At 34.4% G+C, this 72,089-nt stretch overlaps 1 protein-coding gene and 1 long non-coding RNA gene across 8 annotated transcripts; both read right to left on the bottom strand.

The window, feature by feature from the left end:
* Window positions 1-11,875: 11,875 nt before the first annotated feature.
* Window positions 11,876-71,651, bottom strand: LOC127127905 (uncharacterized). Of its 5 annotated transcripts, none has more exons than XM_051057183.1 (3): window positions 71,343-71,645; window positions 12,751-12,821; window positions 11,876-12,260 (listed from the first exon to the last, which is right to left on the bottom strand). In XM_051057183.1, exons 1-3 carry the CDS (start codon window positions 71,553-71,555, stop codon window positions 12,242-12,244), a joined length of 303 nt encoding a protein of 100 aa, XP_050913140.1. In that variant the 5' UTR covers window positions 71,556-71,645; the 3' UTR covers window positions 11,876-12,241. The 5 variants fall into 5 exon arrangements, with proteins under 5 accessions (XP_050913140.1, XP_050913138.1, XP_050913137.1 ...); XM_051057181.1 differs by lacking the exon at window positions 71,343-71,645 and adding an exon at window positions 14,773-15,081; XM_051057180.1 differs by lacking the exon at window positions 71,343-71,645 and adding an exon at window positions 14,773-15,080 and having other exon boundaries at window positions 11,876-12,263.
* On the bottom strand, window positions 43,184-45,666 carry LOC127127907 (uncharacterized). Of its 3 annotated transcripts, XR_007805527.1 has the most exons (7): window positions 45,358-45,666; window positions 44,973-45,263; window positions 44,642-44,719; window positions 44,495-44,572; window positions 44,077-44,252; window positions 43,760-43,975; window positions 43,184-43,549 (listed from the first exon to the last, which is right to left on the bottom strand). It is a non-coding gene; the product is annotated as an uncharacterized LOC127127907 (long non-coding RNA). The 3 variants fall into 3 exon arrangements; XR_007805525.1 differs by having other exon boundaries at window positions 44,495-44,719; window positions 45,358-45,665; XR_007805526.1 differs by lacking the exon at window positions 44,642-44,719 and having other exon boundaries at window positions 45,358-45,664.
* Window positions 71,652-72,089: the final 438 nt, after the last annotated feature.

The raw sequence follows: 72,089 nt of genomic DNA, 5'->3' as shown, positions 1-72,089 counted from the left end.
GCAAGGGAACCCAATGTCGAACCAATATCCAAATCAGTGGTGGACCTTTGCTCAACAAGGAAGATAGGAACCAAGAAGGCCTCCAAAGCATTTTGATCCAGTGCCCATGTTGTATGGTGGACTTCTACCTTTGTTTCTTAATAGCTCGTTGGTGCAGCTGAGGGAAGCTAAGGCTCATCCAACACCTCTCCCTCCAGATTATGACATGAACATTAGCTGTGAGTATCACTCTGGGACGCCAGGGCACTCGATTGAGAATTGTAATATCTTCAAGTATAAGGTACAAGATTTGAGACCATGTAGCAGATGAATTCAAGTGGATCCCAATACTTGCGTCAGATGAAAGCTCAAATCACAATAACTTGGTCTCAAAAAAGTTGGCATTGGCCAAGTCCTTTTGCATATGGAAGGTTGCCTAATTCTAAGTTCAAAGCTCAGATCAAATTCAACAGTCCACACAAACATTTTTTAGGGTTTTTGTTGTTTGTTAAGTATTTTAAGGTCCTAAGACCACAAACACAAACAAGGTATACAAACAAATATATACAATCACAATATATGGCTCAAGTGAGCAAAGTAAAAAATGACATAAACATGAACAAGTTAAATGATATGTAAATGGCAAATGAAATGGTAAATGGCTTGAATTTAAATTGCATAAAGTAAATGACTTGAAATTAAAAGGAAGAATAATAAGAGTTAATCAAATGCTAGTTGATTATATGTTAGTGGTGTTTTGCTTTTCAAATGATTAAGTCATTCTTTGGAGAACACTCAATCCTCTATTCATAAGCATGGATCCTTGAACCAAGACATCTTCCAAAGGAAGGAAAAAAGACCAAGTTTCCATACAATACCATGAAAGGGGGGAGACTTACAATCTCACTTACTAGAGTGATATGCTTTTGGGTCACAATTTAGCGTTATGTTAAGCAATCATAATTGGACTTATGTAGAAGTCACAACTATTTGAGGTCGGGCAATAGAAATTTTGGTGTTAATGCATGTTAGAGATATGATATAATGAACCATACTCCTAAAATATACCACACACAAAAAGAAAATGATCAAGGGATGGACCTATCTCATTCATAGCTGTATTGGTTCATCTAACACAAGGTTATTGATGAACCAATTAACCTTAGGATATTGAGACTTCATTGGTCAATGAAAATGGATGGGATAGAATGAGATTATAGATGGAGAGGGAGGGGAGATGAGACAAACACAAATTGGTCATGGGAGGAATTTTATCAAATTAAAATTATTCATTCATTTTGGGAGATGAAATATACATTTCATCAATCCCGTAAACCCAATGATTTTAATCCAAAAAAAGTCAAATCAACTTTGACCAATGCCCAAACACATAGTCAAACTGCAAAAGTCAATAAAAATGGCTCAACATAATTTCTACATAATTAATCAATTAAAAATCAAATTAAAATGCATTTAAATTAAATTATGTTTGATCAAAAACCTAAAACTTCTTCAAAACACCAAATAAATGGCCAAGAGATTTATCCTAGGTCGAACAAGGTCAGAGGACCTTAGACAAAAAATTCATAATTTTTGAAAAGTCAGAAGTATTTTTAAATAATTAAAAATATGCATAAAAACAATTAAATCATAAAAAAAATATCAAAATTAATCCAAAAAATAATTTTAATTCAGAAAATGAAAGAGGTAAATATTTGAATTTTTTTGGTGAAAGTCCTATATTTTTTGGATTAAAAATGAAATTAATATGAATTAATTAAAAATAAGGGATTAAATGAAATAATCAGAAAAATCAATAAAAGAGAGCCATCTGATCTCCCTTATTAATTGAGGTGGCAGATCAGATGGTTAGAAACGCGCGTTCCACCAATGCTTCAGTCAACTGTCCCACACGCGTGATAACCAATTTGGATGGATGAGATTAGAAGCTATGGACCAGATCAGATGGTTGGAACCTTGCCAACACACCACCAGAGCCCTAGCTTCGGTCATCTTCTCCGATGAGGACCATCGGACTGGTCCAATCTCAACTCGAAGGAAAATGAAAAGTCAATACACTAATTTGAATGAAAATGCTCAGGAGCACGAATCTGGCCTCAATTTTGTCCAATTCCAAGGATATAAAAAGATACAGGGATTTGAATTTTGAGGATCATGAAATGAGTTGCTTCGATTTGACCTCAGAGCAACTCAATATTCTTGCTTACATTGATAGGATTTCAGACAACTAAAAATCAACAAGAATGGTGAAGAATTGAGGGAGAATCGAAGAGATGAAATTTCTGAAAAATCACCTTCAATGGAACTTCAGATTTGCACAATCTTGCTTTCAATTATGCTTGGCCTTGCTTCAGATGCTTGATGGAAGTGAAATGGATCAAAGAAAGGGATGGACTCTTGGAGTTTCAATCTCAAAACATATGGAGAATTGAAACTTGATTTTTAAAGAAAATCCTTAAGTTTATCCTTCAATGGTGAGGGTTTGAGGTTGCAGGTTCAAAGCTTGGGCATGAGGTCCTTAATTCTGAGCAATGAGGGTCTTATTTATATCCAAGGATATTGATTTCTACACACTTCCAATTTTGGCAAAACATGAAAATTCTCTTCGCATGGTTGCATGGGCGTGTGCTAGGCCCATGAAATGATATGATATGATCCATAATTGAGTGTGCATCATGCTGAACTCATGTTGGGAGGCCATGCAAATGTGTATGAAAAGTGGGAGTTGAAATTATCCAATTGGTCCTTTAACTTACACCCATGTGCAAGTCTCTCATACTTTGGCCAAATGAGGTGATCTTAGAGGTTTTGAAAAGGTGAGATAAAGGGGAACAAATTTCATGTTGAACACTTTTTCATTTGAAGCTTTAATCATGACGAATTTTAAGGTGGAAGTTTGGGAAATCAAACATATTTGAAAATTTTCTAAGTCCCAAGTCAAATGTTCACTTCTTCCACCTTGAATAACTTTTTCTATGGACTTCAAATGAGAAACGTTTTTTTCATCAAAGTTGTAGATATTTCAAACTTCTTCAATTTAGTCACAAATTTGACCTCATTTGGATTCGGCATGAAGGAGTTATGCATTTTAGAAGTTGAGGAAAATCACTTGTTCAATGGTATTGGCCCAAAATGACCTATAATGTTTCCTCTTTGAACATGCATTTGCAAGTTGAATTTGAACTTCCTCCAAACATCAAAGTTGACATAGACACCTTGAATTTGATCGTGCAATTTGAATGGCTTTCATATTATAATGATTGAGCAAGTTATGGTCTTGGGAAGTTGACCTCCAAACTAGGGTTTAGACAAAATGACCTATAATCTTTCATCATAAAAAATGACTTTCCAAGAAAAACTAGCTCTTTACCTCAAAATGAAAGTTGTTTGGAATGTCATTTTTAGTAACGTTTCTCTTAGTATCATTTTCATATGACAAAAATTGTAGGAGATAAGGTCTAGGGAAATCTAGTTTTGACCAGTTGACTTCCTCTGGTCAACCACCATGAACCATCTGGCTATATTGACATTCTCTTGACTTTGGGACTCATGGAGAATCATATATTCATAATATGTTGTAATGTGAAGTATCCCTTGAAATATCTGATCAATTGTTGAAGGAACTTGTTGAAGAAGTCACACAAGATACCCAGATGAATTAGGGTTTCCAAGGCAAACAAACTCCAAACTCTTGATGATTTCTTGATCAAAATCATATGTGAAGATCACAGGGATCCATATATGATGCCTAGAATAAAATTGAACCATTTCTTGATTGTTCTCCTTGCATTAGGGGTCTTAAACCCTAGATATGAGCTTGATAGAGCATAGGTGAACATACATACTACCTACAAAAGCAACAAACTATACATTGACATATTTTTGGTATTTTGGTTAGTAGACAAATAAAAATTAAGTATGATACAATTAAATGTGCTTGGTGATCTCTCCCACTACAAACCCAATGAATGAAGGGGTAAGGAGGATGCCAAGGTGTGGTCCCAATGCCAATGCATATGATGAAATAGCATGAGGGATCTTAGGCTCAAAATTGGGGTCTTACAGTATCAAGGTGATCCAATGAGTTTTTTGTGTTGTATTGGATCGACATCATCTTCTTCTGAGTTTTTCGATAGTTGCAATATGGGCTCAACTAAAGTCGAAGTTGGGTTGCAATCTTGCATCACAAATCTCTTAATTATTTCGCTCGCATATCTTCTTTGGTGCATCATCAATCATCTACTACTCTTGTAGAATTCGATACCAAGGAAGTATGAGAGATTTCTCAAGTCTGACATTTCAAGCTCCTTACTTAGGTTATGTTTGAAGTCTTCGATCTCCTTCTTACAACTTCCTTTTATCAACAAGTGATCGGCATAGAGATATAATATAAGCAATTGACTATTTCTTCTTCTTACATATACTTGATGCTCATTAGTGCATTTCACAAAATCCTTCTCCTTTAGAAAACTGCATATCTTCTTATTCCAAGCTCTTGGAGCTTGCTTAAGTCCATACAGGGATTTATGCAGCCTGTATACCTTGGTTTCTTCTTCATGTTTCACAAACCCAACTGGTTGTGCAACATAAACTTCTTCATCTAATGGGCCATTTAGGAATGCATATTTCACATCCATCTGACATATGTGTCAGTTGGTCATGTTTGATAGACCAACAACTAACCTGATTGTTTTGATCCTAGTAACAGGTGTAAAAACTCTGTCGAAGTTGATTCCTTCCTTCTGAATAAACTCTTTTGCCACAAGTCTTTCCTTGTGTCGAGTTACTTCTCTGTTAGGATTCAACTTCACCTTGTAAAACGACTTCACATCGATTGTCTTATTTCCTTGAGGAAGTTCAACAAGTGACCAAGTGTTGTTGACTTTTATGGACTTCAATTACTCATTCATTTCTTTCACCCACTTTGAATCCTTCAATGGTTCAGCTACATTGACTGGTTCACCATCTGCATAGAAAGCATAGTGTACCAACTCACCTTCGTCATCAATTACATCATCTGATGTAATCCCACATTGTTGCAACCTTGTAAGAATGTGTCTACTTCTTTGAGGTCTTCTTGTGCTTACTTGACCTATGACTTTTTCTTGTAGAACATCTCTTTCGACCTCACCTGTTAGTTCTTCACATAAGATTATTATTGAATCATTCTTTACATTTTCAGTCCAATCTCATTCCTTAAGTTCATTTATGATCACTACTTATCTGTTCATTGGGTCGAACAACTTGTATCCTTCATTCAAATGATATCATATTAAAATCATTTGACTCGACTTATCATCAAGTTTTCTTCTCAACTGACCAGGCACATGTCTATGTCCAATATATCCAAATACTTTCATATGACTCAAGCTAGGCTTGACACCAGACCAACATTCTTCTGGTGTGATTCCTCATAGCTTCTTTGTCGGACATTTGTCTAATATATATGTTGTTGTCGACACAATTTATCCCTATAATTCTTTGGATAGATGCTTGCCTCTCAACATACTTCTCACCATATTCATGATGTTTCTATTCTTCCTTTATGTCGTTCCATTCTACTATGAAGTGTAGGGTAGGACCACCTCATGCACAATCCCTTCTTTCTCACATAACTTATCGAAGTCTTTCGACGTATATTTTCCACCACCATAAGCCCTTAGAATCTTAAGCTTTCGACCATGTTGTCTTTTGACCATGGATTTAAACTTGGCAAATACCTCAATCACTTCACTTTTCTTCTTGATTAGGTAAGTCCACAGTTTTCAACTGAAATTATCTATGAATGTGACAAAGTATATGTTACCTCCAATCGAATCCACCTGGATAGGACCACATACATCAGAGTATATGGTTTCAAAAATTTCTTTCGACTTGCTTCTTGCATCCTTGTTGAAGTTATTCTTGTGTTGCTTCGCCTGCACACATTCCTCACACACTTAGCTTGGAATGTCGATTTGTGGTAACCCTTAAACCATATTTTTCTCTTCAGATCTCTGATGTCTTTGAAATTGAGATGGCCAAGTCTATAGTTCCATATCCATTCATCCATGCTAGCTGCAGTTGCAAGGCACTTATGCTCCATCACATTAAGTTCAATCTTGAATTTTCTATTCTGAGACATAAGTGCCTTCAATATTAACCTTCCATCTGAGTCGAGAACTCTCATCATCTTGTCTTCAATCGAAACTTTGTAGTTCTTTTCGAACAGCTGCCTTATGCTGAGAAAATAGATCTCATGTCTGGTATGTATAATACATTGGAAATTACTGACCTTTTGTCATCTTTCCTCATAATCAGAACATCACCAATATCTTCAGGTGCTAGAGTATTGTCATTTGCAAATTTTACCATGTTCTTTATTGAGGGTTTCATGTTGAGAAACCAATCTTTCCTACCATCCACGTGTGATGAGTATTCTGATTCCAAGTATCATTGGTCCTAGAATCTTTCTTCATCTCTTGTTGTGACCATCAACATCTCTTCTTCTTCATGTTTTACAAACTTTGCATCAGTTTCCTGATTCTTCTTTTTTTTAGGAAAATCACTTGAGTAGTGACCATACTTTTGACAATTGAAACACTGAATATGACTTTTGTCAGGTTTTCGACCACCGTCTCTTCCTCTACCTGCAACACCACCTCTTTGGTTGCTTTGGTATTAAGACTTTCTCGGATTCTACCAACCTCCTTCTTGCTGATCTCAACTAGTCTAATTATTATAGCCTCGTCTACCTTTATTGCTGAACCACTTCAATTTTCCTTTCTTTTCTTTTGTTGATTGCGCCTACAAAGCCACATCACTCTTCAACTTTCTTGCCTCTCTGTCATCCATTCTTTGCTCATGAGATTCAAGCATCTCTTGAAGCTCTTCCTTTGTCAATGTTGACAAATATTTCAACTCTTCTATGGCTACTACCACATGGTATAACTTTGGAGCCAATGACCACAAGATCTTGATGTTAACGCTTCTCCACATATCTTAATTTGATTCACCAGTTTCGTAACCCTAGTGAAAAAATCAGGTATGCTTTAATTGTCTTCCATCTGAAACAATTCATATGTTCTTTTGTGAGTTTTAAACCTCACCTCTTTCACCTTCTCAGTGTCTCCAAACATTTTTTCCAGAATTTCCCATGCTCCTTTCGCCAAATCAAAATTCCTTAGCTTTTCAAAATCATCATAATCAACACATTGATAAATTATAAAGAGAGCTTTATAATCTTTCTTCTTCAATTCTTTGTGTGCGGTCTTTACTTCATCAGTTGTGTTTTCTACGAGCGGTGTTACTCCCTCCATCACAAGATCCCAAAGATCTTGACACTAGAAAACAACTTTCACCTGCTTACACCAATTCTCATAATTCTGACCCTTCAGAATTGGGAGACTCTTTGAAAATATCCTTTTGGATTATTCAACGCCATCGTGTTTTGCTTCCCACAAATCGCTCAGTCATTGCTCTAGATACCAGATGTTGAAAATTCACCAAAATCTATGGAGAATTCCACTGCAATCTTGATGAACAAGATTCAAACACACCAATCGAATTCCCTCTTGTTCTACATTATTCACTTGAGTGAATTAATCAACCTTGATTGCAAGATTATTCTCGCTGCACAATTGTTAATGGAAGAATAAAGAAAAGATGAAATTGGAGAAGAAATAAATTAGGGTTTAGACAAAATAAGGGAATAAGAAAAGATTTTATGCAAAGCTTCTCTCTGCTTCCAAACTGGAATTTTATTCTTTGCAACTACAAGTTCTTCTTTTTTACAATGATAGGGATTAGTCCCTATTTATAGATTTGGGTTTGCTTGCTCCTTAAGAAAAACCTAAAATATCTAATTCTACTAACACTATAAAATTAGACCTAAGTCAGAATTCCTGTCGAGGTACACTACTTCGACGTTTCGATAACATAATGCATTTCGACAACTTCTTTGCCTCTATCGAGCAACCTGCTTCGACACAAGGAATTACAATTCAATAATGTCTTGATGAAATGTTTATATGAATCGTGTTGTCAATGTTTTAGGACATTAGTCTAATGTTTAAAAATGTTTACGTGAATTAAGTTATTAATATTTGAAGACACGAGTCCAATGTTGATGAGATACAATTTATGAACTATGAGTGACCGTGTGAATACTCTTAGGTTTTCTAGGAACCAATGTTCATTGTTTTTAAGGTTTGATAAGTACTAGTGTTTGATTACGTCTAGGTTCGAAAGAACAAATGTTTTAGCCTAATTGGAAATGTTATTAGGTTTGAAAGAACTAGTGTTAACCTTAATTGGAAATGTTGAATTATGGTTTGGAGTTTAGGATGGAAGAATTCATTTGTTTGAAGTGTTATGCATCATATATTTCGGAGTTAGGTTAGGACTTTGTTCCAGTGTTTTAGAACTTCAGTAAAATAATGTTGAGTTCAGTGATGGTACCACATGCATCGGAGTAGAGGAGATGAGCATTGCATATTATTCTTGTATAGGTTTAAAATATTATGTGATTGTGATTGATGTATTTGTAGTGAGAAATTTTATCCCCGCTGTTATTATACCATGTACTTTTATAGAAAGTATTATCACCCATTTTGTTTCTATGTTTATCTGTGTGAACCCCTGTGCAGAGTATTCTTAGGTTGATATTGAGGGGTAGTCGTTGCAGCTTGTTTATGAAAGATGGTGTAAAAGACCACTTCAATTTCTTTTCTTTAAGATTATGTTGTGCTGAAGCTTTAGCCAACTAGTTAGGTTAAACTGGAATAAAAGCTCTAATATTGTAACATTGGGGTTGAGATTATTTCCTTGGATATTTTCTATGTTTTCTATTATGTTGGAACCAAAAAAATGTTACATTATTTCTATGATTGCAATTTAATTATCATCTTGAAATAAAAGTTTAAGTGTTTATGTTGATGTGACACCCTTGTTCTATATTTTTACATTCTGCAATGTTAGGAATATTAAATATAAAGGAAAAAATTTATTGTGGGTTAGGGTGTTACATATGTTATTCCCGAGAAACCCAAATTCTAGACCTATAAAGTATCTATAAATACTTCAACCTTAGTGTTGAAAGGAAGTTCGATATATTCTGATACAAACACAAAAAAACATTATGAAACATAGTTTTTCACCCTCACGAGCTTTTTATAACCCAGAGAAATACTAAAGCCTCTTGCAACCCCTGCAAGCCTAGGATTGTTACGCATCTGTATTTTTTTAACAAGTACACTTCAATATAAATAAGAATGATTAAAGAGGGGGAGAAGAAGAGGAAGAAATACCACATGTATCTCCATCAATAAGGTAGTGTTTCCATAAAACGGTAGCGCCACCACATAGAGAGGGAGGCACCACCACATGGAGAAAACATAAAATATTAGAGAAAAATATAAAACAGTAAAAACTGCAAATATACCGATAGAAGAAAATCTTAGCATAGTCTCAAAAAGAAGTTGAAGAGGTAAATGATAGTGGAAACCCAAAATTAAGAATAAATGCTTGAAAGATTAAAAAATATATTGAAAACTAGAAAGGCGTGGAGTTGAAAAAAGAATTACAAATAAATAAAAATATGCATTCAAGCTGAATTAGAAATTCGAAGATAGTGAAGATCCAATTTGTTGATACTTGGGGGACCACGCGACCACAATAGGACCAATGATTGGGTGCCACGTCATCAAGAGTGACATCGTTTAAAGTCAACGTCGTAACTACAATTATAGGTTTTCATATGATAATTATGTCATATTTATTCGTAGGTCATTATTTCTTAAGTGGTAGGGCCCATGTGACATGTGATAGAAGAAAAGAATGACAAAAAGGTCTAATAAATCTAATCATATTTCGAAAATAGCTAAAACAACATCGACCGTGAAGTTTGGTCGGACTCCAAAAAGATTTCTCAAAGATAACTTCAAATATTATAGCTTGAAGTCTATAGCACGTATATGAAGCTTATTAATGGGCCGACTCAATTTGAATGAGTTTACAAGCAAAGTCACATCCCCGCTCCGTCCATTTAGATTTAGATCATCTGAAGTGAGTTATTCGAGACAAATCATAAGATACACTCATCATAGAGGCACACCAGATATAAGTTACCCAACCATCATGGGTCATTAGATACAAAGGTCACACGATCAACTAACAATGTCCTTTGTGATAAGTGTCATCCAAAGAAATTTTTAGGTCCTCATACCCTAAGGTCCCACTATAACGCTAAAAGGTAAATCAATCACAAGTAACCATTATTATAACTTAAAATCCCACACTTGCTGACATCTAGAGACGTCTTTGACGGTGTGGAAGACGACCTACAACACAAGGTCTCACATTTTTTCATGATTCCGTCATGACAAAAAGGACCTCCATACACATATTTCAAGGTTAATTTACGATTAAATAGGGACCCATAAAAAATTTCATGTCTCAACTGAGGCTAACTCCATAATATTACACATGACCTCTCAAAAATTTATAACGACTCTGCTATCGTCATCCAACGTGTTTATAGGAACACCCTCAATCATTAGACACAAACTAAAAATTGTTTCTGAATTTGCCGTCAAGTTCTCAGTAACCACAACACGTGAAGAAGAATGTCCTTTGAAAAGAAATGTTTTGTCAAAAAAACTATGCTATTGTTTTTTTGTCTAAATACAGAGTTTCTCACCCTCGTGAGTGATAAACAATAAATAAATAAATAGTCTAGTTCTTAATCACCATAACACGTGAAGAAATATTTTGTCAAAAAATATTCAAATCAAGATGTTTAGTTAAGATTGACTCTCCAATATATGATGTGTATTTCTTAACAAAAAAAAAATATGCATATTTAATTATCTAGTAGTAACAAATTTTCACCTTTTCAAGGTAATTAAATACAATGTCCTTGGTTCAAATCTGGACACATGCGTTCGAGTGTAACTACCAACGGAATTGCAGCCATGCAAATGACTGAACCCTGAGACGTAAAGTTGGTTCCTAAATATATCATGAGAAATATACGTACCAAATAACATTCAAACAATTATTAATTCATTTCTGAACTGTTCAAAAATTCAATAATTGAAATGCATAACTCACTTAATAAATGTTAGAACTATGTTACAACTTACATCGTTGGCTGCCAAGATCCAGCAGTCATACAGATGGTTCGTTTGTTATCGTGGGCAAGAACCCGGGCTCTGGGCGCTACTCGCCAAGGTGCTCATATGGACCTAGTTTGCCCACTCAAGCTGTCCACTGTTGTGACCAAGTCATCAACCATTAGGACTCAACATTCAGCCACCAAGAGACAGATCATCTCGCAGACTGCCATAGTTTGTCGGGTTGTCCATCATAGGGGCCTGAGCGATCTAATGTCAAAATCCAAACTGATAAATATTGATACCTAGTCAACCATCCTTAAGAATTAGGTTGTAGTGATTTACATAAAGTCTAAATAAATAAATGGATTAAGTTCAATCTAATCTTATATATTTAGACAAACACTTTCACAAAATTTATGTCAATTAATATCCTCAAATAAATTAATCTATGGTTTCAAATTGTGGGTGGTATGCAATTTCTACAATACATATTGCAACCTTTGCAATGTGACTTTTATAGGAAGTCTTTGAAATACAAAATTGAAAAAACATTTAATAAACATTTAATGTTAAGTTTTTTCATTGTCCAAGGAAATTGAGTTTTAAGATTATAATATTTTGATTTTTGATAAAAATACTTGAAGAAACATAATTGAAATGGCCTAATGTAGTTCCTAAAACAGTCGGAGACAGGATTTTAAAATCACATTGCAACTACGGTTCGATGTGGTTGCGGAGGCAGTTGCAATATTGCGGGTGCGGACCGCAATTTAAAACCATGAATCCAAACATACTTTAGCTTTTGTTGTCGTGGATAGACTTACACCATTGGATAAAGTAAGTGTTCTATCATGTTTGTCAGGAGTACATACCTTAATCTATATCTCAAAGGGCACGCTATACAAAAACTGAAGCTCTAGAAAACTACACGTCATGATCAATAACTAAGAACAATGAAAATATATAATGGATAACAAAGTAATACAAGATGCACACAAAATGAGCTCTAATAATCATATTATTGTTGAACTGCGCATGAAACCTTCAACCTGACAAGGAACCAAACCACGGTATGTTATGACTGCTTCTCCACCAACGAACCACACCACCAAGTAATAGCACAAGATGTGACTGAGTATATTTGGTTAGGACTCATCCATATTCCTACTTAAACAAAATTAGCAAATTTATTAGATAGAACTTGTAACGATTATTTAAGAAAGAAAAAGAAATCATGAATTCCACTATACAATTCGCAAAAATAAGAATTAATCAGTAACAGGAGAACGTAGATGGAAGCTAAATAAGGGGAATGCATTTTGGAAAGGCTAAAATCAATTATTTGAAATATTGCTGTATTTTCAAATATGTTAAATCTATTTTTAAAATGCATTTTCAAAATCTCCCACAATATTTTCTCTAATATTTACTTTTATTAGTGAAAATGAAATTAGAAAGCATCATAGTAATTATTCACTTAATACAGTATCTGAAATACCGAACTTTTATTTGTCTCTAACATCCAATCTCTGATGGGAGGTAAACAATATTCTAAACTAAAGAAAGTGATCTTACATAACCCAATTGCAGATATATTTTCTTTACATGAAGTAAACAATTTGCTTACTTTATCCAAAAAAATAAATTTGCTTACTTAGTCGGTGTGCGTGGACGTAACCCAAGTTTAGCTCTTAAATTGGCACCGGCACCAATGAGATCATCCACCTATATGCAATAACATTCAGTACGTCAGAATATAATATCTGCGCATAATGGGATTTTATATCTAGATCAGATGTTTTATTATTTTGAAAATCACTTGAAAGGAAACAGATACCACAGTCACGTATAAAGAACACCACTAGTTCTCTTGACATCTACAAAAATAATTAATCATTTTCACATCTTAAACCATGGTCAAAGTAAGAATGGTGAACAGTGAAATGCCTTATGATCTGGCCTCCAAATTAGATTTTGGCATAACAATATGTAGTATTGTGTATCATCCATCACAAACAGCAGAATAATGAGTTATGAGTCGCAGTACTTTGGTGTTCAAAAAGGGTTGAAGTTATCTAGCCAACAATTAAAAACATTGTTATTAAACTCGGAGATGACAGGCTAGTCTGATTAGTTCAACCGAAAACCAAACCTGACGTCCAGTGTATCTAATGACTTATGCACAACCAATAATGACACCAGTAACTCAGCTCTAAAATCGGAAGACTCGACAACACAACTCACTAGAATTGATTGCTTCCAGTTGCACTTTGTACGTCTACGACACTATGCACATTCACTCAGACCAACGCGCAACATTTAAGGACAGGTGCAAATCACATAATGCACAACAGAGTAGGCGGGGATGGGAAATATCACTTACTTTGCTATAAACTTCAAAATTGAAATGTTTGCAAGTCACAACCCCAATATGACTTGCAAGTTACAACATCGCGTCAAGAAAAGCCAATGGTTGAACATTTGAAATACAAAACGCAATTGCAATTCTGTTGTCAGACAGGACTGAATTCGCATTCTTGGTGCTCCAAAAAAGTAAATCTTCCACTGCGCGCTACCACACCACAAAGGTGACCTCTTCACAGCTGAGATGGAAGAGCATAACGGAAATCAAAGGAGGAATTATGAGAGGAGAGGAATATGAGAGATTCTGTTATAGAAGAAGATACAGAGAGAGATAGAGAATAGGTAATGATTACAAGGGGATTACTGTAACAGATCGGGTGTGAAGGTAGTTCAGGGTCTCTCTCTGTCAGTCTCAACCACAGATAAACAAAAACCCATATCAGAATCCACTCTCACTTTCTATAATTACCTTATCACATAAGTTCATTCATTATATAATATATACCTCAGGGACCTCTACAAACAACAGACAGGGCCCTCGATATGATTGCAAACTCAGCTTATGAAAATCCTATTCCAAGCCTAGCTTTCAGATACCACTAGAAACCCAAAAACCACCAAAAACCCATTTCACAACTAACTTCTCAACTCACATTATCACACAAACCCATCCTTTTTCCTCACTACAAAACACCATAGGTATCAGTATCTTACGATACTTGTGGGTCATATCTCAATTCGATACAAAATTAAACTCAATTGATACAAATCCCTAGTGGATATATCTATTTTTGATACGAATCTTATATTAAATCCCAATCCAAACCTAGAATAGTCACTTCTTTTGTCAATTTTGTATCGTCTGCCTTATTTTTTGGCATTCGATTTATGACTATCAGCCTATAGTTTAACTATGTCACTTGTTGTTTGCATAAAACTATCATACTTTTATTAGTAATGTATTTTAAGAAGTTAAGATTCAAATTAGAATTCAATTGATGATTATGAAAATAGTCCTTTCTATTCACATATGAATATTGAGGTGATTATCATATAAAATCTCTGTAGCACCGACACTTCTGAAAAAAGACGAGGACGATTGGTTGTACTTCATAGTACAAAACACATTCTTCCTTTTTAATTTAGGACACAGTTCACATTACTCTAAATTCCCAATTTACCACTATCACTCAGTCCAAAAAAAACCTAAAAACACATTCCATTTCATTGCAAAACTTGCAATACAAAAAATCTACAAACCATAAAACAAAATTACGAGAATAACAAGCAAGAAATAAAAAGAGATTATTACCCCATGGATGCCATTAGAATGAAGAATGAAAATAGATGCGGAAGCAGCGCTACCTATGAAGAGAGAAGCAACAGTGAAAGCTTTCAAAGGCATGAGGCAGGAATCCCCTGGGTAGCCCTTAAGGTATGAACGCACACCCCATCCCATTTGACCAGCACTGGCTACCGCCCACAACCAGTGAATCCCACCGCCGCTGCCGGTTGCTTCCTCCATCCCCGATCAGGGCTTCTGTTTAGAGTCCTTTTGGAGTAAAGTTTTTAATTTATTGTTTGAAAAGTTGCGATATTGATTTTTGTTTTTAATTTTAACAGCATTTTTTCCTATGAAACTAGTAAGCTATTCATACGTTGTAATTTTTGTTCTTTTTTAATATAATATTGTTTATAAATGCTAAAGTTAAATTTAAAAAAATATTAATATGTATTATGTTAAATCCCATTTTTAATTTTAAAATATTAATATAAGAGGTTAAAGGTAGTGCACTATCCGTCTAAAGAAATATTACACTGACATCCCATCAAAATATTTTATATTATATTTTAAAAATAAAAGTCTGATGTGGCGGTATACACGAGTCTCATTGGTTGATATAAAAATATTCCTTTTTTTCTTAATATAATATAATATAATATTATAATTTTATTGAATAATGGTTTAAAATTAATTTACATTTGGCAGTACATTATTTTTAATTTTTAAATTTAAATAAAAGTTATATTATGACACATGTATTGTACTATTAATAAGAATTTAATTGATATGCAATATTTTATATTGTCAATTTAATTATAACCATTAAATATTTATATGTATTTGATTTTTTTAACCATTAAATATTGTGATTTATTGTTGATGTAAAACCATTATCTATTGATGTTAAAGGTAGTGCACTATTAATGTAAAAAGTATTACAATGACGTCTAATCAAAATATTTTATATTGTCAAATCATAATAGTATTTTAAAAAAAAATGTGATATGATGGGATAAACGAGTCTCATTGATTGACAGTAATGCATATTCTTTTTTCTCTTACATACTTACGTTTTCTTAGAACATCTCTAATGAAAGAAATAATTTTGATTACTTGAATTATTTTATATGAGATCAAATTATAACATTACATTTAAGCAACATCTAAATAATCTAAATCAATTTTATTTAAATGGTGATTTTAATAAATAATTTTGATTCAAATATTTGACTCGACGAATTATCAAGATTAATATCATTTAAGTATAAATAACTCATTTTTTAAGTTGCTTAAGCAAGAAATTGATACACAAAAAGTAAGCAACCTCCACATAAATATATACTTAAATAGTAGAAAAATTCAGTTTTAAAACTTATATGTTGATGTAGATATTAAATAACTTCCATCGGAGATACCTTTAGAGCATCTCCAATAAAAAAAAACTAATTTAAATTATTTAGAGTTACTTTTTGTGGTATCAACTAGACACATTGTACTTAAGCAATTTCTAAAGAATCTTTGTCAATTTTACTCAAATAATAATTCCTCTCTCCGTTCCTTTATAAATGTCACTTTATCGAAAAAAAATTGTTTCTTTTTAATTGTCACTTACAAAGTTCAAGGTAGTATTAATTACAATTTTGTCAAAATTACCCTTAGATAATGATTGCAGAGAGAGAAAAAGTAAAGTGAATGTAATAAATAATTAAGGGTATTATAGGTAAAAGAAGAATTATTGTTTGAAAAATAACACTAATGATTAGCTTTCTTGGTATGTGTAAAAAATCAAAAAGTGACACTTAAAAAGGAACGGAGGGAGTATAATAAGTAAATTATGTTTGACTCTACCGATTTATATTTGAATTCATCATTAACAATATTTTATTATTTTTAATGATAAACACATTTTTTAATTACTTCAGTAAGCAACTGACACACAAAAAATTAAGTGACGAGAGTTCCAAGTAAATATGCTCCAATAATAGAAAAGTTAAGTTTCAAAACAAATTCCTCCATGTAGATATTAAGCAACTTCCATTGAAAATGTCCTTCGTCATTAACCACGATATATTTGAATTTTGCTCTATTTGTTACCGCATTGATATGGCTGAAAGTTGAATTGATAAATAAGTTATGTGAATATATAATGTATATAATTTAAATAGTTGAGGTTTTAAAAATGTTGCACAAATTCATGAAGGATCATCACATCATGAATGTTCAACATCAATAACTTCCCATAACAATTATGTGAAGTTTGATGGCTGGCTTACACTATATTACTCTTTGGCACACTACCTTAGGCATTAATTTTCTAACAATTCAACTATATTAGTTTCGGTAAGTATAGAAAGTAATTTAAGAGGGGTGAATTAGATTATCCAGTAAATTAGACTTTTTCTTGAGGTTAAATGAAGGTTCTTATTTTTTCGGAGAGTATTGAAGAACTTATGAAATAAAGTTCAGAATGTAAATCCAAAATAATAAAGAACCCAACAATATATCATGGTTCGTCTTTTCAAACAAGAGTACTCTAGTTCCCTCACACCCCAAAAGAGATTTCACTATGTTAGAAACGATTACAATCTACCACTAAGCCTCGTTTAACTTTCTAATACAATCACAAAGGTACGTCACCTTCTAATTTTACAACACACAAAAGAAAGTACACCATTTTTTTATTGCATACAATGATCACTAACACTTTATGATCAAAACAAAATTTTGAATAAATATTTGAAGTAAGTTCCTGCAGATATAATACAATTAGATCAATAACACTTTAAATCAATATTTATATAGAGATTGATCTTCTCTTCTAATAAACAATTCAAATATAATATAATTAGATTGCTCAAAAACTTTTCTCAACTAATATGAAAGTATGCAGGAAAAATTTCAAGTGTGGAAAGTTTTGAATTGTTTGTGAAAATTTGAAATGGAAGGGATAATTTGATACATGGAAAATTCTGGTTTTTATAGTGCTTATGATACCTCTAGAAAGCAATGACAATGCTTAGAAAATACTCAAGATTTAATTCGCAATAATTCATAAAAGGTATGATGAATCAATGCAATGAAGAGGTATGCAAAATTTTGAGAATCAATATTCTAAATAAACTTGTTTTCACAATCTCCCCCTTTTTCATGATGAGAAATTGAGAGGTGTTTGTGTTTTTTATGAAAGAGCTCACCCTATGATGAATGTCTCTCCGCATCGATTGTTAAACTCTTGAATTCTTCTCTTTAAACTTTTGAGTACCTAATTTTTTTGGAAAAAGAGAGAATACAAACATACATCCTCCTCCCCCTTTTGACATAGTCAAAAAGGAAGTGTAAGATGGGTCAAGATAGAATAACACAAGAAAATAAACATTCAAACATAATCTTACACAAACAATGACATCCAATCAAACATGCATACATGATAAGGCAAACAAATATTCAAACTTATCTTAGGTTACATAACCATAGTACTTTAAAATAAAACAAGCAAAGTTTCAAAATATAATAGGAAATAAGAAAAACAAATAGGTTTATTCTTTATCCATATCTCCACCATTATTGACTCCCTTATATTGAGATTCCAATCGGTCAAGCCTAACCGACATTTGTCCAATCTGATTCAACATCTAACGATGAAGATCCACCATATAGTCCATGAGCATTTGGTTAGAGGGGGTAGATTCTTGATATGTTGCAGTAGTTTCTTCATTAAAGTAAAAGATCTTTTTTGAAGTTGCGTCATACCTAACACCCTTTTTTGGATTGACAATGGAAACATCAATTAGATGGTCCTCATTAATAAACAAACTAAGTTCACCATAAAGATCCATTATGCATTATTTGAAAATATTTGTGAGAAGTTTATCATAGGATAATCCACCATAACCTTCATCATGTATAACCACATGGTACATAATCACATGAGCCCAATTGGTCGATATCTCATGGTTTATTACTTATAACAGCATCAACTCATATTAGTAATATGAGAATAATTTGAATATTTGGAGCCAACACATAAGGCAGTAAGTAGTGTAGCATTCTATCATTAATTGATAGAAATCCAACATTACCAAAAAGACCTAGAAGGTTCTACACCACCACCAGCTTTCTTTCTTTTGCTAAGAACTTCTTCTCTAGATAGCATACTGATTTCATAGTAAAATTCAGCTTATTGTAGTTATCCCATGGAACAACAAAATTGTGTTGAATTTCAACTCCCACAAAAGGTGCTTTCGAACACTCTCTTAGTTGTTGGATTGTTAGAATAATAAAGGTACCCTTAACATCAGAACATAAAATGTTTCTTTTCTTTAACTCTAAGTTGGTATAAATAACCCTAACTTTTTCATGGACCGCTCTTTCAGGTTTTCATCCCAAGGGGATGCCCTTTTTGTATAAGTCGCCCTTTCGGATTTTCGACTTAGCAGGCTCTTTGTCAGACATAGTATTTTTTCGATTGTATCAAAGCTTACTGGGTTTGGGAACTGTTCTCCATCCATAGTTGTAAGAATCAAAGCTCCTCCAGAGAATGCTTTCTTTACAACGTATGAGCCTTCGTAATTTGAAGTCCATTTTTTGCATGAATCTTTGTGTATAGGCAAGATCTTCTTGAACACGAGATCACCTTATTTAAATTCTCGAGGACGGAACTTCTTGTCAAACATCCTCTTGATCTGTTTCTAATACAGTTGTCCATGGCAAAAATCAATTACATGTTTCTCGTCAATGAGATTTAATTGGTCAAATCTGTTTTGAATCCATTCAGCTTCCTCTAGCTCGGTTTCCATCAAGATTCACATTGAGGGGATCTCCATTTTGATAGGGAGTACTTCTTCCATCTCGTATACCAAGGAAAATGGAGTTTCCCCTGTTGAAGTGCAGACAAATGTATGGTATCCGTGTAGTGCAAAGGGTAGCATTTCGTGTCAATCACTACAAGAAATTATCTATTTTACGACACATATATTGCGACCCTTGTGAAAAAACTATCCTTATATCATATCTGCAATGGCTGCCACGACGGTTAAAGACAAATACCTCAAATATAAATAAATAGAGACTCGTTTCATCCCAAGACCCATGATCATAAACAAAATTGCCCTAACATAAAATTTGTGATGAGTTCTCTATTTTTCACCTGCCTTGAATATGATTCTAAGTGTTGCATACTCATTTAACGATGTCTACTAATTTTTATTGTATTACATTGACCTGATTTTTCATCTCCCTCTTCTAAATTTCACTTATTTTTCTTTCCTTCAAAATAAATTTGGGATTCTTCAAATAAAAAAACCCCAAACTTTCGATATTCATTTTTTTTTCAAAACATTCTTCTCTCACTCTGCTTACTCTCTCGCACTGATTCCAAAGGAGGTTATTTCACATTCCACCGTACTGAACTGCAACAGTTATATCTCCATTCACCGCAGATGGTCAATACACCTCCGACGGTTCTTCACTATCCCTTTCAACACTTAATCCATAGTCACTCTAATACACTTTTGCCGATGGTCAATTCATTTTTTCTTTATTACAATGTCCATCTTTAACAATATGATTCTTCATATTCTATTAAACAAAATATCCACCAGCCTCCGTGACCCTCTTTTCCATTGTGAGTCTTAGATTTTCTTACTTTTCTTTTCTATTCTTCAAAATATAAAAAACCCTAATATTTTTTTATCAAAAATCCTAACTTTTCTGATAATTGTTTTATACACATTTATTATTTTTCTATTTTTTCAATAATATTTCCGGATTCCTTTCTAGGTTTCAAGGTTCCTTTCACTACTATTCTTCACAGGTTCCTGTTTTGATTTCCTTTTCTGGGTTATTTCAGAGCAATAAGACCTTCTCTTCAAGAAATCAAAAGAACAAAAGAAGAAGGTGGACATGTGTGTTTCTATATAATTAAATCAAAATTTTGCTATCATATTTCTATATAGTTAAAAATAAATTTTTGACTAGAAAAATTGCTTTTGTGTATCCTCTATGCCCAAACCTTAGCTCAATAATGAGAACAAGGTCTTTTGTATATTTCCTAGGGCTTAAAGTTAAGCAATCATAATAAAAAATTCTGAAAATTGTAATTCACTTCTAAAGCTAAAGATCACTGAAAAGTTGTTTCTACTTGTATAGTCTTGTTTTTATCACTTTTCAATATATATTCATATGCACACACTCTTTCTGCTCCTTGTTTCAAGTGTTGATGTTTCATTAGGATCCAACCTTACAAATAATTTCTAAATTATATAAATTTTTACTTTGTTATAGTCTTAGGTTTAGGGGTGGCAATTTGACTCATCCCCAATGGGCATCCACAAATTTATCCATAACGGGTAGGGTAAAAACTCGCAAAAACGGGTACAGGCATGGGCTTGGGTAATTACCCATAAAAAAAAGCGGGTATGGGTGCGGGTATGGGCACCTTGGTACCCAGCCCGCCCTATACCCGTACACTATATATTATATGTAATTTTTTTTTATTTATATATTTTAGTTTATATTATTATATAAAAATGTATGTCTATCAATTATAAAACCTATATCAATGTTAAGTCATTACATATTTAATATAATTGTTTGTTCATTTCAACAATAAATTGTTTGAAATTTTTTAATATTTTTAAAAACTTAAAATTATATGATATTTTATAATTGATCTATTTATTTTTAATAGGAATGCGGGTCACGGGTGTCGCATCGGCGAAAAACAACCGGCGGGCTAAACAAAAACAACACAGAGCCGCCACCGTGCGTTATTTATCCCAAAAGAGGGAAAGGAAACGCTCAGAGTAAACCTGGAAAAAGCATGGTCTCGCGACCAAAGAGAAAGGGTACGGGAGTCGGTTACGCAAGGGGAAGGTATTAGCACCCCTCACGTCCGTCGTACTCGACGGGATCCACGCTCTAAAAGAAAGAAAAGGTTGCTAAACAAACATCACACACACACACCGAAGACAACACAGGTGGGGGAAAGGAGGAGAGGGCTCGCTAGGATATCGCATCCTATGCCTACGTATCTCGTCTGGAACGAGAATCAGAGCTGCCGTAGTTCGGCTCACGCACGCCAAACTAGACACACACAAACACGGGCAAACATGGAACTCGAACGCCAATCGTTGGACTTACATCGGCTTCCGAACCAAACGAACACAATCAGGATACGGACACCCAATCGCTGGGCTTACATCCATATCCTGACACACAAGAGGGTTAACAAGAAAACACACACAAAAAGGAAAAAAAGTGCCCGGAGAGACCTCGCACGGTCTCCTGCCTACGTACCTCATCTGGTATGAGGATCAGGGCGACGTAGTTCCCCTGAACGGGAAAGAAATTCTAACCAGATACAAAGGGAGACACACTACTAAGGAGCTGCACTCGAGCCTAGATGTTATCATGCATCATTGCCCTATGTTATGGTTTCTATCTACTTGCACAACAGCAAGCTAATCCTAACCAGGAAAAAGCAAATCATGCAAGCATAAACAAAACAAATCAAACATTCACAAGTAGCACACACTATATCCAGTCAAGTGAGGCTCAAACAAGGGTTAAGTTGCAAAAGCAACACAACTGTGTCAGGGTGGTGTTGGTAAATCCAGTTATTAATTCTTCTCTAGTTACTAAAGCAGCGCTGAGTTATCAACCGTGTTTCCAGCAATGCACAAATCAACAGAACCAAAAGAATCGTGCCCAGATGCCTGTACAATTTGACCTAATTCCAATGACTTATACAAAGTTGTTTCCTACTTTAATTCAGGGGAATTTTGTGCAAACAAGAACTCCAACGGCTATTTCGAAAGAGCTTATGTGGTGGTATAAACCTGGCCAATATTGTGCATTCCACCAAGGAGCATATGGCCATGGTATTGAAAATTGTTTCTGCTATGAGAGCTGAGATGAGAAGGTTAATGCAAAGTGGTATCTTGTCATTTGAACACTCAAGTCTCAATGGTCAAAGGATGTCCAGGAAAGTACCAAGTTTTTGACTTCAATCTAATCAAAAGATCCTTGATTGAAATGCACGCTACTTTATACGAATTGAGTTATTACGAGCACGACCATTCCTTTTGTCAAGTATGTTCTAGAGATCCCCGAGGATGTGTTATTGTGAAAAAAGACTTATAAGAGATGTTCGATCAAAATCTTATTTAGGTTACGAGGGACAGGAGTGAAGATGAACATGAGGTGAATGTCATAGTTCCTCGTTTTAATCTCCCATAACCTATTGTGATTACATATGATAGTCAGAATACTGTTTTTTCTCTATTGGTTATTCGTTTGGCGGGTCCTACGCCTTACGAGTCTGATAAAGTTGTGCCTTACAAGTATAATGCTACTACGGTAGAAGACGGCAAAGAAATCTCCATTCCTGCTTTTTCGTTTGTTGTGAACATCGCCAATGTAAGTAGTATGACCCGAAGTGGTCGGGTATTTGTTCTTGTAACTCCTAAGAGGATTGCATGTGTTGTGATAGAGAAATCAACTTCATATAAAACTCATGTTGTGTAAGTCGGCCAATCCAATATTGTGAATCAGATTATTGATCAAGATTAGGTGCTGAAATTGATCAAGAAGAGTGATTTTAATATGGTGGACCGGTTGTTGCATACTCCATCCAAGATATCTGTATTATCCCTACTGATGAGTTTAGAAGCACACCGAGAAGCTTTGCATAAAGTCCTAGAGCAAGCCTATGTGGACCATGACGTGAGGTCGATCAATTTGATGACATTGTGACCAATATTACCACATGTAACAATTTGAGCTTCAGTGATGAAGAGTTGCCCGAGCAAGGGACGAACCACAGTTTGGCTCTGCATATCTCTATGAACTATCAAGAAGATGCTATGTCCAATATGTTGGTGGATACTGGATCCTCTCTGAATGTTCTTCCTAAGTCCACGCTGTCTAAACTTGCTTACCAAGGTGCTCCAATGAGATTCATTGGAGTTGTTATGAAGGCATTCGATGGCTCGAGGAAGACTGTAATTAGGGAAGTTGATCTCCCAATAAAGATAGGTTTGTGCTTATTTAAGATTACTTTTCAAGTGATGGATATTCATCCCACCTACAATTGTCTCTTAGGACATCCATGGATTCATGAGGCTGGGGCAGTAACATCAACTCTACACAAAAAGTGGAAGTTTGTGAAGAATGGAAAATTAGTGATCGTGGGTGGCGAATAAGCCATGTTGGTAAGTCATATATTAATTTTTATATATTGTTACCGACGAAGCTGAGGTAATGCCATTTCAAGATCTTTCTGTTGATAATATTGTTGTTAAGAAGAAAGAGGAATCCATGTCATCCTTGAAAGATGATCAGTTTGTGATGGAGAATGGTCAATCTGTTAAGTGGGGATAAATTGTTGAGCTTACCAAGAACAAGAACAAAGTTGGTTTGGGTTTTTTCACCTAGTGCAACCCGAAGAGATTTAAAATGAATTCAGGAAGTGTTTCACAGTGTTGGCTTTATTCATTCCAAAGATAAGTTTGTCGCCGCAATTTTAGAAAACAATGAAGAGTAAGAAGTGCCAAACTTTGTAACACATGGATCAATGTGCCAAAACTGGATTTCTGTTGATGTTCCTTCTGTTATTCACTTGTCGAAGTAATATGTTTGTTTTTGTTATTTTTAAAATCCTTTCACTATGCCCAAAGTGAAACTGAATTTATGTGGGTTTTATTTCATATTTCATTATCATTAATAAAATTTTATTTCGTTTATCCATATTATGTTTTTGCTTTTTGCTTTTTCTGGAAAAATGGTAACATAAAAAAAATAATCACTTTTATATCTGCATCACAATGTGCGTTTATTTGTTCATATTCTAAAATAAAGCATAAAATCATTGTGCAAATTAATTGTTAAACCCATTGAAAACAATGACCATATGCCCTCTCCCAACTTTGAATTTCCTGTGTTCGAAATGGAAGAAGAGGATGATGAAGAGATTCCTGATGAGACTTCTCAGTTGCTTGATCATGAAGAAAAGACCATGCAGTCTCATAAAGAGCTGTTGGAAGTGATTAATTCGGGTTCCGAAGATAACAAGAAAGAAGTAAAGATTGGGGAACTTCTTAGTCCAGATGTTAAGAAGAGGATGGTAGAGCTTCTTAGAGAATATGTGGATGTGTTTGCTTGGTATTATCAAGATATGGGTTATTGAAAATTTCACATGGTGCATTAATAATTCCTAAAGGGTCCAAAATGTGTGGGGTGTATATTTTGGATGGTTTCACTGTTATTGGTCATGCATCAGTAGAAATTCAAACATTTTTTATAAATCTAAGTTGTGGCATTTGAGATAAGGGCATGTTAACGAAAGATGTTTATTTGAACTTGCTAAACAGGGTTTAATAGGGAGTGAGAAATTAAATAAACTAGAATTTTGTGATAATTATATCCTAGGCAAACAACACATGGTGAAGTTTGAGAGTAGTGTGTATAATTCTAGTAGACCTTTTGAGTATGTCCACTCATATCTATGGAGTATGACAATGGTGGCAATTCGTGAGAGTGGGTTCTATCTCCAATCTATTATTGACTATATTTCTAGAAGATATAGGTCTACATTATGAAAAGTAAAAGTGACACCTTTGAAAAATTTAATGAATGGTATGGTATACCCTTAAAGTGAATCAATTGGAAACTAAACTTAATGTTCTAATAAATAACAATGGCGCAAAGTTTATTTCATAGAAATTTAATGAGTTTTGCAAGAAACATAGTATCAAGAGGCATAGAACTATTGATGGAACACCTCAACAAAATGGCTTAGCTGAATGCATAAATATAACCATTTTGGAGAGACTGAGGTGCATGTTGTTAGCAACTTGGTTACCAAAGAGTTTCTAGGGTGAATCTATTGCTACAACACTTTACATGATTAACATATGTTCATCCACAAGAATAAAATTTAAGATACCTGCAGAAGTTTGGAGTGGGAAACTACTAGACTACTCAAATTTGAATATTTTTGGAGCTTTGGAATTTGCTCATATCAAACAAGACAAACTTGATTCTAGGGCTGTGAAGTGTGCCTTCATTGGTTATCATGAAGGGTTACAAACTGTGGAAGATGGATCCTGGAGGATTTGAATTTATCATAAGCAGCGAGGTTACTTGTGATGAGACTCATATGAGGATGAAGTGCAAAGACCTAGAGGTTAAAGAATTCAAAACTATTGCGGAAAGGACTCAGTTTGAGATGGAGGTTTCTACTAGTGAGACTAGAGACTAAGAGGTAATTGAGACTCCTGTTTCCAGTACTATTGAAGGGAAACAAACAATTTCTCCTAATTATTATTTGGCACATGATAGAGTTAGGAGGGAGATTGTACCACCTCAAAGGTACAATTATGCTGATCTTATTTGTTATGCTTTGAATATAGCTCAAGGGTTATAAGACTTGGAACCAAAGATCTACCGAGAAGCAATCAAAAGCAGAGATAATCAAATATGGTTGATGGCGGTAAATGATGAGATGAATTCATAAATGAAGAACCTTACTTGGGAGTTTGTGAGACTACATAAGAAACACAATATTGTTGGATGCAAGTGGGCCTTCAAAAAGAAGGAAGGTATTCTAGGAATTGAATAACCAAGGTTTAAGGCAAGAGTTGTTTTGATGATTTTTACTCAGGTGGAAGGGAGTGATTATAATGAAATTTATTCACTTATGGTAAAACGTTATTCTCTGAGGGTACTTATGGAAATTGCAAATCAATATAATTTTGAGTTGGAATAGAGGAACTTCAAAACAATTTTCTTGCATGAAGAACTTGAGGATACAATCTACATGGAATAACTTGTGACTTTGTAGAAGATAAGGTTAAGGTATGTTTTTTGAAGAAATCTTTGTATGGATTAAAACAAAGCCAAAGGTAGTGGTATCGTCAGTTTGATGAATTTCTTCTTAAACATGGTTTTGTAAGAAGTAATAAGAAAACTGTGTATACATATTGAATAGGAATGAGAAATTCATTATCTACCTCCTTATATATGTTGTTAATAACTTGATGGCAAGTTGTAGCAAATTCAAGATTGTTAAGCTCAAGGAGATCTTGATTTGTGAATTTGAGACAAAATATGTTAGTGAAGCTAAAAATATCATGGATATGGATATCACGAGAAGATGCAAGAAGAGTGAATTATTCTTATCTCAATATAGTTACTAGAAGAAAGTAATGGAGCAATTTAGGATGCAAAATGCTAAAACCGTCAACACTCATTTGGGCCATCACACAAATATTTTGGTTAAATAATATTCTCAAATTGAGGAAGAGAAAAAGATAATGGATAGTACTACCTATGCAAGTGAGGTTGGAAGCATTATATATGGTATGATTTGTAGTAGGCAGGACTTAGCATATGCAATCATCATAGTAAGTCAGTTTATGATAAATTATGGTCAGTTTCATTAGGAAGTTTTAAAGTGGGTATTGAGGTATTTGAATGGTTCTCTAAAGGATGGTTTAAAGTTCAAAACATCAACTCAAGGGGAAGACAATTTTGATGGCTTTGTAAATTCAAACTATGTAGGTAATGTGAACACTATAAACTTTCTATTAGGTTTTGTATTTACATTATTTGGGACAATTATAAGATGGAAGGCAAATCAACAATCAATGGTCGCATTATCTATTACTCAAGCGGAATGTATTGACTTTGTTGAAAGGGACAAGGAAGTCATTTGGATGAAAGACATGATTGGAGTGTTAGGGATTACTCAAGAATGTGTGAAGATAAATTGAGACAGTCAAGTGTCATTCAATTGGATAATCATCATGTTTATCATGAGAGAACAAAACATTTTGACATTCGCTAACACACTATAAAGACATCATAGAGTCAAATGAAATCCAGGTTCATAAAGTTTCCTCAAAAGAGAAATCAACATATATGTTTACAAATCATTATCAAGTTCAAGGTTAAAGTATTGCTTGGACTTGACCAAACTTGTTGAAGAGTAATTCAAGCTTTAGAGAGATCAACAAGGTGTTTGGTGGTTAAATTGACATCACCATCTGTTTAAAGTCAAGGTGAAGAGTTATTGTAATAAGCTTTAAATCCTCAAGTGAGAAAAAAAATAAACATATTTTGGTACTGACATATTTTTGGGATTGGGCATGTTAAGGTTTTGGTAGTTATAATTATGAGTTTCTCTCCTTAGTTGTAATAAAAGTTGCAAAATTTGTATAAGGTGGAAATCCTAAAGAGAAGTAAAGGGTAAAATTATTTTGGGATTTGGAAGCCTTTTGGGGTTATCAAAAAGTTTACTAAACACTTTAAATACCTTGAATTTGTGTGATTCATATATTAAGAGTTAGAGAGATTAGGAAACACTTGAGTAAAAAATAAAGTTTATTCTTGGAATTACAAATAATATTTTTTGTAACTAATATTATAATCTCTTGTAGAAATTTTTAAAGTATAGTGAATTGGAGAGTTGTTATCTTCCCCATACATATATCGATTTGTGAACTAGGTAAAAAAATTATGTTCTTGCATATTATTATTTTTATTACTTGAAGTTATTTGTCTGATTGTCATTGTTCTTTGTACCACACATTAATGTTTTTAGTGTGATTGAACTCTAAGTATTTTTTTAAAGAAATTCTAATTATTCTATCAATTTTATAACATAATACACACATGCTTGCAAATGCAAACAATAAAGTAACAAAAAATATTTAAAAAATTGAAATAAACAATAAATTAATTAAAAGAAGATGCTCAAAAGAGTCTTGAAGAAGTGTTTATGGATTTTGATGGAACAGTCGCCTTTATAGCCATCATAAACTCCAACTAAGAGTGCATCATTAACAACATAAATTTGGATTCACCACAATGAAGTCTATCTAGTTCCAAGAAAGATAAACAAAGCCTCAATAACATGAATGTAAAACCTGTCATGCAAAAATCCATCTTCTTAAAGTTTTTTTATGATCAGATCAAGATCATCCACAACTACGTTTTAGAAACCCATCGGATTCCTATCCTAGAATGACATTACTAGCATTTAGCCACGTTGATATTTCATCAACAATATAAACACGTGGGATCAAAAGTGATTTTATCGATGAATAATTTCATTGACCATCATATGAAGGATATCCTTAAATATTTTTTCAAAGATTTTCCTTAAGTTGTTGATTTCTAGAGATACCCTGCGACTCAAGAAAAGCATATGGTGTCTCCTCAAATTTTATATCAAATGCTACCGAAGCCACAACAACTACAATTAAAATAATCATAATAGTTAAAAGCAATAGCTCCTTAATATTGGAAATTTTGAATATGTTGACAGATAAATTTTAAACTGAAACAGATTCATGTTTGTAAAAAAATTCAATAAGTTATGTTAAAAACAATTATAATTCTTAGCTTATGCTACATATTTTCTGACCAATATGCATCTTATGACATCAATATTATAAAATCTATTAGGCAATAAAAACAAAGATATAATCCCTCCTTTAGATTACCAAGTCAATATCATCATCTTAATTAAAGGGAATAGAGAAAAGGCATTAAGATCTGAAACATCTTCAATATCTATCAAAAGAAAGTTTTTTGATATAATTGTCTCAGTTGTAGGACACCAAATCAAGATTATTGTTTTCATTTTTAATCAACAAAAATTCATAAGTCACACCCGAGCACAATAAATATCTGAAAAGATCCAAAAATGATACACATGTCCGACCATACTAGGAACCAAACAGAATAAAAACAACATCGAAACAAAAGGAAAGTCAACTAATAAAATCATCAACGAACCAAGTACCCCCTGCAATACCAGGAACTAAACACATGAAAATGAATGAGAAAAATGAAGGAAAAAATTTAATCTCATCTAAGCTTATAAATATCAACACCATAAGATTGTTGAGTTAATTAACATTTAAAGGTTAATCATGAGTCAAATAAGGTCCTAATTATTCAAAAAACTCTGTCAAATTTTCTATGTGCACTTTATAACTTCATAAAAGCTTTCACATAATTCATGCATAAAATTCACATAAAATTAGTTAATACAAGGTTCTAATTCAAGTGTATGGTTCATGCATTTTTATTATTCACCCTCGTTGAGAGTTTTCTATAATTTGTATTTTGTTCCTTAAATTTTTTGTAAACTTCTCCTCTTTTAGACTCCTGAAATCTATATTAAAGATATATCGTAATCAATATTAACATTACATATATAGTGACATTGTTAGATGCTCAACAAATGGCATTTTGATTGTTCATAGAAACATGTCTAGCAATATTGCAAGAATATTTGGTCAATGAGAAAGAAATGCAATATTTTATTAGTACCAATATAAACTAGAAATCATATACTAGCACTAATCTAAACTAGAAATGTTCAATTTCAATGACAAAAACGTATAACACAAGTATATAACCAATATATTGTTTTTGCTGAACATTGCAATTGCAATGGAACTAAAGTATAAATCATTATTTGCTGTTAAATCATATCATAGATGGAATGTTTCCACAAGTAACTTTCCATTTTATAGAGAAACTAAAAGCTTGAACTCCTAGGCTTGAACGTCACCTACAAGAATTATAAAGAAATAAGATAAGAGTCAACATTGAATGATAAGTTAGCTTTGAAGAAAAAGAATTTATGAACAATATTGAATGATAGGAGCAAAAGTAAAAAAGAATCAACTTTGTTATGAAACTGATTAATACAATCTAACAACACATTCAAAAGTTCCACAATAATAAATTCTTCTTTACAATTCCATTAACATAAACGACTTGATCAATCTTGTAATTGTAGTATAAAGTTAGCTCATTCTTTCTCAGAATATCCTCAACTGCAAATAACATCATGTGTGAAATCCTAACATCATCATGATAAAAAATAACATGTTTTCCCTATAAATTGAGAGAACAACTCTCGATGGTAAACATGTCATCCTTGTGATTTTTATGACCGGCCTATTTATCTATTTATAATTTATTAAAACAAAGATGTGTTACGGTTTGTTGACAAATCATCAAATTATCTAACACATAATTTTGAAAATAATTTCTACTCATTCTCAAAATTCTCTATTCATTTAAAATTAATGTGAGTAATTCAAGTTTCAATATTTTCACAATTAAATATTATTGTTTGCAAATTTATTTGTATTTAACTATAAAAAATAATCGTTATTTATTCTCAAAAATTTATATTTATTCCCATGAACTTTTCAGTTTCAAAATATTATTATTCAACTTATACATTTAGATACCAAAAGTAATTGCTATTTATCCTCAAAGTTTTATATTTATTCAGGGTAGAATTTTTCAGTTTCAATATTTCATCAATTAAATAATACTTATTCTCCAATTTACTTGTAGTTAAGTGTTATTAGGAAAAGTAAATTAAAAGTGGAAATGACATTAAGCATAAAGAATTTAAAGCTTAAATGGTTTGAAATTTAAAAAATTTAAAAATGTATAAGGGTACTTCAAAGGCATTGTAAAAAAGAAATAAATAATATAAAGTACACATAACATAATACAACTTTTTATTTTTGAATTTCTTAATATATGTTTTTAAGAATGAGGAAAACAACCAATCCTAATTTTAAATGGACTATCGTCATCTAAAGTACGACAGAATGTTGATTTTTAACTCACATATTAAAAAAGTTTATATTTATTCATATTTATTGTATGATTTTTAAAACTAACAATACTCTTAAGGTAAGTTATGTCTCATGTTTATTTTGTTTCATTTTTTAAAAGTTAATTAGTGTGAGTGTGAAACATTACCTTCCTTCTTCCACAAACATTTTATAAGCTATATCTTAATAAATTTTGTATCTCAACTCTTTTATCAACTTTTTATTTTATTTTCTTCGTCTAGTTGTTTTTATTTTTATAATATGTTAGTTCCAATCAAAACCACTTCAACAACCTAAATTATGTGATATTGACCCAATAATTAGTTTATTAGTGCTAAAATATTAGTTAAGTTTTTTTACATTCAAACGTTAATTTAATTAATATAATTTTATATAAATAAATTATTATTACTAAGTTAATATTTATTATAATAATCATCACATTAATTTTGAATTAGGATTATGCAATCATCTAAAATAAAAGAACAAACAATAAATAATGTTCAAATAGTAATATTATAGAATGTTAAATTTTGTGAACTTTGTTTAAATTAAGAGGATAGTGTTTTTCCCTTCACAATATTTTAAATTATTTGTTTTATTTAATATACCTCATTTTTTAATAACATTATTAATAATAATTATAATTATTATTATTATTAATTAAATAAATTAGAACTTGAAATTATAAATAATTATTTAAAAAAATAGTTTCTATTTGAATATAACTCAACATTTCAAAATTAATTTTTTCACACAGAAAAGAGTTCTAAGTGTTTCAAACATAAAAATAAACATAAATTCAATTTATAATAAAAGGAGTATAATATTCTTAAAGTTATATTATTTATATTTAAAAAAATATATATATTTCTATTAAAAAAATTTAAAATACAAAAGAATTTGACGCGGGTCAGCATGTTAAAAGAACATTTCCAAAAACCACCACACTCATAATTATATATTTTTAGCTTAATAGTTCTATCCCTCTTAAAATGCAAATTGAATAAGATAAAAATATAGTAATACAAATCTATAACTCTTTAAAAATCTTCAAAAAATTTCATAATTGTTTTTCACAACAAAAAAAAAAACACCTTTCCCTCTTAACAAATTTTTCACATTTTCTTAATTCATTGAAAAACTTATTATTTAATTTTTCATTTTTTTCTGAAACCTATTAACTTTATAAAACTCATAATAAGAATATTTTTCATCACCTTTAATACTACAACTATCACTACCATGGTTAGAACTTAACTTAAATATAACTCTAATAATATTTTTAGTTTCTTTAATATAAATTTAAGATTTTTTTGAAAATTAGGTTAGAGATAAATAGTGGTTAATAAAGTTTTTTGAAAAAAGCCATATGTGAAAACATAATTTTGGAGAAAAGAGGTAAGGACAAGGTTATGGTTTGAAAGGAAAGAACAAGCTTGGGTCATTCTTAATTTTTGCAAGGAATCTAAGCTAAGGGGAGAAAAAGAAAAAGAGATTTGATGTGGGTGTATTACATGAAGGGGAGAAAGAGCATTGATGCGGGTGTATTACATGAAGAGGTAGAGAAGAGAAACCCTACTCTCTATAGGAATTATGTGAATTATTCATGAATTGTTGTTATTATGTATGATTCTGAAAGTTTGTGAATTAAGGTGGAATTATTAAATTTTTGTGAATGAATTGTATGTATAATATTTTGTTTTTGTATATATGTGTTGATGCCATTGTTGAATTGTTATGATGTTATTGTCGGAACAATTGTTTTCAAAAAAGATGAAAGACTGAGAAAAAGAAGATAGAAAAGAGAGAAAACTGAAAACTGAATTATGAAAATTAGAATTGAGTGAAGTTATGTGTTTACATCATTCAAGATCCATTATATAGGAAGCTAAAGCTCAAGCCAAAACTATACAAACCAACCTAACTCCAAAACTTAAAAATGTAAAATACAAAATTACTAATTACATTTCGACACAACTATAAGTTGTATTTGACTCAGTCGAATACAACTGACTCATAAACTTTGACTAGCTTCTTCGACCTAGTCGAATACTAGCTTCAGACAAAACATTGAAATACAACTCCTAACACACACCCTAATTCATGTTCTTGAGACTTCTCACCCCGATACTTTTCTTCAACTCCTCGAACCTGACTTTCTTCAGGGGTTTGGTTAGTATGTCAGCTAGTTGCACTTCTGTCTTACATTACTCAAGTTCAAGCTTTCCTTTGTTGACTTGATCTCTCATAAAATGATATCTGCTCTCTATATGCTTACTTCGACCATGACACACTAGATGGTTTGTTGGGTCGATAGCTGACTTGTTATTGACAAAGCACTTCATTTTGTTAGGTTCCATTATCTTGTGTTCTTCGAGCAACATCTCTATCCATGTTGTTTGGCATGTTGCATATGACTTAGCCACGTAATCAAGTTCACAATATGACAAATCCATGATGCTTTGCTTCCTTGAGCTCCATGAGATTGGAGCGCCTTTGATCATGAATATGTATCATGTATTACTCTTCTTTTTGTCATGATCTCCACTGAAATCTGAATCAGTGTAGTCATATACTTGGTCTTCGTCTACCTTAGCATCAGCACACCATGATCAATCATACCCTTTATGTATCTCAACACCCTCTTAATTGAAGTGAGATGACATTCTTGGGGTCTATCCATGAATCTACTTAACAATCCAACACTTTGACAAATGTATGGTCTGATATTGCAAAGATACCTCAAGGATCCCATGATTTGTTTGTACACTTACAAACTCATCATTTGTCTCCTTCCTCAATTTTACTCCAGTTTCTAATGGCGTAGCAACTGCATTATAGTTGCTCATCTTAAACTTCTTTAAGATATCTTGGGCATGCTTTTTTTGGTGTAGGAACACTCATTCACTTGTGACTTTGAACTCCATCCCTAAGAAGTATGACAAATTCCCTAGGTCGGACATTTCAAACTCTTGCATTTGCTTCAACTTGACTTTTCTTATCTCGACTTCATTTGCACCTAGAAGCAACAAATAATCTGCATACAGAAATATGATGATTCGACTGGCCCTGCCTATATCATTGACATACACTCCATGTTCAGAGACACACATTATGAAACCTATTTCGATAACGAAGTTATCTATTCTCTTATTCCAAGCTCTTGGAGCTTGCTTCAAACCATAGAGGTTTTCTCAATCTGTACACCTTCGACTCATGCCCTTTGATTTCGAACCCTGGTGGTTGAATGACATAAACTTCTTCTTTCAGAGGTCTATTTAGAAATATTGATTTTACTTCCAACTGATGTATCTTCCATCCTCTATATGATGTTGTCGACACAATGATTCAGATTGTCTTCAGCCTTGCAACAGGTGCATAGACTTCGTCGAAAAATCAATACCAGGTTTTTACAGAAAACCTCTTGCCACTAGTCTTGCCTTATGCTTGGAAAACTTTCCATTAGACCTTCGGTTCAGATTGCAAACCCACTTCACATCAATTGTCTTCTTCATTGACTTTTTGACAAGCTCTCAGGTTTTTTTCTTCTCGAATGACTTGAGTTCTTCTTTCATGGTTGTTAGCCAATTTGAATCGTTCATGGCTTGATCCAAATTAACTGGTCCTACTCAGCCGCCATCATCATTGCTTCTTCTATCAAGTCACCATCTACATTGGCTTCCTGATCTGGAAATCTCTCATATCCATTTAGCCTTGTCGACTCAATTCTTGTTCTAGTCATTCTTATAACATCTCGCTCAGGTAGTTCTTCATTTCGATTAGTTTTGACTTTAATTTGTTGATCTTCTTCAAACATAGTTGTCACTGTATCTGACTCCTATCGAACTGACCCTTGACTCCAATCTCACCCTTTGCTTTCATCCGCTAGAACATCTTGACTAATCACAAGTTTATCATCGTTTAGTGAATACATCTTGTATGCACTAGACGAATAATAACCTATGAGCACCATAGCCTGACTTCGATCATCTAGTTTCTTCCTCAATTGTTCAGGTACATGCCTGAAGCACATTAGTCCAAAAACTCTAAGATGACTAACATTCGACTTCCCACCTGCCCAAGCCTCATAAGGAGTCTTCTCGACCATCTTCTTGGTTGGACATCTATTTAGAATGTATATTATTGTCAAAGATGCTTCAGCCCAAAATCTCTTTGGCATATCTTTAGCTTTCGACATGCTCCTAGTCATGTTCATCATTCTTCGATTCTTCCTCTTAGCTATGCCATTATGCTGAGGTTTATAGGGTGCAATGACCTTATAATTTATACCTTCCTCATTGCAAAATCTAGCAAATTATCGAGAAGTGTATTCACCACCACCATCAATTCTAAATTCCTTCAACTTCCATCCACTTTGCTTTTCTACATGCAATTTGAACTTCTTGAACTGTGTTAATACCTCACTCTTCCTTTTAATAAGATAAATTCACATATATGTAGTGAATTCATCTATAAAGGTTAGGAATTAATAGTTACCTCCATTCAACATCACTTCAAATGGTCCACACACATCAGAGTGAACTAATTCTAGCTTATCCTTCGACCCCATTGGCAATGCATGTGTGAGTGATTTCCTAGCCTGCTTTACTTTGCAACATTCATCACACACCAGACTTGGTTCCTTCACCTTAGGTAAGCCATACACCATCTTTTTTCTGGTTGAGAATACCTAAACTTTTGAAGTTTAGATGCCCATACCTATGACGGCACAACCAGTTCTTGTCTTCTTATGTAGTCGAAGCAAGACATTTGTGATCAACTGGGTTGATCTCTACATTGAAGGTCTTGTTGTCTACCAATGATTCTTTCAGAATCAGCCTGCCATCACTATGATACACCTTCATATGATTCTTTTCTATCTTCATGTTGTACCCTTTTGCAAGTAATTGACATATACTTATCACGTTACTTGTCATCGATGGTACATACAACACATCATGATGCTGAATTTTCGACCATCCTTCCTGACTACATAAATTTCTCCTTGTCCATTTGATGTGATGAGTCTGCCATCTGCAAACTTTATCACTTTCTCGAATGATTCATCTAGCTTGGTGAACTAGGTTTTATTTCCAGTCATATGGTTACTGCACCCTGAATCCAGGTACCATATGTTAGTTTGCTTAGTGTTCGACTGAGTGTTGGCCATGAGTAGCACATCATAAGAATCACTATCTTCACCATATGCATACTGCACTTCATCACTATCTTTTGCTCGTGCTTCCTTCTTTCTTCGAAAGTCTCGAGCATAGTGACAAAATCCTTAAAAGTTTTAACGCGGCACCTCCTTCATGTTAACTTTCTTCCCAAAGTACTTGTTGCCCATTTCTTTCTTGATCGAATCAGAGTGATTCTTTGAGTTCTTACTTGATTTCTCATCATTATCAAGATTTTTCCCCTTCTCTCTCCCAGATTTCTTGATGAATATTGCTTGTAATGCATATTCAACCACCTTTTCCTTTTCTGAGTTCCTCTACTTCAACCTCATCTCATAAGCCTCGAATGAAGCTTAAAGTTATTCTAACTTCATCTCATCTAGTTTCTTGGAATTTTCAATTGACACTACAATAAAATCAAACTTTGCAGTCAAAGATCTCAACACTTTCTCAATCTTCTGCAAATCGTTGATCGATTCACCATACAACTTCATATGGTTTGTTAGCAGCACCACACATGAAAGATATTTCGAGACTGGTTCATCTTCCTTCTTCTGATTCATATCGAAATAATTTCTCAACGTCTACAACTTCGCCCTTTTTAGTTTTTCATCTCCGTCGTACAAGCTTTCCAACTTGTCCCACACCCTTACGACGTTTCTTCTTCAATAATCTTCACAAACACATTAGTTTCCACATACTTGTGAATCAAGAACAAACTTTTTCCATATTTCTTTCTTCGTTCCCTATGCACAGCTGCTAAGTATCATCTATATTCTCTTTTAATGTTGGTACTCCATCGTTCACGATTTCAGACACGTCTTGAAATTGAAGATGACCTTCATCTGCGCAACCCACTGTTCATAGTTCCCCCCTTAGAAAATCGATAGATTCACTGGAAATTACGTTGATGTTGTTATTCCGTTTTCCATTACAGATTCTCTCTGAAATGCAATCGGGCTCCTTGATACCAATTTGTTGGAACAATTATTTTCAAGAAAGATGAAAGATGGAGAAGAAGAAGAGATAAAACTGTAAACTGAATTATGAAAATTAGGATTGAGTGAAGTTATATGTTTACATCATACCAACCCTTTATATAGGCAACTAAATCCCATGCCCAAACTATACAAACCAACCCAAGTCCAAAATGTAAAATAAAAAATTACAAGTTACATTTCGACATAACTATATATTGTATTCGACTTTGTCGAATACAACTCACTCCTAAACTTCGATTAGGTGCTTCGACCAAGTCCAATGCTGGCTTCTGACAGAACATTGAAATACAACTTCTAACATTTATAACATGTCATATAATTTTTTAGGAGTGTTAGGGTGATTGTCGATCGAGTTTTGGAGTCAATAGAACTGCTATGGCAGAATTTTGTATTTTTGCCTTCTAGTGCAGGGTGACGGGCGTCACCCAGACAACGGGTTACCCGTCATGCACATTAGACGTTGACGGGTGTCAGCACTCTGATGGGGAGTCAATACTTAATTACCTGTCATGGTCTCCATACTTAGTATCCCATGTCGGTCATCACTATGATGATGTTCTGGGACTTGAAGCAAGTGACATGCGTTACCAGTGTGACAGGTTACTTGTCATACTGTCAGAAGGGGAGTTCTCGTCCCCGTTGCATGATTTGAATTGTCGGTTCAGAATTTTGAGGTGTTTCCGTTGTGTGGGTGGTGAATGGCTATTGTTTGACTGCCTCGATGTTGTTAATTAACTATTATGAGTTTAATTAATTAATTATGTTAAAATTATTATTGTTGAAGGGAAATTGCCTTGCTTACATGTTTTCGTCTATGGTGTAGCTATAGTTTGAATACATACAGTGTTGTTTTGTGTTGCTACATGATGAGAATATGAATAACACTGTTGAATGTATGATTATATGGTAATTAGTTATGTATTATTGGTATGCATTTATTGTTATTTGTGGATAGTAATTCAAAAGGGGGATTACTATTGTGTGTCGATGCATATTATTTATGGTCAAAAGGGGGTAGTAAACATTATTGTTGTTGTTGCATTGATTTGTATGACATGCATCATTGTATAGTGTCATTGAAAGAGACATGTACACTAGGTCGAAAGGGGGGATTGGTGGCGTGTCCCAGGCTTAAAAGGGGGACTTTGAGCTTAGAAAGGGGGGCTCATAGGCTCATGGTGATGTTTATTGTGTATTGGATGTATGATATGTTGTGCATTTCTCCACCTTCGTATTATTTACGTTCTTCATATTGAAGTTGTTTATCACTCACTTGCTTCATGTTGTCCACCATAGACATCTTGAAGACACTCAAGAGTAAAGTTGTTTATGTGTGTGGAAGGTGGCTTGTAGAGCTACTCTTTGTTTTATTTATCGATTTATCGCAATTTAGTGGTTTTAGTACTCTGGTCTTGTAACATCGAGAACGTGGTGTTTGTTATGTTTTTGAGTTAATGTTGATTTTGGTGTTTCAAAAGTTTAATATTATATTGATGACGTTAATTTGAAAGTTATGTGTATGATGATTTCGCTGAGTAATTTCAAATGCACTGATGGTTTTGATGGTGGTCGTTGGTGACACCTTAAATTGTTGAGTAATTATTTTTATATAAGTTTCAGGATTTAGGGTGTTACATTAGTGGTCTCAGAGCAGGTCGGTCCATCCGGCCAGGTTTTTGACATGTTAATTGTTCCCTTGTATCCGACGACTAGGTGAACATTGTCGATGCGTTGTTTCATCTAATGTCTGTTTGATGGTGTGAAAAATATGGTTGAAAAAATGACTGAGAAATTGGTGATGTTCTGGAGTCAGCCGCTCAGGCTGGTGATGAGTTCCATTGATTGGGGAAGTTTTAGAGAAACAATATGCCAACCTTCAAGTGAATATATGATCCAAAGGGTGCACTAACCTGGCTCAGAGAGATTGAGAAGATTTTTCAAGTGATGACTTGCACCGAAGTTTAGAAGATGCAGTTCGGTACTCTCATACCCCAAAATTCACCCTACCTTTCACAATGCTCATCTAGGTCACTAACCCTAATCATCTGCATATCCTCATGGTCAATCATCCATCTGCATAGCCATGGTGTAATACAAGAGGATATGTATCATGGATTCAAAGCTTAGTGCTTTTACCTAGTGGAAAATAGGGTTTCCCAGTAACTTGAGGTGGCTCAACTATCAAACCCTAATTGGAGATAACTCTTTATGCTTGTGGAGGTGCTTATCACTGATGATTCAACTTTGTCTTCTTCATGAAGCAAAAACATAATTTGGGGGTCCTCACTTGATCATGGTTTCCATCAAACCCTAATTGTGTTCAATACTCATTGGGAGGTCCCTTAACCCTAATTTCATGTGAGACATCACCATTCATTTGATCATGGTACATTGGTCTGTATAAGTTCTATTCAATACATTTTGTCTTTGGTTCATCAGGAGATCTAATTGGTTGGATTGGATCCATTTCAAGTCGCATCATTCCATCTAATCATTTCATCTTATCACTTCATCTGGTCATTGTTAACCCTTGTTTGGTTCATTCAAGGTTGTCCATAGGTCCATCAATCCCTCATTCAAGTCTCATTGCCCATACATTAATCCTTGATTCATGTGTCATTTGTGTCATGATGGGTTGTCCACTAGTCTTTGGTTCATTTAAGATTTCTCATTCACATTCAGTTCATTGCTCATTCAAGATGATTAGTTCTTAGGTCTTATACTTGTAGCCTTTCACTTCCATTAAGTCTTGATTCAAGTTTATTTTCATTTCAATCTAAAGCCACTCATTTCATCATAAAGCATAATTGTATATCATTACAATTACATCACAATTATCCATAAGGGATTATGCAAAAGTACACATTTTTACCTAAGTTGACTTTTGGTCAACTGTTGACCAAAGTTAACCATCTAACCAAAGCCATTTTCCAACCATTTTCTTTTTAAATACAATACATGTCCATTTCCAAGTTCATTTTAAACCCTTTTAAACCTTGTTCAATTTATACAACACATAAACCATTGTTTCACTTTTATACAACCAAGACCTAAACCATTTCCAAATTACACTTCATGTTCATGTTTTTATACAATAATCATTTCACACATCAACAAATCCCATTCATACAAATGTCTAAAACCTTTACAACCACAAGTTAACACATTTTACACAGCCATGACATCTCCCTAAACTACGAATTCATGTTACAACATACCACACATCCAATTTCCAAATTAATTCTAATGTATTAAACCACTACATACACCATACAATGATCAAATTACGAATATCAAGCAGTCCATATCCAACTCAAGCTTCAAAAGCATCCCAAATTGCTAGCGAACTCCAAAGCAAGACTTATAGTACATCACCAAGCCTTTCAAACTTCTTTAAAGCCAAGCCAATACCAAAGTATAACCAAAGCATAACCTGCAAAATCAAATGAAACATAAAAATTCAGCAACATTTCTAACTAACCACAATAAAACATGCATAACTCCAAGTCAGAAAAATAGGAAAACTTCAAAATACCAACAATCCTGCACAAAACTGAATTCCACCATTCCTTATAACTAAGTTTCAAACCTCCTCCAAAACCCCCTAACTGAATTCTAAAAAACCTCTAAATCCCTCTTACAAACTCCTTCAAAACTGATAATAGAAGGAAACAAAACTGGATAACCCTCTCTAATTGTTGTAACCGCAATGATAACCTCAACATTTCACTAACCTTCCATAACAACCTCCAACTGATTTCTCAAACAGATAGGGATGTCAATTTGCATATGTTTATGGAGATCCATATGGGGATTATCTGTGCGGAGCTCTGAAGTCGATGATTCTTTCCCCGTGGGGACGGGGATGGAGGGAAACGTTACCCCGATGACACTTCGAGGCGGGGATCGGGGAAGTTCCATCCACCCCGCGAATTCCCCGACCCCGACCATGTTATTTAAATTTTATATCTAATATATTATATAATATATAATTATATAATTTTTCATTTTTTTCTTGAAAATAATAATTAAAATATTAGAAAATAAAGAGTTATCACTAGATCATTTTTTATTTCATTGTATAATGTATTGTTTCACTACCTAAGTACTCCAACCCGAAAAAAGTGCATCCATTACATACAGTTGTAATACCCTAAAATTTTCCCTCTATTTTTGCTTTTACCCAACCTATGACCTAACCTCATGCATGTCTCATTCATATTCATCATTCATTCATAATTAACATTTGCTAACAAGCATCATAGATTTGAGGCTTGCAGACGATAAAAATCAGGTTTCTTGGCCTGGAGATTTTGGTTTGCTCATCACGTGGGTTGTAAACCTAATTCTTGATCTCAAAGGATTTTGTGGCTGGCTTATGTACAGGAGCTAAACCCTAATTGATACCTATGGTTTGAGATGTTGTTGGTAGAGCTTTGTGCTTGATTTAAAACTTTAAACAGGGGTAAGTGGTGTTCAAATGCCTTGCTTGGCATATGCTTGGATTGGTGGTTGGTCAAAGCCCTAGTTGATGGATAATTGAGTCCTTGGAACTGGGATGTTGGAACTCAGTCCACCTAGAACCCTAGCTTTTTGGTTCATAAGGGTTGTGAGCCTCATAATTGATGTGTGCTTAAGACCTTGATCAAATGTACTTGAAGTTGTTGGTTTGGTTTGAGGATTGTAAAATCCTAGCATGGGATGGATTGTTTGGTCATTACAATTTGTATCATGTCATTCATTAAGTTTGCTAGAGGATTATGGTTTCACAGTGTTGATCATCCAAATCATCCATTTGATTCTTGATTCCATATGTCTTGTTGCATTGATTCATTAATACATTCATACTTCCATTCATTTCCTCTGACCAGGTCCATTTTCGGTCAAGGTCATTCATCCATCATGGGGTATAATATAACAGACTCTGATTCTGGTTATGTCATCAGGTGTTCGAATTTGGATTTAATTTCATTTAAATTTCCGTGTAAAACTATACATGATCATTGCATTCAACATAAGTGTCCATAATTGTTTACTCAGTGTTTCAAGTTAATTTTGATAGTTCAAGTTGATTTGGAAATTCAAGTTGACAATTCAAGTTGATTTGGAAATTCATGTTGATTTTTGGATCCAAACCAACTTTGGTAATTCGAGTTAAACTTGGAAACTCGAGTTGATTTTTTGGAATCGTTTTTTATGGGCCGTGAATGTTTATTCGAGAGTTGGCCCATTTATCCATCTTTCTTTTACAGCATTAACATGCACCAAGCCCAAAATTCCAGCACTTCATCTTTCATTATCCATTTACCTATACCCAAGATTAAATCCATTTCACAAATTCCTAAGCCCATTTTTCCTATCCAAATCCATTTCATTTTTCCAAATTATCTAACTCCAATATTTCATTTCCAATATCCATTTACCTAAATCAATATCGGATGTTCAAGTCCATTCACAAAACCAACCTAATATCCATTTAGTTAACCCAATTCCCAAATCCAAAACCTAACCCAGAGCTATTCTTTTACACCCATGAAGGAAAATCTGATCACTACTCTAAAATGCAAGATGGGGTTGTTCATGTATATCCAAGTATAGATTCAAGACAAGAACTTTTTCCTGCTGCCAATGCAACAACCTTTTTCACTGACTTCAAACCATGTTACATTTCATTACCAATTCAGACCATGCTACATTTCATTACCAGTTCAAACCATATTACATTTCATTACCAATTCCAACCATATTATAATCATATAAAGCCAATTCATTCCAATTATATCAAGCCATAAATTGTTTGGATTCCACATCAACACATATCAAACCATCAAAGTGAAGCAGATCTAGCTATTGTCGTAGTGCCGCTTGAAATACGACATTTCATATTGTTGAAAACTTGATGTAACCGATCATGTATGCAAGCCCTTTAGCATTGGCAGAAATCTCATCAGTGCAAATAATTCAGAACCTGCAAATATGAAAAGAAAATAAATTACAAGAAATCTGGAGAAAGGCAAGCCATCAATAACAGCTCTTTCGAATCTATACAGACACACGTGTTGCAGTCCTAGAGCAAAGTGTAAGAAAGTTAGTTGTTGAGAGGCTGAATAAGGAGGATGTTCAAAAAAAAATGCAATGGAAGGTTTCGGAGAGGCTGTTTCCAGAATCAAGAGGTCACCTGAAAAACTATTTGTTCTTCTCGACATGTATGAGATAATAAGAGAACTTCAACCAGAGATTGAGATACTGTTTGATACTAAAGTTTATGCTGAAATGCGGGAAGCTACAACCAACACGCAACAGCTCAAAATGGCGATGTGAAAATCTTCAAAACCACGAACTTCCAACTGAAAACCCATATGCAATACCAATTCCGCAGTGTCAAACATCATACCTGCAAAACCGATACGAACCAAGCCGAAGCATTAATTCAAGTGGCAGTACAATAAGCTAACATTTCAACATTTTTCAATCCATAACAACTTACTAACTAACCATTTTTAAAACTCCAAAAAACTAGTGAGCCTTTCAAGGCCAAACCACCTCTACTCATGGCAACCGCGCACTCTACGAACTGGCAGCATCATTAAAACCCCGACCGTCCACCATGTTCCAAGCTTTCTCATTCAGCGCCATGATGTACCATGAACAAGTCGAACATAGACTATTCCCTACATAATAAGTCATAGTAGCTCACTATGCAACAACCGACAAATAAACTATTTCGTATACCACGCAGTAGGATTTCACATGGCCTAGATTAATAATTTCATTCCAAACTCATCACAAATTGATTGTAACAGTATTTTTACATTTGCTCATTTGTCACCAACATACAACACCAAGCTAACTACAATAGAGAGTTCCCAAAGGAGTTTCAATAACCTTCAAATAACCGGGTCGAACGACTTACATGCTTATGTTTTAACACTAACGGCGTTAAGTCTTCACAAAATTTAGTGCATTCCAAACTTCAGCATATAATGTTACCCTACAAAATAGCTCACATCAGTAATTGGTATGACAGACCCATTGCAATCTCATGAAAAGAGAGTTTTACTTCACTATAGAGTCCAAGCAAATTCATTGGCAAACCAATCATTGGTGAATGCTCTTACATGGTCAATACAGACTCAACCTGTGTCATTAGCTAGAAGTGTATCAAAAAACAAGGCATTGATCTAAAACGGTTCATAACAGAAAATTGTCATAACCATATAACAAACTTCTAACTAACTCAAAATATCCTAACAGAATCACTAATGACCTCTAACCGATTCTTAACAACCTAACTGAATTCAGCAAACTGAAAAAAAAAACCAAAACAAAAAACAAATTCATTCAGAAAAAGAAGTAGAGGAAGAGATTTGGGAAAGGATATAAATTCAAACCTTCTATCTTCTTCAAAAAATAAAATCATTCATTCATTCCCTCACTTAACCCTCAAAATCACATTCCACTTCATCACCTTCTATCCTCTCCATTCTGCAACCCGTGCAAAACCCTCCCTAACTGTTTCTCGATCCTCTTCAATAACCATGTTTAAATCTCTCAACTTACATAACTGAATGCTCACATAACCTCTGAATTGATGTTTCGTTCGATCTTTTCAACCACGAAGATAAAAGCCTCCGAAATCGCATTTGCTTCTCACCACCTCTGAGTGAGCGATTAGCAGCAACCTCACAGAAGAAACAAAAACATTTCAGATAAAGAAGAGAGGATGAGAAGGGAGAAGATAGCAGAGACATTGATTCGAAAATAGGAGGTTCTCACCTTTTCGCCACCGAGAATCAAAACTACAGTATCTTCATTCTTCACCGTTCTGCATCCACCCCCTCACGAATCAGCGTCAAACTAGAATAACAATAATGACAAGCACATGGCACACGAATAGGTAAATTGCTTTCCCGTTCTTCATCCACCCCCTCATGAGTCAGCGTCAAAACTACAGTATCTTCATTCTTCACCGTTCTTCATCCTCAGTGAAATTGCTTTCCCTACACAATTCGAGTACCTCAGTTTTACCCTGAGGTATTTGTATCCCCACAGATGTTGTTATTTTTTCGGTTGAGTCTTTTCATTTTTGTGGAATCCCTCTAGTCCCTTATAATTTTAAGTCGTAGCCTGGACTAAGCATAACTCTTTTTTATCCCCCAGAGTCTCCGTCTCCCTAGTGAGTTTTCTTTTTCCTTTGTGGCAATATCTTCCCACAAAGTATTAACTTTTACATTCACATCATATGCATCATGAGGTCTCTTAGGAACCAAAATTTATTTATATATGTTGTTATTTAGGCTCATTCTACTGAGTCGAGCCGAAGATTTTAACCTTCACTCTCCTCAGTTAGAACGTCCTTAAATAGGGGCAGCTGTAAGACCCCAATTTTGACCATAACATCCCTCATGCAATTCCATCACATTGAGATCATGTCTTGTCATTCTCTTTACCCCTCTTTCATTGGGTTTGTCTTGGGAGAGATCACCAAGAACTTTGTGATTATATCATACTTGTATGTTATCATTTTACTAACTAAAATACCAAAATATGTCTTTGTGTTTGACTCTTTTGTAGGAAGGGCATGATCTCATTGATTCATCAAGTCCACATCTAGGGTTTGAGACCCTCATGAACAAACAGCACAACCAAGAATTGATTCAAGAATGGTTATGAACATCATATATGAGTCCCAATGATCTCTACATGTTATATTGATCAAGTTTTCTTCAAGAGTTTGAGGGTGATTTGCCTTGGAAACCCTAGTTTAACTAGGTATCTTGAGTAACTTCTCCAACAAGCTATCTCACCAATTGATCAAATTTCTCAAGGGATACTTCAAATTTCATCATCTTATGCACATATGATCTACCATGATCTAAGAAAGTCAAGAGAATTGGAAATTAGCAAGTTGGTTGATGGTGGTTGGCCAGATGAATTCATCTTATCAAAACTGGATCTCCCTAGACCCTATCTCTTACAATTTTTACCATATAAAAATGATTTCAAGAGAAAACTTACTCTAAATGACATTCCAAACAACTTTCATGTTGAGACCTAGAGCTATTTTTGCTTGGAAAATCATTTTCTATGTTGAAATATTATAGGTCATTTTGTCTAAACCCTAATTTGAAAGTCAACTTCCCAAGGTCATAACTTTCTCAATTTTTATGAGATGAAAGATTTCCAAGTTAAACAATCAAATTCAATGTGTCTAGTTCAACTTTTATATTTTGAGTAGGAGCTAATTCAACTTTTTTGAGCATGTGATATTACGCTACATTATAGATCACTTTTGACTTATACCATTGATCAAGTGATTTTTCCAAACTTCAAAAATGCATAACTCTATCATTTCAAATCCAAATGACATGAAATTTGTGACCATTTTGAAGGTATTTGAGATAGATACAACTTTGATGAAAACACTTTTCTCATTTGAAGCTCATGTGAAAAGTAAAGCAAGGTGGAATATTGAGACATATGGCTTGACACTTAGAAAAAAAATGATATGTCAAATTTTTTCCAAACTTCCAACTCAAATTTCTCCAAGTTCAAAGCTCCAAATAAAAAAGTGTTGAACATGAAAGTTGTTCCCCTTAATCTCACCTTTCCAAAGAACTCAAATTCATTCATTTTGGATAAGAAATGCATAGGCTGCGCATGGCTTAAACATGGTGACATCACTTGGCATGGATCAAACTTCAAACACCAATGTGCATTTGCCTTGCAATCCAAGCTTACTTCAGAGCATATGATATTCAATTATGGACCTCAAACAATCATTTCATGGGCCTGTGCGCGCCCATGCATCATTGCATCACCATTTGCCAAAATTGGAAAGTGAATTAGAGTGTGCAATTATCAATCATTTCAGCTATAAGTAGAGCTTCGATTGCTCAGAAATTCACACACAATCGTGCCAGCTTTGATCCCTTACTTCAAACCCTCAATTCTCAAAGGATAAGCCTGAAAAATTCTCTTGAATTTGAGCTCGAATCTCCATTGTTTTGGAATTCAATTCTCCAGGAATCCATAGCTTTTAAATCATTCAATCCTTCTTATGCAAGCAAGTGGAGTGAGTCCAAGCACAAGCAAGATCAAGACCTGTTGAATTCAGACCTTCATTGAAGGTATTTCCCAGAAATTTTAAACTCTTCGATTCTCTCAAATTCTTGCTCAATTCTATTGATTCTTTGGTTGTCTGAAGTCCTACCAATATAGGCAAGAAGATTGAGTTGCTTTGAGGTCAAATCGAAGCAACTCATTTCATGTACCTCAAATTTCAATTCCATGTATCTCTCAATATATTTGGAATTGGAGTGAATGGAGGTCAGATTCAAGCTCAGTGCCATTTTTTCTTCAAGATCATGTCCTTGTTTTTCATTATGGTGATGGTTCATGGTGGACCAGTCCGGTGAGGTCCACCGAAGAAGATGACCGGAGCTCTGGCTCCGGCGATGAGTTGGCTAGCATCTGAACCACGGGATCCATATGTTTTGTTTTAATCTTGTGCGTCCCTTTTGAGTACCACATTTGCCACGCGCTGACTAAGGTCCATGGTGGATAGCGCGCTAGGGACCATCTGATCTGCCACCTCAATTAATGAGGGAGATCTGATGGTCCACGTAATTTAGATTTTTTGAATTTTTATTTTAATTGCATTTTCTTCAATAATTCATATTAAATTCGATATTGATCCAAAAAATATGGGACTTTCACCAAAAAAAATTCAAATATTTTTCTTTTTCATATTCTGAATTAAAATTATTTTTTGGATTATTATTAATATTTTTCATGAATTAATTAATTTTTCATTTGTTTTTAATTATTTAAAAATATTTTTAAATGTCCAAAAATTATGAAATTTTTTCTCCAAGGTCCTTTGACCTTGTTTGACCTATGATAAATCTCATGGCCATTTCTTTGGTGATTTGATGAGATTTTAGGAATTGGACAAAACATATTTGATTTAAATGCATTATTTTATTATTTTTTAATTGAATAAATGTCAATTAAATTTTGTTGACCATTTGTATTGACTTGATTGAATTTGCTTATTGTTTTTGGGCCTTGGTCAAGGTTGATTTGACTTTGTCAAATTAATATCATTGGATTTAGGGGATTGATGGAATGTACGTTCCATCTCCCAAAATGAATGAATGATATTAATTTGGTAAAAATCCTCCTTTGACCAATTTGTGATTTCATTCATCCCCTTCCCACTTCATCTCATCCCTCTTCTTAATTCATTCACCTCATTTGGCCTATGACATCTCAAAGTCATAATGCTAGTTGATTGAAAAACTGACATGAGTATGGATGAGATTAGGCCACATCTTTTGCATCTTCTTTTTTGTGTGTGATATGTTTCATGAGCATAGTCCATTATACTATGTCTCTAACATGCATTAACACCAAAATTTTATTGCCCGACCTCAAATAGTTGTACTTCTATATAAGTCCAATTACGATTGCTTAACATAGCGCTAAATTTGTGACATAAAAGGCATAAGCATTCTAGTTGTGAGATTGTAAGTCTCCCCTCTTTCATGGTATTGCGTGGAAACTTGGTCTTCTTTCCTTCCTTTGGAAGATGTTTTGGCTCAAGGATCCATGTTTGTGATAAGTGGGTTGAGTGTTCTCCAAATAATGTCTTGAAAAGAAAAAGCAAAACAAAACTAACTTCTAACCTACTAATTACTAACTTTTAATTTCAAGCTTTTACTTTAATGCAATTTACTTTTAGCACCTTATTTCATTTTGTCATTATACATATCATTCTAATTGTTTATGTTAGTGTAATTTTCACTTTGTCCATTTGGACCATATTGTGTGATATATTTTGTTTGTGTATACCTTGTTTGTTTGTGTGGTCTTTGACCATTAATATACATAATGATAACAAAAACCCTAAAAAAAATTAAGTGGACTGTTCGCTTGATCTTGGACAAATGGACTTAGAATCTAGGCAACCTCCCTAAGCTAAAGGACTTGGTCAATGCCAACTTGTTGAAGAACCAAGTGCTTGCAATTTGAACTTCATCTGATACATCCTTGAAGACCTCTCTAGAGTTCATCTGCAACATGATCATTGTGAAGCTATTATTTTGAACCTGTGACTTGTGGATTTCATCTGTTTCATGGGCTATTTTTGAAGGAGATCATGGAATGGATAAGCTTGGATGAGGTCATCTTTATTTGATGCCTTGCTCTTCAAGAGAATATAATTGTGCATTTGTGTGTTGCTTGATTCTAAAAAGTCTAAGGGAATTCTGGGTTTATAGTGACATTTTTGTCTATTGGATTGCTACTCATTTGGTCAGATCTTTTCAACTCTAAACTTTTAATTTTGTGCATAGGGTAGTCTCTTCATCTTCTCCCCATTTCTTTAATTTCAAAATTTCTCCCTCCATTTTCAAAATCTTCTTTGTGTGAACTATTTTTGTTCTAAACTTTGACCACTTTTGCAAAAAAAGATAGAAACCTTGGCTTATGCCATTGCATTTTCAAACTTCTTTTGTTAAATCAAACTTGTAAATAAACTTAACTATACTTGACTTAAACTTTCAAAAAACCAAAAAAAAAGACTAACTGATTCAAACTATTTTTAAGCTTTTGTGCCTTTCAAACTTAAATTTTGTTAAAAATCAACACACTCATTTTGAATTTTGTATCACGAACTACGAGGTTTTGATCCCTCATTTTCATGTTGGTACGTAGGCACAAGACTGAAGGTTTTGTCAAACACAAAAATATAATTAATGAATTCTTTTCTCATCCCTATTCTATTTGTTTGTAAACATCACTTTGTACAAAGTACATATGCACACAAAAAGGGCTCCATATGAGTACCTAGGACATTTTGGGTGTTAACGCATTCGCTCTGTGTAACCAACCCCCTTACCTGTGATCTCTGACTTTTATTAGTTTTTTATTTGAAAACTTCTTACTTATTGGGTTTTGTTTATTTTTTCCCTTTTCTCTTGGAAACAATAAAAGCGCGGTGACGACTCTTGTTAATTGATCTCTAGCTTGTCAATAGTTTGAGGATCATGAATTTCCCACTACAACTGGATTCGAACGCAACGAACTCCGAGACGCGCCTCCGTCTTGCGAGTAGGTTTCCCTTCATCTTCTCACCTCCATAGTCGTTTGATTCAGGTTTCAATAGTTAGGTTTATTTGAAGGTTTTTCTCCATTTCTTATGGCTCTTGAGGAATTGGGGATATCCATGGCCATATATGTGATTAGGACTCAATTTGGATTAGGATGATGGTGTTAATTCTTATTTCGTGAGAGTCTTTGCCGCCAAGGATGGCCTCCGGGGCGACGGAAACTGTAACAGGTTATGAACATTAGGCCGATTGAGGGAGTTACGTTTGAGGATATTTCAAATGATTCCATTAGAATTTGGTGCCACGTGTGTTTTGTTTTATGGCAATTAATACTCATTCATTTTATCTGGCCACCCGTAGATCACTAGTGCACGTGTTTCGGCCGCATGCTTGAGATTCCCATGCTGACTCATTTCTATATCACTAAGATTTATCCTTATCAACCTCATTTACTAATCCGTTGGGCCTAGGTATCTTAGGCTTTTGGCCACTTTGTTAAACACAACATAGTTCTGCTTGTGTGCCCTGACCTATTTGCACCATGGATTGTTGGTCAAACCCCCTGTTTTGACTATCTTCTTACAGTTTTATCTTGTTTTTTTGTTTTCTTTAATTTTATTACCCTTCTTTACATAATAACTATTCACGGTGATACAAGATATTGGAATTAAAATGTTAGTTTTAATTAAGTATTAAAATTGGTCGATTAGTAGTTAGATTTTAGAAACATTAGGATAACTAGTGTTTAATCTTGATGACTTCTTAGATATTGGAATTTTAGGATTAATTAGGTTTTGGGGTAATTAGCTTAGTTAGATGGAGTAATAATAGATTTTAGAAGTATTAGAATTCGACTAATTTTTGAGTAAATAAGAGATTAGGTTAATTAGATTGGATTAGCCCATTAAGAATTTTAGAAATTAGAATAGTTTAGAATTTACTATTGATTTTTCATTAGAAATTTCATAATTAGAATTTTAATCTCACATTCATAAATATCTTGAAATGACTGTTTTGCCCCTAGGTTAGAAATAGCCCAATTTTTGCATGTTCCCCTAGTTTTAGGACTTAGGAATTAATTCCAATAAACAATTAACCTTTTAGGTAGTTATACACTCAATTTAACTAATTCTTTCCCACCGATTAAGTTGATCAAAGTACGTTTTGATTGACTAAATCCTTTGACTGTACTTAATTCCCCAAACTTAGTCAAGTGATCAAAAGACCCTCGGTCATTTGATAAAGCAAGTCCTTATGATCAAGATGTTGGATACTGGATCTCCAAGGTCAATCAAGATTCAAAGATCAAGATTAAAAGTTCAAGCTATGCAAATCAGTACAAGACATGACTACTATTCAAGCACTACAAAGGTCAAATTCAACACTTGTTAATCATGAGCCAAGTTGTGTTCCATGAGTCTTAAGTAATAGAGAAGGAATGAGACTGGAGAATTCTTATCCACATTATGAATATCTTTGGGTGTGGGATGAATGACCCGTTTGCTCATTGTATTCACCTCTATTTATAGGTGTTATCATAATTTGATTCAAGTTGATTAAAAAGCCTCTTCATTCTTCAAAGACAACCCTTTATCATGGGAAGCTGCAAGGATATTCAAATGCAACACTCATCGATTATGATGCAAATTGCACGTCATGAGCCTTAAGTAATAGAGAAGGAATGGGACTGGAGAATTCCTACCCCCATACTGAATATCTTTGGGTGCGGGACGAATGACCCGTTTGCTCATTGTATTCACCTCTATTCATAGACTTTAGTGCAATTTAAATCGAATAATTAATAAGTCTTTCTACATAGATTGAAGCTCAGACCGAAGATCAGACTTCAACCTTCCAGGGTTTCTCTTTCTATCCTTTTGTTCTCCTAGTAAAACTAAAACCATTTTGTGAAGAAATTCAAAAATAACTAACCCTATGATTAGGATTGTACGATATGAGCCTTAAGCAATGGAGAAGGAATAGGACTGGAGAATTCCTACCCCCATTCTGAATATCTTTGGGTGCAGGACGAATGATCCAGTTGTTCACTATATTCATCTCCATTTATAGACTTTAGTACGATTCAAATCATGACTCTCATTTCAGAATAAAATCAAACTCACCTCATCAAACTCATTTTTGCCTTTGGGATTCATTTTTAATTCAAAACCTTTTCAGAAAGGGCGTGTTACTTTTGTTCTACCGTGAACGACACTTAAGCCTCCATGTGTGAGCCAACAATGTTTAACTGCTAGAGTGCGATCTGAGTTCATCCATTCTACCACAAACATACAAACGCTTAAAGCTCCCATGCTCGAGCATACAAGCCAGTCGACAGTAGAACGTGAACGTTGATATTATCCACTAAAAAAAACTACCGCATCCGTCCTAGTTCCACGAACTACGGAGCTCTGATTTCCTCATTGTACGAATGAGGATACGTAGGCACGAGAGCCCAAATCCTTGGAGAGCATAATTAATTATTAACCCCTGTTTCCCTTTTCGCGAGTAATATTCAAATAATAACACTTATTCTTGCAAAGAACATTCAAAATAGTTCCCATGGAGTACCATGGATGTTTGGGGTGCTAATACCTTCCCCTTGCATAACCGAATTCCTTACCCATTTCTTTTTCCCGTGGGTTTTATTGATGTTTTCCCTTTCCTTCGGGAATAAATAAAGTTCTATGGCGACTCTGTTGTATCTTTGAGCGTGCGATGCACTCGGGTATAATTCACGTAGCTTCAGCTGGTGACTCTACTGGGGATCCTTTCCTAAGCAAGTCGAGACCAATTTTATTTGTTCTCCTCATGAGAGTAGGTGTTTACCTGTATTACTTTAGTCGTTTTATTTATGTTATTTACTGCATTACTTTGTTACTTTAAATATTCATATGTTGTATTCTAGATATTATCTGTCATATTACCTGTTGGGATGGGATGATACTATGTGAGAGAGGCTCTACACCCGATCTTGAGTATACATGTAGGATAGATTCATGGATAGTCGTGTCGGCTTGCGTTTTGCATGTTGGGTTATCGCGAGAGCAACACCTAGACTAGACTCACTTGAAAGTACTTTTGTCCTATGAGAATTCACTACGGCATGGTATTTTCATTTGACTCGATGTCTCTAGGAGACCTTTTAGGGACCACCTTTGAGGATTCGTACACACCTGTGAGAGGGATATTGGGGTTTTATGTAGGAAACCAAGACCCTTCATACCATTGATCTCTTATATACGTTGGACCTTTGATCCTATTTCAAGTTACATGGACATGTTATTATCCAGATTTCCGAGATCACGTCGGACCTTTGATCCTATATAGAGTTACATGGATAGATTATTATTCAGATTTCTCATATCATGTCAGATTATTGATCCCATACTGAGTTATCCAGGCTGTCTAGGTCATGCCGGACCTTTGATCTTATATTGTGTGATGCGGCCAGATTATCCAGAATATCCAAATTATATCAAATTGTTGAATCTATGATGCTTTCATATCATTACATCATTTTGAAATTAATTTTTGCATGTATATTTCCAAGGAATTAAAGAGACAAGTCTTTGTTTGAGTGATCATTAGAGAATGGATCCTACTAGAAGAGGTGTTTATACCTACAAGTTTGTGGAACCTTCTTTGAAGACATTGAGAGGATTGGGAGCTCGCTTGGTTTTCGACAATAAAGACAAGTTCAAGGATGCCTATGGAAATATTCTAGGAATGCTTAACATTGAGGTCAACATTACAGCTTTTCACACTCTAGTGCAGTTCTACGACCCTCCTTTGAGATGCTTCACATTCCAGGATTACCAGTTGGCTCCTACTTTGGAGGAATATTCACATATTCTGGGGATTGAGATTAAGGATCAGGCTCCCTTTGTCCCTACAAAAGAACTTCCTAAGTCTCAATATCTAGCTGAAATCATTCACATAGGGAAGAAGGAGGTGGAGCTCAATCTTAAACCTAAGGGTGGGACCCATGGGTTTGCCTTGAAGTTTCTGGTTAACAAGGCTATTACATTTGCTGAAGCTGAGAGTTGGGACGCCTTCAACACTATCTTTGTTTTGATCATATATGGGATCATGTTGTTCCCAAACATGGAAGACTTTGTTGATTTGGCTTCTATCTACCTCTTCATGGCCAAGAACCTCGTTCCTACTCTTCTTGCTGACAAATACTACTCCATCCATGTGAGGAATGAGAAGAAGAAGGGGATTATCATATGTTGTACCCCCTGCTGTATAGATGATTTATTTCACATCTACCCAACAAGGGTCCTTTTGTTGACAATGAGGGAAATCTGAAACGGTCTCAAAGAATCATGTCCCTCACAGCTGAAGACATCTCCTGGTATTCTAGAGTTTACGACGGTGTTGAGATCATCATGGATTGTGGCAATTTCCCCAATGTACCCTTTCTAGGTACAAAAGGTGGAATTAATTATAACCCAAGGATATCACTACGCCAGTTGGGCTACCCGATGGTAGACAAGCCAGATTCTGAGATTCTAGAGGAGTTTGTTTTGTATGAAGGGGTTGACAACTCAGAGTTCTAGAAGAGGATTATCCAAGCATGGGGAGATATCCATCATTGTGGAAGGGCCTAATTGGGAAAGAAGAACTGTATTGTGAAGGAAGCCTACACTCAGTGGGTTCAGGAGAGAGTCAAAGAGTTTTTATTGCCATTTCCGCCTGAACCTTCCATGATCATCAAGCCAGTTCAGCCTGTTGTTTCTCCTATTTTAGAGGTTGACAAACTCAAAGGGATTATCAAAGCGTTGGAGAAAGAGAATGCCAATCTCCGATCTAACCTAGGTAATATCACCTTGGAGAAAGAGAACCTGAAGTTTAATCTCAACCAAAAAAGAGACCGAGCAACCAAGACCGCCAAAGAGATCCAGGAAGAACAACACAAAATAAGGAAAGTAGGTGACACTTTGAAGTGTACTATCGAAAGCCTTTCTGTAAAGAGGAAACAACTTGCCGCAGCACAGTACAAGGTGTGCAAAACTGAGATCAACTGCCAGGATCAGCTCAAAAGGTTACAAATCCAGCTAAAGACTTTCCAGAAGGAGCTGAAAGAGGAGCAAGACCGGGTTAAGAAGCTAGAAGTTTCTTTGTCTCAACATCATTTCGACCTGGACAAGAAATTCGAAGAGATTCGGGAGATGAAGAGTTAAGCTTACAAGAACTTTGAAAGTACCAAGTTGCTCGATCAAGAGGTCACTCAGTGGGAAATAAAGAGTCGTCATCTTCAAGTCCTTCTAGACCAGAAGGAAGCTTTCTTGCGGGATCTTCTGTACCTGTTATTTCCTCAATATTGAATAAAATGTGTTGTTTCCCTTTATTTAGGCATTATCTTCTATCTCTACTCTTATACTCTATGATTGCTCGTAAAATACAATAGATGAATCTCGAAGATCCCTTGGAAATAATAAATAATAATAAAAAGAACTTTTTGCATATGTGCATCATTCATACATCATATTGCATTTCATAAATTCGAGACTAATGAACTCATCTTCACTTGGCCTTTTTCCAGAATCACCACTTCCATCAGAGCTGATTACCCGACAACTGTCTTGAACTAGAAGAATGTCGCAGGTTACCATGGAGGAACTCAAAAGAAATCAGGAAGCAATGAAGGTTGAGATCGACCAGCTGAAGACTCAAATAGGTTTGATCATAGAGATCCTGCAGTCGATGATGAGGAAGGAATGCAACTCTTTTCCAACTGTTGCTCCAGAAGTGGTCACTCCGATGAACATGCATGGCCTCACTCCACCTCAGGAGTAGCCTCGTGGATTTCATCCACATCCTGTACCTCCAAGGGTTCCTTACCAGCGGTCATTCCCTATGCCCCGACCAAGGCAGGGAACCCAATGTCGAACCAATATCCAAATCAGTGGTGGACCTTTGCTCAACAAGGAAGATAGGAACCAAGAAGGCCTCCAAAGCATTTTGATCCAGTGCCCATGTTGTATGGTGGACTTCTACCTTTGTTTCTTAATAGCTCGTTGGTGCAGCTGAGGGAAGCTAAGGCTCATCCAACACCTCTCCCTCCAGATTATGACATGAACATTAGCTGTGAGTATCACTCTGGGACGCCAGGGCACTCGATTGAGAATTGTAATATCTTCAAGTATAAGGTACAAGATTTGAGACCATGTAGCAGATGAATTCAAGTGGATCCCAATACTTGCGTCAGATGAAAGCTCAAATCACAATAACTTGGTCTCAAAAAAGTTGGCATTGGCCAAGTCCTTTTGCATATGGAAGGTTGCCTAATTCTAAGTTCAAAGCTCAGATCAAATTCAACAGTCCACACAAACATTTTTTAGGGTTTTTGTTGTTTGTTAAGTATTTTAAGGTCCTAAGACCACAAACACAAACAAGGTATACAAACAAATATATACAATCACAATATATGGCTCAAGTGAGCAAAGTAAAAAATGACATAAACATGAACAAGTTAAATGATATGTAAATGGCAAATGAAATGGTAAATGGCTTGAATTTAAATTGCATAAAGTAAGTGACTTGAAATTAAAAGCAAGAATAATAAGAGTTAATCAAATGCTAGTTGATTATATGTTAGTGGTGTTTTGCTTTTCAAATGATTAAGTCATTCTTTGGAGAACACTCAATCCTCTATTCATAAGCATGGATCCTTGAACCAAGACATCTTCCAAAGGAAGGAAAAAAGGCCAAGTTTCCATACAATACCATGAAAGGGGGGAGACTTACAATCTCACTTACTAGAGTGATATGCTTTTGGGTCACAATTTAGCGTTATGTTAAGCAATCATAATTGGACTTATGTAGAAGTCACAACTATTTGAGGTCGGGCAATAGAAATTTTGGTGTTAATGCATGTTAGAGATATGATATAATGAACCATACTCCTAAAATATACCACACACAAAAAGAAAATGATCAAGGGATGGACCTATCTCATTCATACCTGTATTGGTTCATCTAACACAAGGTTATTGATGAACCAATTAACCTTAGGATATTGAGACTTCATTGGTCAATGAAAATGGATGGGATAGAATGAGATTATAGATGGAGAGGGAGGGGAGATGAGACAAACACAAATTGGTCATGGGAGGAATTTTATCAAATTAAAATTATTCATTCATTTTGGGAGATGAAATATACATTTCATCAATCCCGTAAACCCAATGATTTTAATCCAAAAAAAGTCAAATCAACTTTGACCAATGCCCAAACACATAGTCAAACTGCAAAAGTCAATAAAAATGGCTCAACATAATTTCTACATAATTAATCAATTAAAATCAAATTAAAATGCATTTAAATTAAATTATGTTTGATCAAAAACCTAAAACTTCTTCAAAACACCAAATAAATGGCCAAGAGATTTATCCTAGGTCGAACAAGGTCAGAGGACCTTAGACAAAAAATTCATAATTTTTGAAAAGTCAGAAGTATTTTTAAATAATTAAAATATGCATAAAAACAATTAAATCATAAAAAAAATATCAAAATTAATCCAAAAAATAATTTTAATTCAGAAAATGAAAGAGGTAAATATTTGAATTTTTTTGGTGAAAGTCCTATATTTTTTGGATTAAAAATGAAATTAATATGAATTAATTAAAAATAAGGGATTAAATGAAATAATCAGAAAAATCAATAAAAAAGCCATCTGATCTCCCTTATTAATTGAGGTGGCAGATCAGATGGTTAGAAACGCGCGTTCCACCAATGCTTCAGTCAACTGTCCCACACGCGTGATAACCAATTTGGATGGATGAGATTAGAAGCTATGGACCAGATCAGATGGTTGGAACCTTGCCAACACACCACCAGAGCCCTAGCTTCGGTCATCTTCTCCGATGAGGACCATCGGACTGGTCCAATCTCAACTCGAAGGAAAATGAAAAGTCAATACACTAATTTGAATGAAAATGCTCAGGAGCACGAATCTGGCCTCAATTTTGTCCAATTCCAAGGATATAAAAAGATACAGGGATTTGAATTTTGAGGATCATGAAATGAGTTGCTTCGATTTGACCTCAGAGCAACTCAATATTCTTGCTTACATTGATAGGACTTCAGACAACTAAAAATCAACAAGAATGGTGAAGAATTGAGGGAGAATCGAAGAGATGAAATTTCTGAAAAATCACCTTCAATGGAACTTCAGATTTGCACAATCTTGCTTTCAATTATGCTTGGCCTTGCTTCAGATGCTTGATGGAAGTGAAATGGATCAAAGAAAGGGATGGACTCTTGGAGTTTCAATCTCAAAACATATGGAGAATTGAAACTTGATTTTTAAAGAAAATCCTTAAGTTTATCCTTCAATGGTGAGGGTTTGAGGTTGCAGGTTCAAAGCTTGGGCATGAGGTCCTTAATTCTGAGCAATGAGGGTCTTATTTATATCCAAGGATATTGATTTCTACACACTTCCAATTTTGGCAAAACATGAAAATTCTCTTCGCATGGTTGCATGGGCGTGTGCTAGGCCCATGAAATGATATGATATGATCCATAATTGAGTGTGCATCATGTTGAACTCATGTTGGGAGGCCATGCAAATGTGTATGAAAAGTGGGAGTTGAAATTATCCAATTGGTCCTTTAACTTACACCCATGTGCAAGTCTCTCATACTTTGGCCAAATGAGGTGATCTTAGAGGTTTTGAAAAGGTGAGATAAAGGGGAACAAATTTCATGTTGAACACTTTTTCATTTGAAGCTTTAATCATGACGAATTTTAAGGTGGAAGTTTGGGAAATCAAACATATTTGAAAATTTTCTAAGTCCCAAGTCAAATGTTCACTTCTTCCACCTTGAATAACTTTTTCTATGGACTTCAAATGAGAAACGTTTTTTTCATCAAAGTTGTAGATATTTCAAACTTCTTCAATTTAGTCACAAATTTGACCTCATTTGGATTCGGCATGAAGGAGTTATGCATTTTAGAAGTTGAGGAAAATCACTTGTTCAATGGTATTGGCCCAAAATGACCTATAATGTTTCCTCTTTGAACATGCATTTGCAAGTTGAATTTGAACTTCCTCCAAACATCAAAGTTGACATAGACACCTTGAATTTGATCGTGCAATTTGAATGGCTTTCATATTATAATGATTGAGCAAGTTATGGTCTTGGGAAGTTGACCTCCAAACTAGGGTTTAGACAAAATGACCTATAATCTTTCATCATAAAAAATGACTTTCCAAGAAAAACTAGCTCTTTACCTCAAAATGAAAGTTGTTTGGAATGTCATTTTTAGTAACGTTTCTCTTAGTATCATTTTCATATGACAAAAATTGTAGGAGATAAGGTCTAGGGAAATCTAGTTTTGACCAGTTGACTTCCTCTGGTCAACCACCATGAACCATCTGGCTATATTGACATTCTCTTGACTTTGGGACTCATGGAGAATCATATATTCATAATATGATGTAATGTGAAGTATCCCTTGAAATATCTGATCAATTGTTGAAGGAACTTGTTGAAGAAGTCACACAAGATACCCAGATGAATTAGGGTTTCCAAGGCAAACAAACTCCAAACTCTTGATGATTTCTTGATCAAAATCATATGTGAAGATCACAGGGATCCATATATGATGCCTAGAATAAAATTGAACCATTTCTTGATTGTTCTCCTTGCATTAGGGGTCTTAAACCCTAGATATGAGCTTGATAGAGCATAGGTGAACATACATACTACCTACAAAAGCAACAAACTATACATTGACATATTTTTGGTATTTTGGTTAGTAGACAAATAAAAATTAAGTATGATACAATTAAATGTGCTTGGTGATCTCTCCCACTACAAACCCAATGAATGAAGGGGTAAGGAGGATGCCAAGGTGTGGTCCCAATGCCAATGCATATGATGAAATAGCATGAGGGATCTTAGGCTCAAAATTGGGGTCTTACAGTATCAAGGTGATCCAATGAGTTTTTTGTGTTGTATTGGATCGACATCATCTTCTTCTGAGTTTTTCGATAGTTGCAATATGGGCTCAACTAAAGTCGAAGTTGGGTTGCAATCTTGCATCACAAATCTCTTAATTATTTCGCTCGCATATCTTCTTTGGTGCATCATCAATCATCTACTACTCTTGTAGAATTCGATACCAAGGAAGTATGAGAGATTTCTCAAGTCTGACATTTCAAGCTCCTTACTTAGGTTATGTTTGAAGTCTTCGATCTCCTTCTTACAACTTCCTTTTATCAACAAGTGATCGGCATAGAGATATAATATAAGCAATTGACTATTTCTTCTTCTTACATATACTTGATGCTCATTAGTGCATTTCACAAAATCCTTCTCCTTTAGAAAACTGTATATCTTCTTATTCCAAGCTCTTGGAGCTTGCTTAAGTCCATACAGGGATTTATGCAGCCTGTATACCTTGGTTTCTTCTTCATGTTTCACAAACCCAACTGGTTGTGCAACATAAACTTCTTCATCTAATGGGCCATTTAGGAATGCATATTTCACATCCATCTGACATATGTGTCAGTTGGTCATGTTTGATAGACCAACAACTAACCTGATTGTTTTGATCCTAGTAACAGGTGTAAAAACTCTGTCGAAGTTGATTCCTTCCTTCTGAATAAACTCTTTTGCCACAAGTCTTTCCTTGTGTCGAGTTACTTCTCTGTTAGGATTCAACTTCACCTTGTAAAACGACTTCACATCGATTGTCTTATTTCCTTGAGGAAGTTCAACAAGTGACCAAGTGTTGTTGACTTTTATGGACTTCAATTACTCATTCATTTCTTTCACCCACTTTGAATCCTTCAATGCTTCAGCTACATTGACTGGTTCACCATCTGCATAGAAAGCATAGTGTACCAACTCACCTTCGTCATCAATTACATCATCTGATGTAATCCCACATTGTTGCAACCTTGTAAGAATGTGTCTACTTCTTTGAGGTCTTCTTGTGCTTACTTGACCTATGACTTTTTCTTGTAGAACATCTCTTTCGACCTCACCTGTTAGTTCTTCACATAAGATTATTATTGAATCATTCTTTACATTTTCAGTCCAATCTCATTCCTTAAGTTCATTTATGATCACTACTTATTTGTTCATTGGGTCGAACAACTTGTATCCTTCATTCAAATGATATCATATTAAAATCATTTGACTCGACTTATCATCAAGTTTTCTTCTCAACTGACCAGGCACATGTCTATGTCCAATATATCCAAATACTTTCATATGACTCAAAGCTAGGCTTGACACCAGACCAACATTCTTCTGGTGTGATTCCTCATAGCTTCTTTGTCGGACATTTGTCTAATATATATGTTGTTGTCGACACAATTTATCCCTATAATTCTTTGGATAGATGCTTGCCTCTCAACATACTTCTCACCATATTCATGATGTTCTATTCTTCCTTTATGTCGTTCCATTCTACTATGAAGTGTAGGGTGGGACCACCTCATGCACAATCCCTTCTTTCTCACATAACTTATCGAAGTCTTTCGACGTATATTTTCCACCACCATAAGCCCTTAGAATCTTAAACTTTCGACCATGTTGTCTTTTGACCATGGATTTAAACTTGGCAAATACCTCAATCACTTCACTTTTCTTCTTGATTAGGTAAGTCCACAGTTTTCAACTGAAATTATCTATGAATGTGACAAAGTATATGTTACCTCCAATCGAATCCACCTGGATAGGACCACATACATCAGAGTATATGGTTTCAAAAATTTCTTTCGACTTGCTTCTTGCATCCTTGTTGAAGTTATTCTTGTGTTGCTTCGCCTGCACACATTCCTCACACACTTAGCTTGGAATGTCGATTTGTGGTAACCCTTAAACCATATTTTCTCTTCAGATCTCTGATGTCTTTGAAATTGAGATGGCCAAGTCTATAGTTCCATATCCATTCATCCATGCTAGCTGCAGTTGCAAGGCACTTATGCTCCATCACATTAAGTTCAATCTTGAATTTTCTATTTGAGACATAAGTGCCTTCAATATTAACCTTCCACTGAGTCGAGAACTCTCATCATCTTGTCTTCAATCGAAACTTTGTAGTTCTTTTCGAACAGCTGCCTTATGCTGAGAAAATAGATCTCATGTCTGGTATGTATAATACATTGGAAATTACTGACCTTTTGTCATCTTTCCTCATAATCAGAACATCACCAATATCTTCAGGTGCTAGAGTATTGTCATTTGCAAATTTTACCATGTTCTTTATTGAGGGTTTCATGTTGAGAAACCAATCTTTCCTACCATCCACGTGTGATGAGTATTCTGATTCCAAGTATCATTGGTCCTAGAATCTTTCTTCATCTCTTGTTGTGACCATCAACATCTCTTCTTCTTCATGCTTTACAAACTTTGCATCAGTTTCCTGATTCTTCTTTTTTTTAGGAAAATCACTTGAGTAGTGACCATACTTTTGACAATTGAAATACTGAATATGACTTTTGTCAGGTTTTTGACCACCGTCTCTTCCTCTACCTGCAACACCACCTCTTTGGTTGCTTTGGTATTAAGACTTTCTCGGATTCTACCAACCTCCTTCTTGCTGATCTCAACTAGTCTAATTATTATAGCCTCGTCTACCTTTATTGCTGAACCACTTCAATTTTCCTTTCTTTTCTTTTGTTGATTGCGCCTACAAAGCCACATCACTCTTCAACTTTCTTGCCTCTCTGTCATCCATTCTTTGCTCATGAGATTCAAGCATCTCTTGAAGCTCTTCCTTTGTCAATGTTGACAAATATTTCAACTCTTCTATGGCTACTACCACATGGTATAACTTTGGAGCCAATGACCACAAGATCTTGATGTTAACGCTTCTCCACATATCTTAATTTGATTCACCAGTTTCGTAACCCTAGTGAAAAAATCAGGTATGCTTTAATTGTCTTCCATCTGAAACAATTCATATGTTCTTTTGTGAGTTTTAAACCTCACCTCTTTCACCTTCTCAGTGTCTCCAAACATTTTTTCCAGAATTTCCCATGCTCCTTTCGCCAAATCAAAATTCCTTAGCTTTTCAAAATCATCATAATCAACACATTGATAAATTATAAAAGAGAGCTTTATAATCTTTCTTCTTCAATTCTTTGTGTGCGGTCTTTACTTCATCAGTTGTGTTTTCTACGAGCGGTGTTACTCCCTCCATCACAAGATCCCAAAGATCTTAACACTAGAAAACAACTTTCACCTGCTTACACCAATTCTCATAATTCTGACCCTTCAGAATTGGGAGACTCTTTGAAAATATCCTTTTGGATTATTCAACGCCATCGTGTTTTGCTTCCCACAAATCGCTCAGTCATTGCTCTAGATACCAGATGTTGAAAATTCACCAAAATCTATGGAGAATTCCACTGCAATCTTGATGAACAAGATTCAAACACACCAATCGAATTCCCTCTTGTTCTACATTCTTCACTTGAGTGAATTAATCAACCTTGATTGCAAGATTATTCTCGCTGCACAATTGTTAATGGAAGAATAAAGAAAAGATGAAATTGGAGAAGAAATAAATTAGGGTTTAGACAAAATAAGAGAATAAGAAAAGATTTTATGCAAAGCTTCTCTCTGCTTCCAAACTGGAATTTTATTCTTTGCAACTACAAGTTCTTCTTTTTTACAATGATAGGGATTAGTCCCTATTTATAGATTTGGGTTTGCTTGCTCCTTAAGAAAAACCTAAAATATCTAATTCTGCTAACACTATAAAATTAGACCTAAGTCAGAATTCCTGTCGAGGTACACTACTTCGACGTTTCGATAACATAATGCATTTCGACAACTTCTTTGCCTCTATCGAGCAACCTGCTTCGACACAAGGAATTACAATTCAATAATGTCTTGATGAAATGTTTATATGAATCGTGTTGTCAATGTTTTAGGACATTAGTCTAATGTTTAAAAATGTTTACGTGAATTAAGTTATTAATATTTGAAGACACGAGTCCAATGTTGATGAGATACAATTTATGAACTATGAGTGACCGTGTGAATACTCTTAGGTTTTCTAGGAACCAATGTTCATTGTTTTTAAGGTTTGATAAGTACTAGTGTTTGATTACGTCTAGGTTCGAAAGAACAAATGTTTTAGCCTAATTGGAAATGTTATTAGGTTTGAAAGAACTAGTGTTAACCTTAATTGGAAATGTTGAATTATGGTTTGGAGTTTAGGATGGAAGAATTCATTTGTTTGAAGTGTTATGCATCATATATTTCGGAGTTAGGTTAGGACTTTGTTCCAGTGTTTTAGAACTTCAGTAAAATAATGTTGAGTTCAGTAATGGTACCACATGCATCGGAGTAGAGGAGATGAGCATTGCATATTATTCTTGTATAGGTTTAAAATATTGTGTGATTGTGATTGATGTATTTGTAGTGAGAAATTTTATCCCTGCTGTTATTATACCATGTACTTTTATAGAAAGTATTCTCACCCATTTTGTTTCTATGTTTATCTGTGTGAACCCCTGTGCAGAGTATTCTTAGGTTGATATTGAGGGGTAGTCGTTGCAGCTTGTTTATGAAAGATGGTGTAAAAGACCACTTCAATTTCTTTTCTTTAAGATTATGTTGTGCTGAAGCTTTAGCCAACTAGTTAGGTTAAACTGGAATAAAAGCTCTAATATTGTAACATTGGGGTTGAGATTATTTCCTTGGATATTTTCTATGTTTTCTATTATGTTGGAACCAAAAAAATGTTACATTATTTCTATGATTGCAATTTAATTATCATCTTGAAATAAAAGTTTAAGTGTTTATGTTGATGTGACACCCTTGTTCTATATTTTTACATTCTGCAATGTTAGGAATATTAAATATAAAGGAAAAAATTTATTGTGGGTTAGGGTGTTACATATGTTATTCCCGAGAAACCCAAATTCTAGACCTATAAAGTATCTATAAATACTTCAACCTTAGTGTTGAAAGGAAGTTCGATATATTCTGATACAAACACAAAAAAACATTATGAAAACATAGTTTTTCACCCTCACGAGCTTTTTATAACCCAGAGAAATACTAAAGCCTCTTGCAACCCCTGCAAGCCTAGGATTGTTACGCATCTGTATTTTTTTAACAAGTACACTTCAATATAAATAAGAATGATTAAAGAGGGGGAGAAGAAGAGGAAGAAATACCACATGTATCTCCATCAATAAGGTAGTGTTTCCATAAAACGGTAGCGCCACCACATAGAGAGGGAGGCACCACCACATGGAGAAAACATAAAATATTAGAGAAAAATATAAAACAGTAAAAACTGCAAATATACCGATAGAAGAAAATCTTAGCATAGTCTCAAAAGAAGTTGAAGAGGTAAATGATAGTGGAAACCCAAAATTAAGAATAAATGCTTGAAAGATTAAAAAATATATTGAAAACTAGAAAGGCGTGGAGTTGAAAAAAGAATTACAAATAAATAAAAATATGCATTCAAGCTGAATTAGAAATTCGAAGATAGTGAAGATCCAATTTGTTGATACTTGGGGGACCACGCGACCACAATAGGACCAATGATTGGGTGCCACGTCATCAAGAGTGACATCGTTTAAAGTCAACGTCGTAACTACAATTATAGGTTTTCATATGATAATTATGTCATATTTATTCGTAGGTCATTATTTCTTAAGTGGTAGGGCCCATGTGACATGTGATAGAAGAAAAGAATGACAAAAAGGTCTAATAAATCTAATCATATTTCGAAAATAGCTAAAACAACATCGACCGTGAAGTTTGGTCGGACTCCAAAAAGATTTCTCAAAGATAACTTCAAATATTATAGCTTGAAGTCTATAGCACGTATATGAAGCTTATTAATGGGCCGACTCAATTTGAATGAGTTTACAAGCAAAGTCACATCCCCGCTCCGTCCATTTAGATTTAGATCATCTGAAGTGAGTTATTCGAGACAAATCATAAGATACACTCATCATAGAGGCACACCAAATATAAGTTACCCAACCATCATGGGTCATTAGATACAAAGGTCACACGATCAACTAACAATGTCCTTTGTGATAAGTGTCATCCAAAGAAATTTTTAGGTCCTCATACCCTAAGGTCCCACTATAACGCTAAAAGGTAAATCAATCACAAGTAACCATTATTATAACTTAAAATCCCACACTTGCTGACATCTAGAGACGTCTTTGACGGTGTGGAAGACGACCTACAACACAAGGTCTCACATTTTTTCATGATTCCGTCATGACAAAAAGGACCTCCATACACATATTTCAAGGTTAATTTACGATTAAATAGGGACCCATAAAAAAATTCATGTCTCAACTGAGGCTAACTCCATAATATTACACATGACCTCTCAAAAATTTATAACGACTCTGCTATCGTCATCCAACGTGTTTATAGGAACACCCTCAATCATTAGACACAAACTAAAAATTGTTTCTGAATTTGCCGTCAAGTTCTCAGTAACCACAACACGTGAAGAAGAATGTCCTTTGAAAAGAAATGTTTTGTCAAAAAAATTATGCTATTGTTTTTTTGTCTAAATACAGAGTTTCTCACCCTCGTGAGTGATAAACAATAAATAAATAAATAGTCTAGTTCTTAATCACCATAACACGTGAAGAAATATTTTGTCAAAAAATATTCAAATCAAGATGTTTAGTTAAGATTGACTCTCCAATATATGATGTGTATTTCTTAACAAAAAAAAAATATATGCATATTTAATTATCTAGTAGTAACAAATTTTCACCTTTTCAAGGTAATTAAATACAATGTCCTTGGTTCAAATCTGGACACATGCGTTCGAGTGTAACTACCAACGGAATTGCAGCCATGCAAATGACTGAACCCTGAGACGTAAAGTTGGTTCCTAAATATATCATGAGAAATATACGTACCAAATAACATTCAAACAATTATTAATTCATTTCTGAACTGTTCAAAAATTCAATAATTGAAATGCATAACTCACTTAATAAATGTTAGAACTATGTTACAACTTACATCGTTGGCTGCCAAGATCCAGCAGTCATACAGATGGTTCGTTTGTTATCGTGGGCAAGAACCCGGGCTCTGGGCGCTACTCGCCAAGGTGCTCATATGGACCTAGTTTGCCCACTCAAGCTGTCCACTGTTGTGACCAAGTCATCAACCATTAGGACTCAACATTCAGCCACCAAGAGACAGATCATCTCGCAGACTGCCATAGTTTGTCGGGTTGTCCATCATAGGGGCCTGAGCGATCTAATGTCAAAATCCAAACTGATAAATATTGATACCTAGTCAACCATCCTTAAGAATTAGGTTGTAGTGATTTACATAAAGTCTAAATAAATAAATGGATTAAGTTCAATCTAATCTTATATATTTAGACAAACACTTTCACAAAATTTATGTCAATTAATATCCTCAAATAAATTAATCTATGGTTTCAAATTGTGGGTGGTATGCAATTTCTACAATACATATTGCAACCTTTGCAATGTGACTTTTATAGGAAGTCTTTGAAATACAAAATTGAAAAAACATTTAATAAACATTTAATGTTAAGTTTTTTCATTGTCCAAGGAAATTGAGTTTTAAGATTATAATATTTTGATTTTTGATAAAAATACTTGAAGAAACATAATTGAAATGGCCTAATGTAGTTCCTAAAACAGTCGGAGACAGGATTTTAAAATCACATTGCAACTACGGTTCGATGTGGTTGCGGAGGCAGTTGCAATATTGCGGGTGCGAACCGCAATTTAAAACCATGAATCCAAACATACTTTAGCTTTTGTTGTCGTGGATAGACTTACACCATTGGATAAAGTAAGTGTTCTATCATGTTTGTCAGGAGTACATACCTTAATCTATATCTCAAAGGGCACGCTATACAAAAACTGAAGCTCTAGAAAACTACACGTCATGATCAATAACTAAGAACAATGAAAAATATATAATGGATAACAAAGTAATACAAGATGCACACAAAATGAGCTCTAATAATCATATTATTGTTGAACTGCGCATGAAACCTTCAACCTGACAAGGAACCAAACCACGGTATGTTATGACTGCTTCTCCACCAACGAACCACACCACCAAGTAATAGCACAAGATGTGACTGAGTATATTTGGTTAGGACTCATCCATATTCCTACTTAAACAAAATTAGCAAATTTATTAGATAGAACTTGTAACGATTATTTAAGAAAGAAAAAGAAATCATGAATTCCACTATACAATTCGCAAAAATAAGAATTAATCAGTAACAGGAGAACGTAGATGGAAGCTAAATAAGGGGAATGCATTTTGGAAAGGCTAAAATCAATTATTTGAAATATTGCTGTATTTTCAAATATGTTAAATCTATTTTTAAAATGCATTTTCAAAATCTCCCACAATATTTTCTCTAATATTTACTTTTATTAGTGAAAATGAAATTAGAAAGCATCATAGTAATTATTCACTTAATACAGTATCTGAAATACCGAACTTTTATTTGTCTCTAACATCCAATCTCTGATGGGAGGTAAACAATATTCTAAACTAAAGAAAGTGATCTTACATAACCCAATTGCAGATATATTTTCTTTACATGAAGTAAACAATTTGCTTACTTTATCCAAAAAAATAAATTTGCTTACTTAGTCGGTGTGCGTGGACGTAACCCAAGTTTAGCTCTTAAATTGGCACCGGCACCAATGAGATCATCCACCTATATGCAATAACATTCAGTACGTCAGAATATAATATCTGCGCATAATGGGATTTTATATCTAGATCAGATGTTTTATTATTTTGAAAATCACTTGAAAGGAAACAGATACCACAGTCACGTATAAAGAACACCACTAGTTCTCTTGACATCTACAAAAATAATTAATCATTTTCACATCTTAAACCATGGTCAAAGTAAGAATGGTGAACAGTGAAATGCCTTATGATCTGGCCTCCAAATTAGATTTTGGCATAACAATATGTAGTATTGTGTATCATCCATCACAAACAGCAGAATAATGAGTTATGAGTCGCAGTACTTTGGTGTTCAAAAAGGGTTGAAGTTATCTAGCCAACAATTAAAAACATTGTTATTAAACTCGGAGATGACAGGCTAGTCTGATTAGTTCAACCGAAAACCAAACCTGACGTCCAGTGTATCTAATGACTTATGCACAACCAATAATGACACCAGTAACTCAGCTCTAAAATCGGAAGACTCGACAACACAACTCACTAGAATTGATTGCTTCCAGTTGCACTTTGTACGTCTACGACACTATGCACATTCACTCAGACCAACGCGCAACATTTAAGGACAGGTGCAAATCACATAATGCACAACAGAGTAGGCGGGGATGGGAATATCACTTACTTTGCTATAAACTTCAAAATTGAAATGTTTGCAAGTCACAACCCCAATATGACTTGCAAGTTACAACATCGCGTCAAGAAAAGCCAATGGTTGAACATTTGAAATACAAAACGCAATTGCAATTCTGTTGTCAGACAGGACTGAATTCGCATTCTTGGTGCTCCAAAAAAGTAAATCTTCCACTGCGCGCTACCACACCACAAAGGTGACCTCTTCACAGCTGAGATGGAAGAGCATAACGGAAATCAAAGGAGGAATTATGAGAGGAGAGGAATATGAGAGATTCTGTTATAGAAGAAGATACAGAGAGAGATAGAGAATAGGTAATGATTACAAGGGGATTACTGTAACAGATCGGGTGTGAAGGTAGTTCAGGGTCTCTCTCTGTCAGTCTCAACCACAGATAAACAAAAACCCATATCAGAATCCACTCTCACTTTCTATAATTACCTTATCACATAAGTTCATTCATTATATAATATATACCTCAGGGACCTCTACAAACAACAGACAGGGCCCTCGATATGATTGCAAACTCAGCTTATGAAAATCCTATTCCAAGCCTAGCTTTCAGATACCACTAGAAACCCAAAAACCACCAAAAACCCATTTCACAACTAACTTCTCAACTCACATTATCACACAAACCCATCCTTTTTCCTCACTACAAAACACCATAGGTATCAGTATCTTACGATACTTGTGGGTCATATCTCAATTCGATACAAAATTAAACTCAATTGATACAAATCCCTAGTGGATATATTTATTTTTGATACGAATCTTATATTAAATCCCAATCCAAACCTAGAATAGTCACTTCTTTTGTCAATTTTGTATCGTCTGCCTTATTTTTTGGCATTCGATTTATGACTATCAGCCTATAGTTTAACTATGTCACTTGTTGTTTGCATAAAACTATCATACTTTTATTAGTAATGTATTTTAAGAAGTTAAGATTCAAATTAGAATTCAATTGATGATTATGAAAATAGTCCTTTCTATTCACATATGAATATTGAGGTGATTATCATATAAAATCTCTGTAGCACCGACACTTCTGAAAAAAGACGAGGACGATTGGTTGTACTTCATAGTACAAAACACATTCTTCCTTTTTAATTTAGGACACAGTTCACATTACTCTAAATTCCCAATTTACCACTATCACTCAGTCCAAAAAAAACCTAAAAACACATTCCATTTCATTGCAAAACTTGCAATACAAAAAATCTACAAACCGTAAAACAAAATTACGAGAATAACAAGCAAGAAATAAAAAGAGATTATTACCCCATGGATGCCATTAGAATGAAGAATGAAAATAGATGCGGAAGCAGCGCTACCTATGAAGAGAGAAGCAACAGTGAAAGCTTTCAAAGGCATGAGGCAGGAATCCCCTGGGTAGCCCTTAAGGTATGAACGCACACCCCATCCCATTTGACCAGCACTGGCTACCGCCCACAACCAGTGAATCCCACCGCCGCTGCCGGTTGCTTCCTCCATCCCCGATCAGGGCTTCTGTTTAGAGTCCTTTTGGAGTAAAGTTTTTAATTTATTGTTTGAAAAGTTGCGATATTGATTTTTGTTTTTAATTTTAACAGCATTTTTTCCTATGAAACTAGTAAGCTATTCATACGTTGTAATTTTTGTTCTTTTTTAATATAATATTGTTTATAAATGCTAAAGTTAAATTTAAAAAAATATTAATATGTATTATGTTAAATCCCATTTTTAATTTTAAAATATTAATATAAGAGGTTAAAGGTAGTGCACTATCCGTCTAAAGAAATATTACACTGACATCCCATCAAAATATTTTATATTATATTTTAAAAATAAAAGTCTGATGTGGCGGTATACACGAGTCTCATTGGTTGATATAAAAATATTCCTTTTTTTCTTAATATAATATAATATAATATTATAATTTTATTGAATAATGGTTTAAAATTAATTTACATTTGGCAGTACATTATTTTTAATTTTTAAATTTAAATAAAAGTTATATTATGACACATGTATTGTACTATTAATAAG

The sequence above is a fragment of the Lathyrus oleraceus genome, chromosome 3 (assembly GCF_024323335.1).
Source record: "Lathyrus oleraceus cultivar Zhongwan6 chromosome 3, CAAS_Psat_ZW6_1.0, whole genome shotgun sequence".
NCBI lineage: Eukaryota > Viridiplantae > Streptophyta > Magnoliopsida > Fabales > Fabaceae > Lathyrus > Lathyrus oleraceus.
The sequence above is the reverse complement of the archived record's forward strand: the minus strand, read 5'-3'. Positions and strand labels throughout refer to the sequence as shown.

Excerpts from the sequence above, each read along its gene's own strand:
- LOC127127905 (XM_051057179.1), bottom strand. The coding sequence starts at position 71,555 with ATGGAGGAAGCAACCGGCAGCGGCGGTGGGATTCACTGGTTGTGGGCG. Across the intron at positions 69,393-71,342 it reads ATTCTAATGGCATCCATGGG|GTGGATGATCTCATTGGTGC; the intron begins GTAATAATCTCT and ends TATTGCATATAG. Across the intron at positions 68,835-69,321 it reads CGTCCACGCACACCGACTAA|TAGGAATATGGATGAGTCCT; the intron begins GTAAGCAAATTT and ends ATTTTGTTTAAG.